Here is a 62,646-nt window from a genome sequence, read left to right on the forward strand (position 1 = left end):
GCACACTCACAGGGACAGACAGAGAAGCCAACATGGCTGAAGCGGAGGGAGCAGAGCTAAGTTCTGGAGGGATTTTCCAGGAGATCTTCACGTCCCCGCTGAACCTGACCCTGCTCAGCCTCTGCTTGTTTCTGCTCTATAAGATCTTCCGCGGAGACAAACCGCCGGACTTCGGAGAGGTGGAGCAGCCGCTGCCCAGGCTGAAGAAGAGGGACTTCACCCTGGCTGAGCTGAAGCCCTACGACGGACTCCAGAAGCCCCGAATCCTCATGGCTGTCAACGGGAAAGTGTTCGACGTGACCAGAGGAAAGAAGTTTTACGGGCCAGGTGAGGTCCCTCGAGCTGTCCGCGCTCAGGTGTTCGACCTGTTCTCGTGTGGCAGACAGCGGAAGTGGCCGCAGGTCTGCCGTTAAGTTTTATTTAGTGTTTTGTTGGAGAACCAGGGGCTTGTTTGTTGACCGTGAAGTGGATTTTGTCGGTGAACGCCACACCCCCACACCCCCGCTCGTTAGCTTTCACAACAGAGCCGCTGTAGCCTTCAGAGCACAGATCGTCTACAGGCAGAAGATGAGTTACTCCTTGGGGAAAAACAGGGCTCGACAGCCGCCATGTTTTCAGAGCTGCAGTGGGCGGGGCCACTGACCCCGGAGGCAGTTTTTTATAGTTTAATGTTTGATTTTAACGATGATTGAGAGGAGTGGACACAAGAATGATGTTTTAATCAGCAATTCACCCACTTTTAGTTCGATTATTTATGGATTCAGTTTGTTTCTTTATAGATTCAGTTTGTTTATGGATTCAGTTTGTTTCTTTATAGATTCAGTTTGTTTATGGATTCAGTTCGTTTCTTCATGGATGTCTCTGACCAAACTGACTGAAGGATCATTTCCTATCCAGAGAACAAAGATTTCATGAAACAGAACATTTTCTCTAAGTTCAGACAGTAGTTTCAGTAGGATGACCTGTTTCTGTGGTTCAGGAGGCAGAGCTTTGTTTGTTTTTGTTTTTTGTTTGTTTGTTTGTTTTACTGTATGGAATACAAGAAGGTAAACAGAAAGCAGATGTCAGACCTCGTCTATGAACGACCCCGTTCTGTCCACTCGCCTCCCATGTTTGTCGGTGTCGCAGACTTCCTGCCTGTACATCATGAAACGTCGATCAGCTGATTGAGCGTAGCTGTGAAGACTGATCTGTGACAGCGAAACAAACGACGGAATGTTTTTCTGTTGTAGCACAATAAATATCACGATGCAGCCTCAGATCTGCAGAGAGGACGCCAACCAGAAGCGTTTAGATCGACAGGAAGCAGGACGAGTTCTGACGTGAACCAGCGCAGAGCGTTCTCTCGTGACTTTCCTGTCACCTGGAAACAGGTGAAGAGTCAGACCTCCTGTTTGTGTCTCGTCTTGGACTGTGACCTCTGCTGCCTGTAACCTCTGGCCAACATGATCACTCCCAGTCCTCAGACTGTCGGAGCACTGAGGCCTGAAATCCTGCCTGTTGTTCAGAGTTCAGACGTTTCCTCAGCACACATTCATGGAGAGCAGCTTCAGACTGTTCTTCATATTATTTTAACAGCAGTGACGAAGAAGAGCTTCCTTTAACGGGCAGAAATGGGGGGGGGGGCAGTTTGTAGCTGACCAGGTTGTCGTGAGTCACCAGCCTCCGTTATCAGAGCTCATTATCGATCGCTGAGGGGAAACTGACCTTAAACAGCCGCCGTGGTTTTGCTCAGGTCTGTGTGGATGTGGGTTTTTTGGAAACATGGACGCCTCCTGCTGGTTTGGCATGTCGTCCTGCAGCTCCCTCACCGTGTGTCCCTGTGTCTTTGCTGTCTTGTAGGGGGGCCGTATGGAGTGTTCGCGGGCAGAGACGCGTCCAGAGGTTTGGCCACGTTCTGCCTGGAGAAAGACGCCCTGAAAGACGAACACGACGACCTGTCGGACCTGAACGCCATGCAGCAGGAGAGCCTCTCCGAGTGGGAGTCCCAGTTCACCGGTGAGTAGAAACGTGACGTCAGCGTCAGCTGAGAGCTGAAGTGAAGAGAAATGACTCATCTGATCAAAGCTAAAAAACGTCATGGCTGAGAAACTCCAGCAGCTCAGTCGTAAGGACGAACGAGTCCAGCTGCGTCCTCGAGTCTCGAGGCCGTCCTTAACTTTCCTCTTTTTTCTTTCCTGTCACAGCGAAGTACTACTATGTCGGCAAACTCCTGAAGCCGGGAGAGGAGCCGGCGGAGTACACCGACGACGACGAGGGCAAAGACAAGAAGGCCGACTAGAAGACGGAGAGTGGACGGATGCCTTAACGCCTATGATTTTGTCGCCTCCTCAATCTTCTGTTTGCATTCTCGTGATTTTGGACCGTCACAGTCCTGGATTTGTCCTGAAGGCTGGAAGGCATCAACAGTGAAATCAGCCGTAGAGCTTCGTAGTTTGTAGATTTAGTCCGTTTCTGTGAGGCTGAGGACGAATCTGCTCCGGCAGCTCTGACACATTCCTCTCGTCCAAACGTCCGCTGCTCGTCTCAGATTGTCCTCGTCCTTCACACAAACATCAGATCAAACTGTTCGAGCCTCTTAAAGTTTCCAGATAAACTCAAGTTCGACAGGAATGTTTGTCTGGTCTCAGCCGCTGATCCGAGGACGTCAGTGTCAGACAAACCTGTCAAACCAAGTTTATCTGAAAGCTTTAGCTGACGTCCTCTGTCTGTCCTCGTGCATGTTGTCCAGCAGCAGCTGAGTTCACAGTTCTGAGCAGAACGTTGAGAAATGCTGGAATTTTCGGACCAAATGCTGATCAGCTGACTGATCGCGTACCATCTCACCTCTGTCTTCGCTGGCGTCAGGCCTGTGTTAGCCTTTATTAATCTGATGTAAAGCCTTTTTTTCTCTGTCCATTGTCCCGTGAGAGGACATGCAGACGTGTTTTTAATGTCCAGCCCCTCAAACGTTGAACTGACGGACTTTTCCTCAGCGATCCGTGTGTCTGACTTTCACTGTTGATTTCCCTTCAGGGCCGTTTGTCTCCACCTGATTCAGAGATTTTTGACTCTTTTAACCAACGTTGTAAAGCTTCAGTTCAGTCCAGGTTTCGCCCTCGCCCTCGCCTTCGCCCTCGCCCTCGCCCTCGCCTTCGCCTTCGCCCTCGCCCTCGCCCTCGCCCTCGCCCTCGCCCTCGCCCTCGCGGCCTGATGATCAGACGTCATTCAAAGGGACAGAAATTTGACTGACACCAGTTTTAGAATCACTTTCTCATTGAAGTAAAAAACGTTCTCTGGTTTCTGTTTCTCACCTTCACAGATTTGATGCTTTACGATTATAATTCACATTCTTTAGATTTTGGACTTTAGGTCGGACAGAACAGTCGCGTGCAATGATTTGTTTTAACAAACACAAATCCGGACCCTTCGCTCACCTGCAGTGGTGTTTCAGGTGATGGCAGCTGCAGTCTGTGAAGAGGAAAACTGAGCTGTGGCTTCGCCTCAAACAGCTGCTTTCATTTTAGAAACGTGAAGAAGAACCACGAGCTGAGCTTCGTCTCCAGCTCACGGTTTGCTCACATCCTCTGACACTAAATCCACCGTGAAAAGAATCAGAAACGTTAATTAAGGAGATCGTGTTCACGTTGAGTCCTGTGGATGGAGTCTGTTTCCTGACTGAAGAGAAATGTGTGAAATCACCTGCTGAGTGTGAACGAGGGAACCTTCAGTGTGTGTACACACAGACGAAACACGAGGACACTGTTATTATCCTGAAAATGATATTTTCAATTAATAAAGACAATTACAAAAGGAAGACTCGTCTGTTGATCTCAGTACCTTCACATTACTCTGAGTGTGTGTTATGAAAATGAAATGAGGTTCTGATGCAGATAAAGACTTTCTGAACTAACATGAAATATTGTGACTGGGTGGAAATGAAGAAATAAGTGCACTTCATAGAGACACATGCTGAATCTTAAGGGTTTTAGGATGCTCTTAAAATCATGTTGACGCAGTCACAAACAGTTTGAATAAAAGATGAACCCGTCTCGTCTTAACGCGGTTTCTTTCATACGCTTGCTGTGTACTCTGTGTATTTAGTACTGTAATGACTGCCGTCAGGGTCCAGGTGGGATCAGTGAACACCTGTTCTCTCTTTGCTCAGAGGTGAGACGGTTTCCGGTTCGCACATCGACACTCGATGCTCTCAGTGATTCAGCTCCCAGTCCACGCGCTCTGCATCATTACCGCCATTGACCACGAAGGGAAAAAAAAGATGTGTCAGAAGTGGGATTCGAACCCACGCCTCCATTCGGAGACCAGAAGTCCCGTTTCAACGGAAGGAGCTGATCCTTGAGTCTGGCGCCTTAGACCACTCGGCCATCCTGACACGGTGCTAACGGACGCTGCTGATTTAGTTTTTATAGAAATCACTCAGAACACCAACACTGAGCTGTCTGTGTAGGAAATTAACAGAAGTAGCTGCTAACTGCTCTGTGCATGTGCGTCACTTTACAAAAGTCTAGAAACGTCTGTTCCTACATTTCAACGTTTCCTCTACGTCTGCGCATGCTCACATTGGCCATCGTAACTTCCGCTGTGTCTACGTGCTGCGGCCATATTCCACTTCCGTTCTTCAAGGGTAACTGAAGGCACCAGGCGAGCTAACATGTACCGGTTTGCTAAAGCTGCAGTCACCGTCAGCGGTAAGGAAACGGCTCATTCGTGGATCCGTGATGTCTGTGTGTTTTCAGCCAGGCGACACTTTCACGAAGCTGAGTGGACAAAGTCTGACCAGGCTGTCTTTGCTCTGTGACCGCGGTCACGGCGCTAACGTCCACAGCTAGCCTGCTAACGTTAGCAGCTCCCGCGGGGGTCGTGATGTGTCCAAAACGACGGTTTGTCTCATTTAATGTCCTGAATTATCTTCCACAAGTCAAACAAGTCTGTTTTTAGTTTAGAGTAAAACTGCTTTCTGAAGAAGTTCATTAACATTCGTAGTTTTTCATCCATGCGTCATTGTTCGGCTCAGACATGCTGAACATAATCAGCCACCTGAAATAAATTGTAGTTTCATTTTCTTTATGTCTAAATATGCGTTAATAACTGAAAATAAAGAAACGATTATCTGTCCAGATGATGACCATGAAGTTAGACAGCCTGATAAAGGAAGGACAAACGAGGACAGACTTTTCATCCGGATTTAAGTGAAGTTTGAAAGGACGTGGACTCATTTCCTCAACACTGAACACTCAGAGAAATACAGGTCTGATATGATCACTGATATGATCAGTAACAGTCATGGCTTTGACTGGCCTGATGGGAAACGTGACCTTTTCGGTGAGAAACAATGCGCTGACTTGAACAGACACCTGTTTACACCTGGACTGGGAGCAGCGGCCCTCAGCCATTCGCCCAGGTGCTTTGATAGATTACCTGCATCCAGCCTGAAACATGTTGCAGTTACAGTCGAGTCCGTGTGAAAAGGCTCAGAAAGGCTGTCCTGTGTCCACATGAAGAGACGCTGCGTCACCAACGCTGGCCGAGACATCTTTAAATGTTCACCTTTATGTCCACCTGAGTGTCCGCCACGTTCTGTTAGCTGAGCGCTGAATGTTGTCTGTTTTTTACGTTAATAAATGGTCATTTAGAATAAAAGATATCAATATGCATTTCATGAGCTGCAGCCTTAACCAGGAGGCCTGTATGTGTCATCCAGGTCAGGCTGTGAGGCAGGTGAGGCATGGATCCACCGTCCCTCAGGACTTCCACGCAAAGTACGGCACTGGTGTGATGGCAGGCGGGGCGCTCTTCTGCGCGGCTGTGTGGGGATACGTAAGTACAGCCGTCCTGGTGGGCGACGCCGCGCTCAGTTTTAAGTATAAAAGCACGAAGTGGAGCACAGAGCGTCACCGCTGCAGGTTAAAAATGCCTTGTTTTAAAGTCAGGACAGGTAAATGTTACATACCTGCAGGGTTTCAGGGGTGGGGGGGTCTGAGTTACTGGGATTCTCGTCACAACACAAAGTGTGACATCGTGATTCAGCATAACAGGTGGAAGCTTCTCATTGGACAAATATGAACAATGTACTCTGATCAAAAACCTACTGAACAAATAGATCAGGTCAGTTTTCTGATGTAGACAAAGCAAACAGGACGTTTTATACTCTTTATAATGTTTACAGCTAGAAAGAGCACTTGGTCTCAGTGATGAGAGAGCTGAGATCACTGAGGACGACAGCTGAGCTCGACGTGATGTGATGTGACTTCAGCACAACGTTGGATTTTGAGTTGGACTTCTTTGCAGTAGCGAGATCTTTTTCTGTTAATTCTACAGTGATTTTTGTGGTCTTTGTGCAGGTGCTGACTCAGACCGGCATCACCTGGAATATGTCACCTGTTGGGAAGGTGACGCCCAAAGAGTGGAGAGAGGCTGAGGAGTGAAGAGGATGACACACCTGCGTCCCACCTAAGAAACCCTCTGGTTGTACAGATGAATCCTGAATCTCTGCCTGTTCAGACAGTGAATGCCTGTTTAGTCAAACATATTACGTTGTCCAAATAAAAGACGTGTGATTCTACTGAACGCGGCTCCTTTGACCTGTGATTCCTCTGCAGTCGCTGCTGTTCATCTGCCCCCCCCCCCAGCTGACAAATCATTGTTCAGTCATTTGAGATTTGAGAGAATTACAGAAAATACAAGTGTTTTTGTCAGTATGGATACGAAGAGCTACATTGCTTTTATATATTTATCATTCCTGACTGAGAGAGTGATATCACTGCTTTTTAATAGCCTTCTGTTAGCGTACGCTTCTCTAAAAGTACTAAAGTTGCAGATTGACCTCTCAGTGTTATTACTTTATCAGTGATGCACTAAGCACATAAACAGCAGGAAATGTTTTCAGTGGTGGTAGAAGTGTCAGAAGTACTACTAAAATATTAAACTCGTGATAATAACATGAGGAAACATGTTTTTTCATGTCGATGAAGCTGAGCTGAAGAAGTCTGCAGGAGAGCGACGTGTGACGTCAGAGAGCAGACTGAATATACCAATGGAATGCAGCGCTTTCCTCGCGCTGTAGCCAATCAGCAGCAGGGGGCGTGCCCTGCCCCGCCCCGCCGGTGTCCCTCTGTGCTGTGCTAAGGTCACCGTCGTCATTCGGTAGCTAACCAGCCGAAGGAAGCGGAGGAGACCCGGCCAAGAAGGCGCAGCGAAGAACCAGCCAAACAGGCAACATGTCTCTGTCTAACAAACTCACCCTGGACAAGGTGGACGTGAAGGGGAAGCGGGTCATCATGAGGTGAGCGCTCACCGGCTAATGAGCGGGGCTAATGGTTTGACGTTAGCTAGCTCACGTTAACACTGTGTAATGTTAGCTAGCTGCTTCATGTCGCGCGGTGTTCATGTGAAGGCGCAGGTGATGGTTAACGGAGCGTGAGTGTGTCCAAAACGTCCAAAGTGCGTTCAGAGCATTGGACAGAGGGCAGGAAGTGAACTCGTCCGCTGTCACGTTTACCGTCCATGTTACGTGCCCGCGAGGAGATGCTGCATGGATCCGACCGACCGCATCCGAGATGAAGTCCGCTGAAGTCCAGCAGCACCGCGGCGACGTGACGGCGACCATCCATGTTGTGACAAAACGCAGAAACCGTGTGAATCAATGATCGTTCAGAGATTTTATCCGGATTCATTTGAAAGTAAAACCTTCGATTCATTCCAAACTGTCGTCAAATATCAGGAAGAGGAAACCGGAAACCTGACCTGATGTTGTAATTTATGGTAAATTTAAAAACAGCAGGTTTTTCATCTAAACAAGAATCGATCACGTAGCTCTGATCAGCTGATCAGCACTGCTTCAGGCTGTGAGCTGAGTGAGTGCCTTGCTCGAAGGCAGTGGAGTCCTGACAGGTTTTAATCCCGTCCTACTTCCTGTCCGGTCCCGTCCAGTCTCTCTTTGCCTGGACGGAAAAACTAAAGTCGTATCTTATGTGATAAAACTGTTAAAGGCTGAAACGCAGCGCGCTTGTTGTCCATTCAGTCGCTGAAGGTTTCTTCCTCTTGTCCATGGGAGCGGACTTGAACCTGACACCTCTGTGCAAATGTCAAAGGGTCGCTCTGTTTGCTCTGATGCAACGGCAGGCAGCGGAGGACAAGGTTCACGGCAGCAGCCCCCCGAGGTAGCGTGAAAAGGTCAAATTCACTCGCTGTTTGTCTCCACAGAGGCGAACGATCAGACCGTACGTCCCCTCACGTCTCTGCCGCGGCCTATCAGGGCCTCCGCAGCGTTCGATCAACTGCCATCAGCAGAAAGACGCCATGTTTGAGCTGCTGGTCCAGATTTAAAGAAGAGGAAGGCAGGAAGTTCAGCAGAGACCCACAGAGCCTGACAGGAGGGCAGGGTCCAGCAGAAGCCAGGATCAGGCAGAGACCAGGGCCCGGCAGAGACCAGGATCAGGCAGAGACCAGGGCCCGGCAGAGACCAGGATCAGGCAGAGACCAGGGTCCAGCAGAAGCCAGGATCAGGCAGAGACCAGGGTCCAGCAGAAGCCAGGATCAGGCAGAGACCAGGGCCCGGCAGAGACCAGGATCAGGCAGAGACCAGGGTCCAGCAGAAGCCAGGATCAGGCAGAGACCAGGATCAGGCAGAGACCAGGGCCCGGCAGAGGCCAGGATCAGGCAGAGACCAGTGTCCAGCAGAAGCCAGGATCTGGTAGAGACCAGGATCTGGTAGAGACCAAGACCAGGCAGAGACCAGGGCCAGGCAGAGACCAGGGCCCGGCAGAGACCAGGATCAGGCAGAGACCAGGGTCCAGCAGAGGCCAGGATCAGGCAGAGACCAGTGTCCAGCAGAAGCCAGGATCTGGTAGAGACCAGGATCAGGCAGACTCTCTCTCTTCTTAACACGTGGTTCACTGTAGCATCATTAAATGGACGCTTTCTTCAGCACGTCGGTGATTGGCTGACTTAACCTCTACAAAGTTTTTCAGTTGAGACAGAGAAGATGTCTTAAATCCTGCGTCTGTGTCCTCAGAAGGAGACAGTCTGCTCTGCCTGTCCCCTTCTGACACTGTGAGTTACCCAGTGACTGACTGGTAAGCCGATGATAAACCAGTGACAGGTTTCCTTCATGGAAGTTGCTGTTAGCTAATCTGTGAGCGGCTGCTGTCCTCCTGCTCTCTGTCCTCCTGCTTTCTGTCCTCCGGCTCTCTGTCCTCTGGCTCTCTGTCCTCTGGCTCTCTGTCCTCCGGCTCTCTGTCCTCCGGCTCTCTGTCCTCTGGCTCTCTGTCCTCCTGCTCTCTGTCCTCCGGCTCTCTGTCCTCCTGCTCTCTGTCCTCTGGCTCTCTGTCCTCCTGCTCTCTGTCCTCCGGCTCTCTGTCCTCCTGCTCTCCGTCCTCCGGCTCTCCGTCCTCCATCAGGGTTTAATGAGGCGAGATCCAAAAACCTGCTTGAATGCTTCTTTGTGTGCAGGAGCTGTTGAGCCGCTGAATCGCTGACGGACGAGTTTCATGCTGAGACAGAGGACTGCTGGCAGTGTGTGTGTGTGTGTGTGTGTGTGTGTGCGCGTGTGTGTTTGTGTGTGTTTGTGTGTGTGTGTGTGTGTCCTCACACAGGGAAGGTGGGGGTGATTATGTAACTGTGGAGCTGCAGGGAGGCAGCATGGCTGACACGTTTCAGCTGCCTGACGATTGTTCAGCGTGTGAGCGGATGAATTTCATCCTCTGTGGATCGAACTGAAGCTGTGGCTCAGAGATGAGCTCAGACTCAGTGTTGAACATTAAGAAAGATGTTTCTGGATTTCCACGTGTTCAGAGCTCATTTCTCTGCAGGTCTCAGTGTAGGAGCTCCTTTCTTGGCCCAGTTCTCCCAGTAAAACCTTTCTTCTCTATGTCACATGGCTGGATATTTGTCTTAAAGGGTTTATTTAATTCATGGATGTTTTTTCCTGACTCATCACATGTGGAGGTCCAGGTGAGCGACCTGACCTGAAGCGCTGCCACAGGCTTCATGATGATGATGATGATGATGATGATGATAATGATGGACGACGTGTGTCTCATTAATGATGTCCGTCTCTTTCAGGGTTGACTTCAACGTCCCAATGAAGGACAAGCAGATCACGAACAACCAGAGGTAAAGTGTCTTCTGTCCTTAAGCTCAGTGGAATAAAGTTCAGCTCCATCCTTAACAAACACAGAAACACGTTCTTTAATCGATGACCGTGTTCGTGGATCTTCAGGGTCAAGGCGGCCGTGCCCAGCATCAAACACTGCCTGGACAACGGGGCCAAGTCCGTGGTGCTGATGAGCCACCTGGGCCGCCCCGACGGGAACGCCATGCCTGAGAAGTACTCGCTGGAGCCCGTCGCCGCCGAGCTCAAGAGCCTGCTGGGGAGGTGAGTCGACTGAGTCACTAACTGGTTTCCCTCTTCACAATAAAAGCCACCAGTGGGTCACAAGCTGGAGCGCTTTAATGTGAAGCAGCAGCAGGAAATGTTCAGTCTAACAGCTCCAGTATGGCTGCAGGAGCGTCTTCATGCGCGCTGCACCGTCCACCGTTAGCAGGGACAGCTAACGGGCAGGTACTCAGGTGTTCAGAGTGGAGCTTCGCTCTGTGAACCATGAGCTAAGCTTTGCTTCATAGAAAGGCTTTTTAGAGAAGTTTGTTCAGTCATGACTGTAAAGTGACGTCCATCGAGTCCTCAGTGGTCCTCTGTGACTCTGCAGGGACGTCACCTTCCTGAAGGACTGCGTGGGTCCAGAGGTGGAAGCTGCCTGCGCCGACCCCGCCGCCGGATCGGTCATCCTGCTGGAGAACCTCCGCTTCCACGTGGCCGAGGAGGGAAAAGGCAAGGACGCCTCCGGAAACAAGGTGAGCGTCCTGCCGTCTCCCCTGCCGTCCCCACGATGAGCTCTGCTGCTGTCTCCACGGAGACGTCACATTTCACCCCGCACTTTTATTTCATACGTGACGTAATGGACGAACAGACAGCCGTCCACAGCAGACTGTCCTCCCTCTGCCCACCTGGAGGAAAATGCTGAGTCACTGCAGCTGCAGAGAAACGCTGAGTCACCGTCTGATGACGTCACGGCCTGCAGAGGCTCAGCTGACCTCAGTGATTCTGGCCTATCAGGAGAGAGTAGAAATAAAACACGATTCTGCTGCCAGAAGCGTTTTAAGACCTCAGACAACATTTCTTCTCTCCTCCTGAGACGTCTGGAAACAGTGAAGCTTAGCTTTTAAAACAGGTGCGTACCTCCGCGTGGCCCCGCCCTGCGAGCAGGTGCTGTGATGTAAACACTGATCCAGGGTCAGGGCGTGGTGCGAGCGCGGTCCCGTCCGCCTGCGGTGGGTCAGCAGCTTTGACCTGCTGACATTTCCGGTGAAGGTCAGCGGGTCGTCCCGGCTGGACATGTGCTTTTCCTGTCCTCAGAGACCCGGCTGGTATGTGGCCTGTGGGCTGGTTTCTACTGTACTGCTGCTCAGCTTCTATTTTTAGCTCATCATACAGTCGTTTCTCAGAGACCAGTGAGAGCGTCTCATTGGTTGGTTGAGTCAAAGTCTGTCCCGGGCCACATGATGGTGCTTTAAAGCAGCAAAGAGACCGTAAGGCAGTCTGAGGGGGGGTGCAGGAGGCAGCAGAGACCCCCGCAGCACCGCTGACATTTAGAGAGACATTGAGAGACGTCGTAACCTTTTTGTGTCCCACGGTCGCACAGTCGCGACCTTCAGCGGTGAAAGTGCAGCAGGAACCTGATCCACGATGGACTGAAGGGTCCTGCTGGAGGAGGAGGAGGAGGAGGAGGAGGAGGAGGAGTAATAGTAGTAGTAGTAGTAGTAGTAATAGTAGTAGTAGTAATAGTAATAGTAATAGTAGTAGTAGTAGTAGTAGTAATAGTAGTAGTAGTAGTAGTAGTAGTAGTAGTAGTAGTAGTAGTAGTAGTTGCTGTGATCCTTTTTCTTGTTTCCTGCACTGTGATTACTTTGGATCCTCGCAGCAGATCAATCAGTGTGATCGGTGATGGATTGGTCTGGTGATCGATGTCCTCAGAGGACGGCTGCTGAACCTCTGGACGCTTTAAACATAGAAGAGACAAACACATGAAAGCGTTTGAGTCCATCAGTTCATGTCTGAACGTCTTTGAAGGGAGACAGAAACACTGGTTTCTGCTCTGCTGTCTGTCTGTGTCTCCGTCCTCTTCTTCTTCTCCTAACGTCTGTCTTGTCCCTCAGACCAAGGCCTCCCAGGAGGACATCGACTCCTTCAGGGCATCTCTGTCCAAACTGGGAGACGTTTACGTCAATGATGCCTTCGGCACAGCCCACAGAGCCCACAGGTGAGTGATTCAAGCAGGACGTCAGGACCAGATTTGTCCTCATTGTGTCCACCTGTCCTGACCCTCCTCTTCCTCCTTTTCCTCCTCTTCCTCCCAGCTCCATGGTGGGAGTGAATCTTCCTCAGAAGGCGGCTGGTTTCCTGATGAAGAAGGAGCTTGACTACTTCGCCATGGCGCTGGAGAAGCCTCAGAGGCCTTTCCTGGCCATCCTGGGAGGGTGAGAGCTCTTCATCACTCATCCTCGCTGTAAGGCCGGGACCTGGTCAGGTGCTGGTCTGCAGACCAGGAAGTCCAGTTTGAGTTACTCAAACATGAACTTTAACCTCTGACCTGAAATCTGAGGCGAGAGCGAACGGACTGAAACAAAGGCAGTGTGATGTTAGAGGGACAGGACATCGTGTCTCCTGCGGTCCAGGTGTCCTCACACAGCAGCTTCTTAGGGCAGCCAGGTGGACGTCCAGGAATAGAGACCGTAAGCTCATTATGTAACCCGTGTTAGCCACGTGTAGCCGCGTCACGGCTAACGGACGGCACGCTGTCACGCTGCAGACCTGCCAGTCACACGTCAGTTCACCCACAGGACCTCCATCTTTAGAAAGCGTCTGCCGTCACGTTTTTATTCTGTTTAAAGAGACGATGTTTGACCTCCTGTTAGCGTGTTTCTAACACACTCGATGTTTTTGAGGAAGAGTTTGAAAATGTGCCGATCGATAGTCTGACGGCGGATCAGCGCTGAGGAGAAGGTCAAAGCTAAGTCATGAACGTAAAGCATCGCTGACGGACGGCAGGGAGGCTGACTTCCTGTCATCCCCTGCGTCGTCACAGCAGCTGAACGTGGCGTTTGGCCTCGTGTCAGAGTCCATCTTAGCCTGAATGCGTCATTTAACTGTCGCTCAGCTCAGCGTGGAGCCGAGCAGCCAATCACCTTCCTCCTGCTCTCAGAGGGCGGCGGCCGTCGGGCAGAATCACGCCGGGTTCGTCCAGCCGCAGCGAGGTGGACGGATGGCGTGATTCTGCCCGAATGTCGGACACACGATGGTCAGAGCCGCTGATCCCTCGTATCCACGCTGAGGCTCGAACCTGTGATCAATGACCAACGTCATTGATTAGTGACAGTCCACACAGAGGGGCCGCCGAGGGAGGCATGTCCCTGCAGGAGCCAATAAGATGCTGCCGTCCAGGTGTGTGTGTGTGTGTGTGTGTGTGTGTGTGTGTGTGTGTGTGTGTGTGTGTGTGTGTGTGTGTGTGTGTGTGTGTGTGTGTGTGTGTGTGTGTGTGTGTGTGTCTTATCGGCCTCTCTGTCTGTTTCAGAGCGAAGGTGAAAGATAAGATCCAGCTGATCAACAACATGCTGGATAAGGTCAATGAGATGATCATCGGCGGCGGCATGGCGTTCACCTTCCTCAAGGTCCTCAACAACATGGAGGTGAGGAAGACGGCGCACGGCAGCATCTGTGGGACAAACACCGTCCAGACTTTGAATGATCTTTATTGTCAAAGGCTTTGGTCAGTGACGGTGGGTCACATGACCACGAGTCAAACAGAGTTGTGACACTGCTTCCTGTTCATGACCGATGTCTGAACTCCCACAGCGAGATAAGCTTTTGTTTAATGAGCCGTGAGCCTGACGATACACACACACACACACACACACACACACACACACACACACACACACACACACACACACACACACACACACACACACACACGATCAGCGTCTCTGATGTCCGTCACACACAAACGTTCAGAAATCTGCTCAGAAACCAGAAAAGCCTCGCTGATCCTCGCTGAGGGTCGTCTGCACGTCCACTGCTAACGGGGTCAGCGTTAGCTTAGCTGCTAACAGCTAAATCAGGACACTGTTAACGGAGGCGGACGCAGACTCCATGGCAACATTCTGCTTCCTGCTTCTAACCCCAAACTGCAGCAGGACAGAATAAGGACAGACGTGCTTTAAGACATTGATGGCGAGATTGCGTCTGTCTCTGCAGACTGTTTAAACGTCTTCTGTCCCTCGAGGACCGCAGACTAAATTCCAGTCTCCTCTATTGAAGGCAGAAACCTCAGAGACTGATGTCTGAGGACATGGACAGATAAAACTGTTGCACGACGTGACGCCGCCATAGAAACGTGTCCTGTGGACTTTGGCTGAACTGAACGTTTAAACAGACTTTTTGTTCAGGTCATGTGACTCTGTGACGCAGCCGGAACAAAGAGTTCACAAACACTCAGGTTTCTTCACACCAGCACGTCTCAGACTGAAGATCTGCTGAGAGTGGAGGATCTGAGCTGATCTCACACGAGCAGACCGAACCTGTTGTGACCTCTGACCTCTCTGACCTGCTGCGTGTCATTATTCTTTCTTCTCCCGCTCAGATTGGAACCTCCCTGTATGACGAGGAGGGCGCCGGCATCGTCAAGGACCTGATGGCCAAAGCAGAGAAGAACGGCGTCAAGATCACGCTGCCCGTCGACTTCATCACTGCCGACAAGTTTGATGAGAAAGCCGCCACCGGCACCGCAACCGTCGCCGCTGGCATCCCTGCCGGCTGGATGGTGAGGAGACGAGATGACCGACGACAGGTGAAGCGTCAGTCATTTGCTTCTGAAGCCCTAATGTTTGTCCTCGTGTCCCCTGCAGGGTTTGGACTGTGGACCAGAGAGCTCGAAGGCCTACGCGGACGCCGTCCTCCGGGCCAAGCAGATCGTATGGAACGGCCCAGTCGGCGTCTTTGAGTGGGACAACTTTGCCAAAGGGACAAAGAACCTGATGGACAAAGTGGTGGAGGTGACCAAATCAGGCTGCATCACAATCATCGGTAAGACAGACGACGGCAGAGCTTCCTGTTTGTTTGTTTGTTTGTTTGTTTGTTTGTTTGTTTGTTGTTCAGTCTGTCTGTTCCCCCTGAGTCTGTGTGTTGTTCCAGAACAGTTAACACACTGATGGTGATGCTAACAGTGATGCTAATGGCCATGCTAACAGTGATGCTAACAGTGATGACAGATGCGTTTCAGACTCAGAGCTCAGTTTGAACGACTCATACCTTCATCGTCCACTGGGGGGCAGCACCGCTCTGTCCCACTTCGTTTCAATGAAGAAGAGACGTTTCTCCATCATGTCAGGAGCTGCAAGAAATTCTGATCATTCTTTCACAATAAAAGCCCTCCTGTGCTCAGTCAGTTACATGCTTTCAATGTGATTTCCTGTCTGAATGTAAACGACGTGTTTTTCTAAATAATGACGAAGCTGCAGCTTTTCTTCCTCCTGCCTCAGAGGAGGATTGTGGGTCACTCAGCTCCGTCACGTACATCGAACCCCACCTGTCCGTCCCGCCTCGCTCAGGTCTGGACTAACCCTGTGAACATGTTTGTGTCTAGGTGGGGGCGACACCGCCACCTGCTGCGCCAAGTGGAACACAGAGGACAAGGTCAGCCACGTGAGCACGGGAGGCGGCGCCAGCCTGGAGCTGCTGGAGGGTGAGCACCACAGACAGCAGCCGAGTCATACCCACGAAGAAGAGAGACTGCTGACGATGACGATGACGATGATGATGATGATGATGATGATGATGATGATGATGATGATGACGACGACGACGCTGACTGTGTGTCTGTTTGTGTCCTCAGGTAAAGTCCTGCCAGGCGTGGACGCACTGAGCAACGCCTGAACTCGCCGTTAGCCCGCTGGTGTCTGTGTGTGTGTGTGTGTGTGTGTGTCTGTGTCTCCATGGAAACGCGCTGTGTGTATGTAGATTCTGTGCTTCCTGTCAGCTGACGCTCTCGCCGTCGTCCGTCTCCTCTGCTCTGAGACGTCTCAGCTGATCAGTTCAGGAGAATAAAATGGTCTCTGTGAAAACGCCTCTGTCTGGTCTTTGACTCGAAGGTGAAGCCGTCACAGCGCCGTCGGCTTGTTGATCAGCTCACAGAAAGACGCCATAGTGACGGCGGGAGAAGCTCTGAGGGTCACAGCCAATAAGACGCGAGGATTTACACGTGACTTCACTTTGGTCTGATGTTTTCTTCTCTTTAAAGTTCTTTACTGAAAAATAAAACATTTATCAGGTTCATTTTTCGTACATGCAGAGCAGGAACAGCCAATCAGAGACCAGGGTTCACCCTGCAGGTGTGACTAAATATTAAAGACGTGATGAAGTCAAAAGTAGATAATGAGATGAAACACGCAGGTGAGGATGAGGAGGATGATGATGATGGTGGTGATCGTGGAAGAGAAAACTCCTCTGAGCTCTGTGAGATGTTACATCGTTTACCTTCAGTCTCCTCAGGTCAGCACACCTGGAGGATGTTTACTGTCAGGTGAAGTTTGTCAAATCCCAGCAGCTGAAAATGGTGCGTTCAGGAGCAGTTTCACAGTCAGTAAACCAGCACGCTGACGCAGCGTCACAGGGTCTCGGTGCTTTCTGACTCGTTTGGGTAACGTCTGATGAGACGGTGCAGTTTACGTCCTGCTGTTTGTTCAACCTCAGTCCAGTCCAGCACTTCAGAGGAGACTTCAGGTGTTTCTGTGAACCCTGGGAGGAGCAGCAGTCACGTACCTGTTTCCCAGTACTGATAACCAGTAACCACAGAAACCACAGAGGATCTGAGAGGAATGAAAATAATGCAATGAATTGCGGCTGAATTCCATTTAGCTGCTTCACTTTCAGGCCTCACTGTCATGATTTACAGGGACTCTTGAACACAATGAGGCCGTCTTCATGAGATTATTTATTTCTGATATTACAGTTCTCCTCATCATCACCAGCTGAGTAACATGACTCAGCAAACTGACCTGGAAACAGCTGATCTGACATCAACAAACGATCATCGTACAAAACACACAGTAAAAGTACAGAAACACAGAACATGAACAAAGACCAGCAGCAAGTTGTGATGAAGGTCGGTCCAGGCTCCTCCACCTCCTGAGGAGAACATCTGCTCCTCAGCTGCTCTGAGTCTGTCAGCAGGACGTCGGCTGAGGCTTTTATTGTAAAGATGAGGCGATGAAGAACAGAGAAGTTTAACTCCGACAGAAACACGAGGAGCTGAAGTCGCCGTGATGACGAGTGAAGCTGCAGAATCAGCTGATGATGATGATGTGAGCTTCATCGCCGTGAAGACACCTTTCACTCATTTAAAGTTTCATTAGAAATGTTGAAAGCAGAACTTCAGTGTGTTTGTTTCCTCTGTTGGACTCAGATGATGGACAGTTGGTCTGTCCTCTGATCCTCTCAGCACTGGACGCTCCTGAAGCTCTCGTCTCTGAATCGTTGGATTCATGTGTTCATCTCTGCTGGATTCACTGTTCCACCTCTAGATGGCGGCTTCGCTCCCCATCACGGTCGAGCTCCTCTCAGTGTCTCATTCACAGTCACTCACGCAGGACGTCCGGGGCCGCCAGCGGGCCCCTCGTCAGGTGCAGACCCCATTTTCATTCACGTAGTCCGGCTCGTCTGTGCCGGCAGAGGGAGGATGGAGGGTTAAGATCTCAGAAACTCATTTTCAACTCGTTTTCTTTGAGGGTTTAGAGCTGAAACTATTTATTTTCAGTATCTGTTAGTCTGCAGATTATCTAATAATAATAATCAATGAATCATTTGATCAATAAAATGTCAGAAGTGACTGAAAACACTCATCACAGCTTCACAGAGGCCGAAGTGACGGCCATGTTTTTCCAGTCCAGCCCGCCACAATCTAACATCGACTAAAACACTCGTTAACGAGCAGCTGAGAGGCTGAAGCACAGACGCTCTGAAGATGCTTCGGTCTGTGGCTTCTCTTCAGCTCACGCCAATGATGAAAACTCACCTTCCTCATCCTCCTTCATCACTTGGTCCAGGAACTCAGAGTTCTCGTAGTCGTCCTCGTCTGTTTGGACAAATGACTGAAATGAACTTTGACCTTCCTGCAGCGGAACATGTGACCCAGTGATGCTGAGAGGAGGAGCTTACCGTCGTTCACCGGCGGCGGTGAGATGTTTGCGTAGACGTCTGGACCCTGAAGAGCATCTGTGAGAACATGACGGTCAGTGAAGCCTCTCAGTGTCTTTACTTCAGGTTAAAGCTCAGAGGAACGTGGACACGCTCACCTGTCCTTCCTGTTTGCTTCTCTTCATTCTCGTACACTGAGATCGGGAGCGGAGCTCTGAAAACAACCCACAGACATTTTCACACGGAGCCTTTTGTCCTGCGTGTGTGTGGACGAGTTCATTTAGAGGACACACATCATTCATCAGAAGCATCCAGAACATCTTCAACCAGCAGGCTGCTGGAAATGTACAGCGCTGATGCTAAGCTAAGCTATGCTACGCTAGCCACGTGTCTCCAGCGGTGCACTGAACACACAGTCTCTTTTCGATGAGGTGGATGATCATCCTCATCCTCATCCTCATCCTCATCATCAGGCCCTTGAACTGCACAGCAACTTCATTCACACCGAAACAGATGACCAGCGAAGTAAAGAAGTACTCTGAGTCAGAATATTTAACTGTAAAAATACTCCGTTGCAAGTACAATTATCAGCAGCAAAGTACAGGTAAAACACCGAAAAGTACTCATTAAGCAGAAAGTCTCATTTCAGAATACTCTCCTGTGTAGTTTAACGTGTAAATTGATCAGCTGACTGATGTTGTTTTATTGATCGGGACGATGATCTGAAGCAGCAGGAAGTGGAAACTGTGTTTGTGCTGCTGCTTCCTGTTTGATGAAGTCTGACCTGCCCGTGACAAACGCTCAGTTCTGTGATTCTTCAGAGAAAATATCAAACATTCAAGTTAAATCGACATTTTTCAGTCTGTCTGTGAAACAGAAGCTAAACGTAATGAGAGTGAGAAGAGAAGAAGAAGATACTTACACATACGTGTGTTCAGGACTTCCTGTTTGAGCTGCGAACACGAAACAGTTTACAGTCAGACATGTGACCATCAAGTCTTTATGGTTAGTGAGGAGCAGTCTGTAGGCTGTCTGTAGTCTGTCTGCAGTCTGTAGTCTGTCTGCAGTCTGTAGACTGTCTGCAGTCTGTAGTCTGTCTGTAGTCTGTAGTCTGTAGACTGTCTGTAGTCTGTCTGTAGTCTGTAGGCTGTCTGTAGACTGTCTGCAGTCTGTAGTCTGTCTGTAGTCTGTAGACTGTCTGTAGGCTGTCTGTAGTCTGTAGGCTGTCTGTAGTCTGTCTGCAGTCTGTCTGTAGGCTGTCTGTAGTCTGTAGGCTGTCTGTAGTCTGTAGGCTGTCTGTAGTCTGTCTGCAGTCTGTAGGCTGTCTGTAGTCTGTCTGTAGTCTGTAGACTGCCTGTAGTCTGTCTGTAGTCTGTCTGTAGTCTGTAGGCTGCCTGCAATCTGTAGGCTGTCTGTAGTCTGTAGGCTGTCTGTAGACTGTCTGCAGTCTGTAGTCTGTCTGTAGTCTGTCTGCAGTCTGTCTGTAGGCTGTTTGTAGTCTGTCTGTAGTCTGTAGACTGCCTGTAGTCTGTCTGTAGTCTGTCTGTAGTCTGTAGACTGCCTGTAGTCTGTCTGTAGTCTGTAGGCTGCCTGTAGTCTGTCTGTAGTCTGTCTGTAGTCTGTCTGTAGTCTGTAGGCTGCCTGCAATCTGTAGGCTGTCTGTAGTCTGTTTGTGGTCTGTCTGTAGTCTGTAGACTGCCTGTAGTCTGTCTGTAGTCTGTCTGTAGTCTGTAGACTGCCTGTAGTCTGTCTGTAGTCTGTAGTCTGTCTGCAGTCTGTAGACTGCCTGTAGTCTGTCTGTAGTCTGTCTGTAGTCTGTCGGCTGTCTATAGTCTGTCTGAGGTCTGTAGACTGCCTGTAGTCTGTCTGCAGTCTGTCTGTAGACTGTCTGTAGTCTGTAGTCTGTCCGTAGACTGTCTGTAGTCTGCAGTCTGTAGACTCTGTACATCGTAGACTGTCTGTAGTCTGTCTGCAGTCTGTCTGTAGGCTGTTTGTAGTCTGTCTGTAGTCTGTAGTCTGTCTGTAGTCTGTTTGTGGTCTGTCTGTAGTCTGTAGACTGCCTGTAGTCTGTTTGTAGTCTGTCTGTAGTCTGTAGACTGCCTGTAGTCTGTCTGTAGTCTGTAGTCTGTCTGCAGTCTGTAGACTGCCTGTAGTCTGTCTGTAGTCTGTCTGTAGTCTGTCGGCTGTCTATAGTCTGTCTGAGGTCTGTAGACTGCCTGTAGTCTGTCTGCAGTCTGTCTGTAGACTGTCTGTAGTCTGTAGTCTGTCCGTAGACTGTCTGTAGTCTGCAGTCTGTAGACTCTGTACATCGTAGACTGTCTGTAGACCGTCTGTAGTCTATAGACTGTCTGTAGTCTGTAGTCTGTAGTCTGTCCGTAGACTGTCTGTAGACCATCTGTAGTCTATAGACTGTCTGTAGTCTGTAGTCTGTCCGTAGACTGTCTGTAGTCTGTAGTCTGTAGACTCTGTACACCGTAGACTGTCTGTAGACTGTCTGTAGCCTGTCTGTCGACCGTCTGTAGACTCACCCTCTGAGATGTTCTGGTAGTCTGACTGTTCATCAGCTGCAACACAAAGAGAAGAATCAGCTGACTGAGCTTCAAATCAAATCAAATCAACTTTATTGATCGAGCACTTTTCATACATAAAATTGTAGCACAAAGTGCTTCACACAGAAAAAGAAAACAAAACAAGACAAATAAAAGCAAGAACCCCCCCCCCCCGCCCCCATATGTCCCTCCCACCCCCACCCACTGACACAGACCCACACATCCACTCACTCTCACACACACACACACACACACACACACACACACACACACACGGCTTTTAACATGGCCTGGTACTGAGGATCCTGGTGAGGAAATCGCATAAAGGGGCCATCCACACCAAGAGGCACCACTGTCCGCAGACAGCGGGAGCACCGCCATGGTGTGGAGGGCCCTCAGGAGGAGGAGTCTGGACATCTGTTTGACAGAAGCACAGTGAGCTCACCTGATGGGAAATCCTCACAAGTTTCACTGAAAAACAAACAGAAATTATTATTTGAAAAACATGTCTGAAGCTGGTTTGTTCACAGAAACATGAGGAGTGTTTGTGGCTGACGAACCGGCACCACTGCAGACAGGTCTGCTAATGCTAACGCTAACGCTAACGCTAGCAGCAGCTACATGAGATTTCCCCTCTCACTCCAATGAAACTCGCACAAGTCACCAAGGCTACTTCCTTGTCATGTGACGCTTTTTTATGTTTTTCAAACGTCTGATTCGATCTGCTTGGACTGTGCTTCTGTAAAAAAAAAAAAAAAAAGATAAAGAAAAAAATAGACTTGTGTATTTATATTTATATTGTTAGATTTTTTACTTATTGTTATATTTTCTACTATTGTTATATTTTTGCTTTCTTAATAGCTTATTTTAATAGATGTGTCATGCACCAACCTCACCAAAGCAAATTCCTCGTATGTGTAAAATCGTACTTGGCAATAAAGCTTTTCTGATTCTGATTCCTCCATCATAAACCAACAGAGTCTAAGCTAAAGTGTCGAGTGGAGTCTAAAGAAAAACCCAGATCAGAGATCAGCTGGACGTCTGTGATCCACTCAAAAACACAAACTCAGCTCCATCACAGTCCTTCTGCCATCAAAGCCGGATCCTCTGTCACACACGAAGCTGACTTCAGCCTCCTCATGTGTGGAAACACCAGCGTGACTCTTCCTTCAAACTGGTCTGAAGTGACAACAGAGGAGAAGAGGAAGTGACCTCAGACTGACATCAGCGTGGAGATGAAGTGCTGGTATACATACACTGAGACCGAAGTCATCTGATTGGCTCTGGTGACTGAAAAAAACACAAACAAACATGTCAGAGTGAGTTCAATATGCTAATTAATCCATGAATCATTAATGATGTGAAACAGTTTGTTTACCTGTTTTTGATTGGGTCACAGCAAACACACTTCCTGCTCGCTGACTGTGGAAACAGCACGTTAATGTCAACATGACCAGGAAGTCAGTGAAAGAGTGTCTGTCTGTCTGTCCCCCTGTCTGTCTCCCTGTCTGTCTCCCTGTCTGTCTGTCTGCCTGTCTGCCTGTCTGTCCCCCTGTCTGTCTGCCTGCCCGTCTGTCCCCCTGTCCATCTGTCCATCTGTCCTTGTCTTCATACTCACAAAGTCTGTGGGTTGTAGATCTGATGCTCCTCATGAATGATCTCTGCAGAGACACAAAGCAGAGACGAAGCGTCACTCAGAGGTTTGAGCTTCGCTGTGAACCAGAGAGCAGAACAGGTGAGCTTGTGGTTCTTTTCAGGTGTGACTGGGTCTCTCTTAATGAGGTCATCTGTTAGTCAAGGACACCTGAGAGGACAATCCGCGCCACCAGCTGTTTCCCTCCTTCAAACACGTTCGTCTGCAGATTCACTTCAGATCTGCTCTGAAAGTGATGGAGGTCTGCCGTACCCGATCACCGATCAATACCGACTGATGTGTGGAGGCGTGAAGGACACAGCTGCACCGCCACTTCACAACAGTCCAACACGACGAAGGTCTTCTCCAACTGTCTCCATGACAACAGCCCTGCTTCATCAACATGATGTGAAACAGAACAAAACTGTTTGGTGTCGAACGTGGTTCTGTGTCAGCAGGTCAGGGATCTGGTTTTGGTCCTGGTCCTACACTCCCGGAGAGACACTGAAGGTCAAACTGAGCGTAGTCCTCCTCTGAGGACGTTTCTGTCCTCCCTCTGCTCGTTTCTCTGCCTTCCTGCCTTTACCATCTGCACCTGAAGGCAGCATTGGACACACCTGGTCCAGGTACAGACCAGAGTCCAGTGAGACCACAGACAGGCTGACGGTGCTGACGGTGCTGACGGTGCTGACGGTGCTGCTTTATATTTTGTTTGCCTTCACTGCTGCGATAACGAGGACCTTCTTTCTTCTTCTTCCGTCTGTCTTGATCCAGACTCAACAGCCCTGTGATGACCTGCAGTCTGTCCTCTGTCCCGCTCACAGCAGTGGACGGCAGCGTCAGGTGTGTACCTGCACATAAAACCCTTCAGCAGACTTTACCCTGCAGGTGTGTTTCATGGGCGGGTCCACAGAGATCCTCCATCAGTCACGTGAAACAATTGGACGTTAGTTTGACTTCAGCAGAGACGTGACGAGCAAAGCGCTCGAGGTCACGTAACAGGATGTAAAACCCATCGTGTTCTGTGACGACGACTCGACAAACTTTGTCCTGAAAACGTTTTTCTGCCTCCTGAAGACAACAACTCTGAACTCTAAGCAGCACGAGTGGATCCACGGAAACCTGAAGCAGCTGGAACTGATCATCACTAAGAACTGATCGTCAAACATCTGGCTGTGACACTGTGAGCTACAAACAGCATAAATAAATGGTCACTCCTTCACACGTTGGCACAAACTGAACTGGAAACCTGTAAACTGGGAAGAGTTAAGCTAAGCTAACAGCAGGCTGCTGATGCTGGTCTCAGTCAGCCGCCGTGGTCGGCCTGTGACAAACACACTTACTGGATTTCCTCTTGCATCGCAGACAGAGCAGAGACAGCAGGCTGAGAGACGCCACGGACACCACCGCCAGGACTGCAGCCAGCAGACCGGAGCTCCCCATCATACCTGAAAGACGACAGAAGACAGAAATGAGCGGCCGGGATGCGACTTGCAGTCGCTCGCGTGCGGACCGTGCAGACGAAAACCAGCCAATGAGAGCTTCAGGAGGCACTGTGGAGGTCTGATTACCGCAGGGTTCACGGTCACAAATCAGCAGTTATTCACTCCGTCATGGCTGAAGTAGTTTCTGCTTCCTGTTCACGAGTCAGAGTGAGCCACAGGATGTGGTCGGCCAAAGCTGAACTGAAACACATCCAGCCTGTACATTTACTCCCACACTGACATTTAAGACGAGCCATAGAGGCCAGAGGGGCCTACAGAGGACCTGCAGAGGACCTGCAGAGGAGCCTGCAGAGGACCTGCAGAGGACCTGCAGAGGAGCCTACAGAGGACCTGCAGAGGACCTGCAGAGGACCTGCAGAGGAGCCTACAGAGGACCTGCAGAGGGCCTGCAGAGGACCTGCAGAGGACCTGCAGAGGAGCCTGCAGAGGACCTGCAGAGGACCTGCAGAGGAGCCTACAGAGGACCTGCAGAGGACCTGCAGAGGACCTGCAGAGGAGCCTACAGAGGACCTGCAGAGGACCTGCAGAGGACCTGCAGAGGACCTGCAGAGGAGCCTACAGAGGACCTACAGAGGACCTGCAGAGGGCCTGCAGAGGACCTGCAGAGGACCTGCAGAGGACCTGCAGAGGACCTGCAGAGGGGCCTACAGAGGACCTGCAGAGGAGCCTGCAGAGGACCTGCAGAGGACCTGCAGAGGGGCCTACAGAGGACCTGCAGAGGAGCCTGCAGAGGACCTGCAGAGGACCTGCAGAGGACCTGCAGAGCGGCCTGCAGAGGACCTGCAGAGGGCCTGCAGGGGACCTGCAGAGGACCTGCAGAGCAGCCTGCAGAGGACCTGCAGAGGGCCTGCAGAAGAGCCTACAGAGGACCTGCAGGGGACCTGCAGAAGAGCCTGCAGAGGGCCTGCAGAGGAGCCTACAGAGGAGCCTGCAGAGGAGCCTACAGAGGAGCCTACAGAGGAGCCTGCAGAGGGCCTGCAGAGGAGCCTACAGAGGAGCCTGCAGAGGGCCTGCAGAGGACCTGCAGAGGAGCCTGCAGAGGGCCTGCAGAGGAGCCTACAGAGGACCTGCAGGGGACCTGCAGAAGAGCCTGCAGAGGGCCTGCAGAGGAGCCTACAGAGGAGCCTACAGAGGAGCCTGCAGAGGGCCTGCAGAGGAGCCTACAGAGGAGCCTGCAGAGGACCTGCAGAGGAGCCTACAGAGGAGCCTGCAGAGGGCCTGCAGAGGAGCCTACAGAGGAGCCTGCAGAGGACCTGCAGAGGACCTGCAGAGGGCCTGCAGAGGACCTGCAGAGGACCTGCAGAGGGCCTGCAAAGGACCTGCAGAGGACCTGCAGAGGGCCTGCAGAGGACCTGCAGAGGACCTGCAGAGGGCCTGCAAAGGACCTGCAGAGGACCTGCAGAGGACCTGCAGAGGGCCTGCAAAGGACCTGCAGAGGACCTGCAGAGGACCTGCAGGGGACCTGCAGAGCGGTGTCACACAGCAAGCCCAGAGGGGAACTCCTTCTAACACAGGTTACAGCTTTTTCATACGGTTTGATGAGGTTTGATGACGTTTAATCACGTTTAATGAGGTTTGATGAGGTTTGAATCAGTCTGCAGCTCACAGCTGCTGTCTCTTACTGGGACCACTGGTTTCTGACACAGCCCAGTTTGAAGCTGACGGAGCAGTGTGTCAGAGCTCAACCTCCACATTTCATTTGTTTGTGAAGCAGCAGCTCCGTCAGCTTGTTTGTGAACAGGCTAAATGTCCTCAGAGGAGGGCAGGTCAATCCTGTGAGACGCTCAGGAAGAAGACATTCTGAGCTGGACGTCATGGAATCAGTTTGCTCACACAGCATCGACCTCTGACCTTTGAGGACGGTCAAAACACACACGATATGACCATGGACACCGTCTCTGTGACGTCCCCCTCGAGTCACTGTGGAGCTCGGCGACTCCATCTGTGTCCACCTGAGCAGCGTCTGACTCCACCAAAGTCCCGGCTCACGACAGGTGGAGCGTGGGTGGAGCTGAGGCGAGCTGTCACTCAAAGCGGCCATGTTTGTAGTTATACAGAACTTTTAGTCTTCATGTAATTTAAATGAGTGCGTTATATAATAATTCACCTACGTGGACAAATCAGAGATCAGCTACAGGGACAAACCTGGAAACATGGACATTTTAATATGGGGGTCTATGGGGACTGACTCATCTTTGGAACCAGCCTCAAGTGGCCATTAGAGGAACTGCAGTTTGAAGCACTGATCAATTGATTAACTCTGTGAACTCTGCTCCCGTTAGCGGCTAACGGGAGCACCATCTCACCACAGACGGACCTTCAGCGAGCATCGATCACATACTGACTCTTTTCTAATAAATATGCCGTAGAGGCTCAGATGAAGACGTTTTAGAGCTTTACAGTCTGAACAGTTTGTCCTCGTTCTTCTTTAATTAACTGTTTCACGAGTTCATCACATCGTCACAGAGGAAATGACAATTAGTGCATTCAGTGCATGAAGTCATGAACTGTTCATGTGTCCACCTGAATTCATGGTTTCGATGCTCGTCCTGGTTTCGATGCTCGTCCTGGTTTTGATGCTTGTCCTGGTTTCGATGCGGGTTCTGGTTTCAATGCTGGTTCTGGTTTCGATGCTCGTCCTGGTTTTGATGCTTGTCCTGGTTTCGATGCTGGTTCTGGTTTCGATGCTGGTTCTGGTTTCGATGCTCGTCCTGGTTTCGATGCTCGTCCTGGTTTCGATGCTCGTCCTGGTTTTGATGCTTGTCCTGGTTTCGATGCTGGTTCTGGTTTCGATGCTGGTTCTGGTTTCAATGCTGGTTCTGGTTTCGATGCTCGTCCTGGTTTTGATGCTTGTCCTGGTTTCGATGCTGGTTCTGGTTTCAATGCTTGTCCTGGTTTCGATGCTCGTCCTGGTTTTGATGCTTGTCCTGGTTTCGATGCTGGTTCTGGTTTCGATGCGGGTTCTGGTTCAGCCTCGCTCGCTGACTCTCGGTATGCTGTTTTTTTCTGCCCTGTGTGGTTTCAGTTTTCTGTCGTCTGTCTCTTTCATCATCTTCCTCTGTGATGTGTCTGCACTTGGTCTTCTTCATGTTACTGTCGGCCTTCACGGCTGCTGATCTGCAGGTTTTGACTCGTTCACAGACTCAGATATCGGCACTGAGACGTGTCGGTACAGAGGTCGCAGAGGAAGGAAGTAAAGACTGTGAGGGGCTTAATCACTCTGCTCTACTCTTGAACATGTTTTTTGATCTGACATCACTGAATATCAGAAATCAGACAGCTCAACGGCCTGACAGGCATCATGAAGAGGACAGAGGACGGAGGACGGAGGACAGAGGACAGAGGACAGACTGCTTCATTTCAAACAGGCCGACCTCATAAACTGAGTGCGTTTAAAACATGATTAAAACTGACAAACAGACAGAAACACACGTCACATCTGACATGAGAAACACGAGCCGCTGAAATACTGACGTCATTCAGAATCTTTAGCTTTGAATTTTGGTTCTTTCATTATTATTATTATTATTCTGATTATTCTGATTATTCTGATTATTCTGATTATTATTATTATTATTATTATTATTATTATTATTATAACTCTTAAATGAGTTTGTGACAATTAATGAGAATCATCTCTTTTTATTTAAAACTTCTTACAGTGTGATTTTACTTAAGCTGTCTGTGTCTCAGCCATGTCATATGTTGTAGTACTAGATGTAATTATACTTTCAGGCTTCCTGTCTGCGTACTGGAATCATTTCTGGGTCGTTTAAAAAGCTCTTAGGTTGTAATTTCTCCCCCTTTAATCCTGTTTCCTCTTCGCAGCAGAATCTTATTTTTCTACTTTAATTTAAGATTTGGTGTTGATGAAAACAGAAAATTCATTTAATACACTTCATTTCTTGATTAATGTTTAAATGTTTTTGGTGGTTTCTGTATTTTGAACAGTGGTTGAAGGTGAACTGACATCCAGAAGCAGAAATATTACACTATGGAAGTACTCCATTGCAAGTATTCTGGTTAAAAGTACTCCAGAGTATTACCAGCAGAATGCACCTGAAGCATCACAGAGAAGAACTCATGAGCGTTTTAGTATCACTGACGCTGTAAAGAATAAATAATATATCAAAGTACAAGTACTGTGCAGCACTGAAGTAAATGTACTTCATTCTGACATCTGATTTTAATGTTGGTCTGAGTCAAACACTTTGACGTGTGGACACAGTGAAAAACCGTTTGTCTGACTGTGTCCATCACATCATCAAGTGTCCTCTGTGTCCTCGTTAATGTCCCTCTGCTCTCGTCTCTGTTCTTCTGTGAGGAACATCTTTGACCTCCGTCTGAAGCTTTAAGAAACAAAAGATTTCTCATGAGAGCGATTTACCTTCAGGGGTCCGCCGAGGCTGCCGTCACTCTTCTTCACTGTCACACTTCAGCAGCTTCCTCTCTCAGCCTCTCGCCACATCCGTCACACTGGAGGCGAGGCAGCGTCGAGGAGGCCCACAGCCACAGCCGCTGTGGTCGAGCTGGACAGAAACGTCAGCCTGAGCCTCGTCTCCACCAACACTGACACCTGAATGTCTTCAGAGACGCTCTGCAGATGTCCTGTCCTCCAGAAGACAGCGACCGACTGCAGCCTGTTTGAGATGAATGTGACTCTGTGATGTCCTGAATTTGGTCTCATGATTTCAAAATGACCTATAAATCACATTAATTCACGAGGACTCGAGAAACAGCGTCTTCTGTGCAGATATTTCACTGTTTCTGCGTTTCATGTCGCCGACGCTGCCAGTTTTACACCTTTTGCATCAGACATCTAAAAAATGTGCTGTTGTCATGAAAAGTGTGTTACCATGGTTTAAACAGCTGTTTCCTCCCAGCAAACCTGCATGTCAGCCGAGGAGAGCACTGCGTCTCTGAGCTTTACGACCGCTTCACTCTTCTGCTCGGGCAGCACTTTATGAGATGCAACAAGTCCTTAAATTTAGTTTGATAAAACGTGTCTGCAGGAATATTTAAAGCTGACTTTAATGATTTACACTGACTGATTGAACTTTTTAAACAGGTTAATTTAATGAAAAACAGCTGACGGCAGCTGAGAGAGTCTCCTTAAAGACAGACTAAACCCCAAACTGTGCCTTCGCTGTGTGAGTGTGTGTGAATGGTTAAAGGCCTGCAATGAGCCGGTGGCCTCGCCGAATGTGTGTGTGAAAGGGTGAATGCAGCCTCGTGTTGTAAAGGCTCTTTATAAATACAGTCCATCTACCATTTAAATGAATGCGTGTGATACATATTTAACCAGCATCGGGTCGATCGACGCGTCAGACTGGACTCTGTTTCGTACATATCTCTATTTCTGCATATATACAAATAGACAGAGGACAGGGTGTCATTGACGGTAAACCAGCTCGTGCAGCAGCAGCGGTGACTGCAGCAGACTTTTATTGTTCACAGTGAAACAAGAGGAAGGGTGACGACGTGGGCTTGAATGTCAGATGTTGCCGTCGACTCGTTCACTCCTGCTCTTTGTCCTCTCCATGAGTGATCACGTAGCACAGGTTCTTATAGTCCAGGTTTCCAGCAACGTCCAGAGGAAAGTTTGTGAACATCTGGTTTACCTGGAGGAGGAGAGGGATTCGAGTTCAGTTCAAGGCAGCAGGAAATCACAAGTTTGATCCACTGAAATATGACTGAAAACACGTCAGCAACGTGATGAAGTCATCCATCTGAAACAGACACATAAAATATTCAAAGTCCTGGAAAACACACACACCGGCTTTCTTGCTGAGAGTTAGATGATTGATCGACTGATTGATTGATTATGAGTAGATATGAAGTTACAACCAGGAGTCAATTAGCTTAGCTTAGCTTAGCTTAGCAGAAAGACTGGAAGCAGGGGGAAACAGCTAGCCTGGCTCTGATCAACATTAATTAATCAACATGAATTATCTAATGAACGCTATAATTACTGCAGACTTGTCAGTGCGAAGCTGCTCCAGTATTGATCGTTATAAGGCTGACATGCTCCCACGCTGCCATCGTGTACGTGTGAGAGGGAATAACCGCTGATGGACGTTCATTTACCTCGTCCTCGGTGAACTTGTCGGCCTGAGACATCAGGTGATACTTGATGCTGTGAAAAGGATTGTATGTTAATTTAAATATTTACATATTTTCGCCTTGAAAACATATAATTTTATAGTTGTTGTCATAGAAACATGCTCTGTCATGCTCTTATCAGATCTTATTACAGCTCTCTTTGTGTCCACAGTGAAGGACGGCAGCATGTGCTACATGCTAACCCATCATGGCACCCCGAGGGTCGATCCTCACGGCTCTGGGGACCCTCTGACTTTTCATCTAGCGCCATCATCAGGTCAAATTTTTGATTTATCCAAAGCTTTAGTTTATGATCAGACACCAGCAGCACTAATGATGTTCCCATCAGCCTCAGCTGGACTTTGTGTTTAGTGCTAATTAGCAAACGTTAGCATGCTAACATGCTAAACTAAGACGGTGAACATGGCAAACGTTATGCCTGCTAAACATCTACGTGTTAGCATTATCATTGTGACAGTGTTAGCATACTGATGTTAGCATGTAGCTCAGCGCGTCTCTACGTACTCCTCTCCTCTCAGGACGCCTTTTCCTTCAGGGTCAAAGATCTTGAAGGCGTTCAGGATGGTTTCCTCCGGGTCAGTTCCTGAATGATGACAGAAGTTTCACAAATACAACTTTAACAGAGAGAACTGAGAAAATAATGCACTGGTAAAAAAGGTGAGGGTGAAGCATCTCCTTCTGTTATTGAGATTCATAGAAAATGTGACAAAACTAATTTTAACTAGAGATTTCAAAACACATCTTTGCAGCTGGTTGACAGATGAACTCGGCGCTGCTCGAGTCAAAGCCAGATGCAGCAGGTCTGCAGAGGTCAGCAGAGTCTGCAGCGCACATATCCGGACTGACCTTTGAGCTTCTCACCAAACATGGCTAGGAAGATGGTGAAGTTGATGGGTCCAGGAGCCTCCTTCATCATCTCATCCAGCTCATCGTTACCAACATTGAGACGACCTGCACAAACAGCAGCAGTCAAGCACTCACGATACGACCGAAAGTCCTCTGGAGTTACTGCAGATAAACTGATTTGTTTTTTTGGGTAAACAAACAATGAGACAAACACCAAAGACGAACTGACGATGCTGGAGGCCTCCTGATTGGACCTCTAAAGGCTCACCGAGGGCAGCGTACGTGTCTCTCAGGTCCCCCTTGTCAATGAAACCGTCTCTGTTCTGGTCCATGATGGTGAAGGCCTGGAGGTAAACACACAGATTTCATTCCTCTGCAGTTGCACTCTGTATTTTCCAGCGTTAGCGGATTTGTTTCCTGATACCAGACAGGCCGCCGACTCGTTACACTTGATAACTGAACGAGTGGATTCAGAGGTCTGGACTGTGGATCATGGCCGATCGTGGCCTCACCTCCTTGAACTCTTGGATCTGTGACTGCTCAAACATGCTGAAGACGTTGGATCCTGCCTCGGTCGTCTTCTTCTTCGCCTTCTTCGGTGCCTGATGGTAGAAGTATGTCAGAATAACGTGTGAGTGTTTGCTCTCAGGTGAACCACCACACCGGCAGACTTTCCTGGCAGTGACTGATCAAACGCTGTCAGAAGTCTTTCTTGTTGGAACATTATCTGCTGCTTTTTTTTGCAGGTTTTTACGATCACCTTACTGCTAACCAAGCTAGCCACTACGTTAGCTATCAGAGGCTAATGTGGGGCTAACACAGCGTCTAAGCACTGTTGCTGTTGGCCTAACTGTAAAGTGATTTTACTTTAATTCGAGCTTAACGTTGATTCAGTTTGTTTCTTCTTGACATGAAGCATAAATCTTCTGTGACAGTGGCGCTGCTGCTGCTGCATTGACTCAGTTTTACCTTCAGTCTGACTCTTGTTTGTCGAACCTCTTCGTTCTCTCGCTTGTTAACACCATCACTGAGCTTGTTGCTTCCAATTAAAACCTCACAGTCTGTTTGTCTCCGGGCTTTATTGGAAGTGTTACCTCGCTGCTGTGGAATGATGGTGAGGGTGCGAGTCAAACGATAATGCTCCAACAAGGCCAGTTAGCTTCATCTATTTATGTATTTGGCTTCATTTCAATGGCACCAACACGTAGAGTCACATGAGACGATGAGCAGCACTGAGCTGGACGTCCAGTCGACAGTCGCAGAGATTAACTTTAAGAAAACATGAAAATGACTAAACACGAGCAGCTTTCCACCCTTTTTCTGCTGTGCATCCAAACATTTGCATTAGTGCGTTTGACCGTGACAGCAATCTGTCCCACACCTGTCCCACACCTGTACCAAGAGCCTCAGAAGCCTAACCTTAACCTGTCCCGTCATTGTTTGTTAGCTATTAAAAAGATATTTGAAGGTTTCTGGGAGCAGAGGTACGTACATCCTTATGTCTGTGGAGTTTAAAGCGTCAGATTGTCTCTCAGCGTCCTCAGACGACCGACTGGACTAAAGAGACCTGAACAAACGAGGTGACGACAACAAAGGAAGATGTGAAGGAGAAGCAGGGCAGTCTTACCATGGTGACAAGCTCCTCAGCACGCCGTGAACTTCCTGGAGGTAATTTGACGTCCAAGTCTGCCCCTGCAGTTATATAGACCTGAGCACATCAGCCACCTGGGCTAAGTTTAGACAGCTGGGGGTGGATCAATATCTCAGGTATTCTTGCCTTATAGAGACTGAACACTTCACACCCATCTTCATCATCCATAAAACTTCTATTGTTGTCCATTGTATTGACAGGGGGAGCTGTCAGCACAGGCCGGCTGGGGGCCACGGACAAATGCTCATACCTGAAGCTTCATCTCGGCTAATCATAGCTCACAGCGGCAGCCACGTTGGCTCGATGATAAAATGATAGCCCTCAGGGTGAGAAGAGGCTGAAACACATGAGTGACCTTTGCAGGCAAATCAGCAAGTTTGCTTTGAGTTTTCCTGTTTGTGTTTCAGTTTCTCTCAGACTTGATGTGGATCACCAGCAGCTCAGGACACGAGTGGAGCCGAGTCAGTAATGTGATGGTTTACACACCGTGTGTGTGTGCGTGTGTGTGTGTGTGTGTGTGTGTGTGTGTGTGTGTGTGTGTGTGTGTGTGTGTGTGTGTGTGTGTGTGTGTGTGTGTGTGTGTGTCGTAAGTTAACTCAATGGGACTGGTCAGCCTGTGATGGCTGAGATGGACTGCTCTGGGATCAGCGTTGTACATGTCAGATCGAGTCACCTCACAGCAAGAAGGTTGTTGGTTTGAACCTTTGGGTGAAGTCAGGAGTGAGCGCACCCCCCACCCACCCACCCACCCACCCACCCACCCACGAAACAGTCCCACACATAACAGCATAAAACCACAAGCTGACATTTTACACTCAGGTTTGTACAGTTGAAACAAATGAGGACATAAACGGTCTCTGTGTATTTATCGTGAATACAACACATTCAGTGAGGTCAGTGGATGTGAAACAACAGATTTAGACACATGTCTCCTTTTCTTTTAAAAGTTAGAGGACGGTAACGTAACATGAACGTTTAACCGCATAATGATCAGCATGCAACAGACAGACAGAGGGCCAAGAGGATGGTGAGACAGGTTTAAAAACAGGAAACTGAGACAGACGAGCTGACACCGTTAGCAAAGAAAAATAAGCCGTTCACACCCGGCCGAGTGGAGTTTACTGCACATGACCTGCACTTTGGTTTGGGTCACACGGTGGAATATTCAGTCCACTCCTCTCAAACTGTGTTTTTCTTCTCGTTCCTTCAGTGTTCGAGCGCCACAGTTCAGACTGATGTTTCACATTAGAGGCCTGTTCTCAGATCAGCTGCTGTTAATGGAAACTTCCTCTGTGAAGTTTAACACCTGAACACAACCACATTTTATCACAGCTGATTTTATCACAGCTGATTTTATCACAGCTGATTTTATCACAGCTGGTCTGGACGCCAAAGTGTAGCTGAGTAAATGTAATTTAAACGTTTTGTGGAAAAATTCAGACACAAATGATAATAATAATTATGTTATATAATAATAATGATGATCCAAAGCAGAGTACTTTAACTTCAGTCATGTGATTTTAAACCAACCACAATGTTTTTTTTTGTTTTTTTTTATTACTTTAATGTTAAATTGCACTTTATTTTAAATATCTGAAGCACGTTTATGAGATTTACGTTCATCTCTTAACGGACATTATCGCCTCGCGACCAGCCGCGCTCCTTGACGTGATGACGGCGCGCTCTTCTGTCACGTCACAGCACGTAGGAGCCACGGCGGCGCGCGGGCCCGGTCCGGACTGCTCACCTGCACTTTGGACTCACGTTCAGTCTTCTGAGCTTAACTTTTTACCACTCGAGGCGGAATTTCATTACTTCCGCTTTCGCTCTGAAGGCGCGTCGCGTCCCGCAGCTGCTCGCGCGCTACCGTCGCGGCCGCTGTTGTTGTTTTTAGTAACGGTCGCGTGCGGTGGCTCGAGCTACCTCCACTGATTGGTGCCGGGAGTTGCCTCGCCGCGCGCATGCAGCAGAATGGCTCGAGCGGTTCCAACGGCTCTGATGGCTGCGGCAGGGATCGGCAGACTCTGTCCTTCAGCCCGCTGCCCGCCGCGACGACACGGGTGAGGAGGTTCATCCAGGAGCGGCGGACGCTGCCTCTACCCAGAGTGATGGTGGTGTTCTCGCCCGCGGGGGACACCGACAAACCGGGCGATGCCATGTCCAGCTCGGACTCTGCGGAGGACGATTTCCGAAAGCCGGCCTCCCCAGCACCGAACTTCCCCCTGAGCAAGCCGCTCCGCCCCGCGCTGAACACGCAGGAGCAGGAGGTGAGTCAGGCCGCTTACCGCTCACTTTCACCGGAGAATCACGGTAAATCACCCAGAAACTGGAAAGAACCGAGCCATGCTGAGCTAACACGTAGCTTCCAACATGGAGGGCGTTAGCTCAGTTCTTAATTAGCCACCAAATGTATTAATATAGTTGAAGTAACCGCAGGAAAGTATTCAAAATAAAGTACAAATACACAGCCAGTACACTCGAGCCACTGTCATATTCACTCTGCTTAGATATACAAATAACATCACTACCAAATCACCACATCACACATATTTCTATGTACTCTGTGGCTGTTTACAGGTGTCACGATCAGCTGTCACATGACATGAGTTATGGAGCGACCACGTGACTCGTGCAGCAGGCGTACAGCAGAATAATCCTCTTATTTCAGTGGTCTGACAGACAGAAGCTCAGAGCATGTACCCCCTCACTAATCCCGCGGTGTTAAATTAGCTCTTTTTTACGTGGAGTTTGGTCCGCTGGCTGCAGCCCTTAAACGCGTCAGGCCCCATTTCTTAAAGAGATCAGTGTCCTACAAGTCTTCTGCTGTTCAGCAGTGAAAGAACAGCTGGACAGAAATACTTTGAGGATGGTTGAATTAACTGCTAACTACCCTCCAGCAGCTGGTGTGCTGATAGTACAGCGCAGCCTGGTGGTCGTTCAGAGACTCCTGAACACTATGAAACACTTGGCCTACTTCAAAGTTTCAGACCTTCGCCAGGTGAAATCAGCACACACAAACAGGTGAAATATGTGTATACATAGCCTGTGTGAAAGCCACCAATCAGGTGGTGGCAGCAGCATCTCCCAGACATCCATCCCAATTAAAGTTAATTAAATCCTCTTATTGTCAACAAACAAGGTTAAACAATAAACTGGTGGACTGTTGGTGGGGACACACCGCCCAGTATACCAGTTCAGGACATCAGCGGGAACCGAACACGTCCCACAGAGTGTCTGAAGAGCATGTTGCTAAGACTTGGCCTGTACAGGAAGTATTCAGAGAAAACGTTACTTACTGCTGAGGTGTGTTGTGTAGCTGCATCACAGCTAATTATCACCTTTACCTCGTTAACCGTTAATGAAACAGTGTGTGTCAAATACACACACATAGATAGTGTTATGTTATTATGTGTTATGTTTCAGCTACTTTCATGGTGTGAAACTGGTATTGCAGCCTCACAGGGTTATTATTATTATTATTATTATTATTATTATTGTTATTTACCAGTTTTCTTCCTCATTCTCAAGTTTCCAGAGGTCATCTCTCTGAATGTTGGGGGCACATATTTCACCACTCGTCTCTCCACCCTGCGGCGTTTTGAGGACACCATGTTGGCCGCCATGTTCAGCGGGCGTCATTACATCCCTCGTGATGCTGAGGGGCGCTACTTCATCGATCGGGATGGAACATATTTTGGGTGAGTAGCATCGTGTGCGAGCTGTAGCCTGGCTGTGTTTAGACCAGGGGGCAGGCAGAGCTGGACATCTCCAGCAGGGTCGGTGGTTTAACAGCACTGGACAAGTGTCCTTCGTCCCCAGCTGCCCCTCATGGTCCCCAGTTACCCCTCATGGTCCCCAGCTGTCCCTCATGGTCCCCTCATGGATAAAGGTTTGCGTCATGACGAGCACGAAAAGAGGAAACCTGCAGCTCTGCATGCTGGTTGGGCGGGACTCGGCCTGCTGGCGAGCAGATGATCTGCTGTCCATCAATAATAAATCTGCTATAGATTTATTGGACATACAGAGGAAGACATCATCATTACTGTCCTGGTGATTTAATGCGGTCGTTGCAGTAGCAGCAGCTCATGAGTGTGACGGACAGAGAGGACGTTCTGTGTGAGAGCAGAAAGTGTGTGAAGCACGAACACAAACACACTCACACTGCAGCTGGACGTGGTTTTAAAGCCGCTGATGGGAGCTCATTGTATGACAGGTGTCCATGCGTCAGGTGCGTCAGATTAATTGGTCTCTTCCTTCTGCCAGTGCTGTAAACTGATTATATATCTATTTCTGCACAGCGCCGCTTTTCTTACCTCTTGCTCATTGACATATATGCAGATAACGGTGTGATGAGATGAAACTGATGTTCTGCATGTAGCTGTCCCCACGCTGACACCACACACTTTATTATGTGATGTATGGAATGTCCTGTCACAGTGACGGTCACTCAAACGCACCATCGCACATGTGGCGAGACTTCCAGGAACGTGATGTCAGCCAGGAAGGCAGAGCGGGAAGACGCCGGCAGCAGCATTAAAAGCTGTCCTCCTTCATGTTAGACCGGAGTTAGACCGGAGTTAGACCAGGGTTAGACTGGAGTTAGACCAGGGTTAGACCAGGGTTAGCTTGGAGTTAGACCAGGGTTAGACCAGGGTTAGTCTGGAGTTAGACCAGGGTTAGCCTGGAGTTAGACTGGAGTTAGACCAGGGTTAGACTGGAGTTAGACCAGGGTTAGCTTGGACTTAGACCAGGGTTAGACCAGGGTTAGCCTGGAGTTAGACCAGGGTTAGCCTGGAGTTAGCCTGGAGTTAGACTGGAGTTAGACCAGGGTTAGCTTGGAGTTAGACCAGGGTTAGCTTGGAGTTAGACCAGGTTTAGACCTGTGTTGTACTGGAGTTCGACCTGTGTTGGACCTGTGCTGGACGTGGTGGTGTCGTGCGTTGTGGAAAGTGGAAAGCTGTGGTGAAGTCAGTGGGAAGTGAGTGAAAAGGTAATTAGCTAATTACAGGTAATGAGCTGTGTGGGCTGTTCCTGCTTCATGAACTCATCAGAGCTGAACTTTCCTGAGATCTGTGAAGTCTCTGTTCACCGCTGAGATCCATCAGTCACAAGACAAAACAAATCCCATTTAAGTGAGAGTTTAGTAAATTAACGTCAAACCTGCAACACGAAACGATCAACAGGAAGTGCAGCAACAAACGTACAATAATATATAACATTACATTTAATTGTAAGTTCACTGAAATCCCAAACAAACAAACAAACAAACAAACAAACAAACAAACACAGCTGTGTTCACAGTTGTGTGAGGCTAGCTTTGAAGTAAACGCTAACATTAGCATGCTAACATACTCACAGAGACAAATGTGCAAGTGTTTAGCAGGTATAGTCTTTACCATCTTAGTTAGCATGTTAGCATGACTGCTAATGTGCAGCAGAGGCTGATGGAAAGGGATCACATAAGTTACTGTAGTTCATCCTGAAGGATGCGATTGTCTGGAACAGATTTCATTGACAGACATGTCGCTCTCAACCACATGTCAGCCTCATGGTGGCGCTAGACATCAGAGGATCACCAAAACCTGCAGGTTTCATCCTCTGAGGAACACGAGTCTGGTGTAAAGGTGTGATAATCAGCACAGAGTCCAGTTTAAAGTCAGATACTGATCAGCTGGACGTCCTTTCAGCATCCTGACATTCATTATTTAAAGGCAGCGCTGTCCACCTATCAGGAGTCATAGTTAGAGGTCGGAGTGGGTGACATGGAGGAATCCTCCGTCTCTGTTTCTGACAGCGCTGATACAAACTGCATTATTCTGTGACGATAGCTTCAGTCCGTCCTTCCTGTTTGTCCTGTCAGGCACAGTTTTGTGGATTTGTTGTATCGTTGTGTTTCCCTCCAAAGGGACATCCTGAACTTCCTGCGGGAAGGCGAGCTTCCTCACAGGGACCGAGTGCGAGCGGTGCACCGAGAGGCTCAGTATTACTCCATCGGGCCGCTGCTGGACAGCCTGGAGGACACTCAGCCGCTCACCGGGGAGAAAGTTCGACAGGCCTTCCTCGATCTGCTGCCCTACTACAAAGGTAAGTGCAATGAGCACGGCCTCAGGTGTTCATTAAAACAGGTGAATCTGACACACTGTGCACAAGAGACTGTGGACTCAGCTGTGTGCTGTGTCCAGAGCCCGGGCTTCATTAACAGGCTGCTGAATTAGCTGTTAGCGGCTCCTGTTAGCAGCTCCTGTTAGTGGCTCCTGTTAGCAGCTCCTGTTAGCGGCTCCTGTTAGCAGCTCCTGTTAGCGGCGCCTGTTAGCGGCTCATGTTAGCAGCTCCTGTTAGTGGCTCCTGTTAGCAGCTCCTGTTAGCGGCTCCTGTTAGCGGCTCCTGTTAGCAGCTCCTGTTAGCGGCTCATGTTAGCAGCTCCTGTTAGCGGCGCCTGTTAGCGGCTCCTGTTAGCAGTGCATAAGAAGCATCTTTTTAGTGGATGTTTACCTGCGATGCACACTGGAAGTACTTGTATCCTCAGGAGTTTCATGGCGCTGTCCATGGGTGTGCACATGATTTCCTCTAAGCTGAATAATCACAGTCTCATTCGTCCAGTAAAGTCCAGTTAGCGTCCACATCATCAGCTGTGGAGACCATGGACTCAGCACTGCGAGTTCTACCTGGACGGCTTAACTGTGTGTCAGGTGCTGATAGCTACGCCATGCTACACAGGTTAGCCCAGTTCATGCAGTTAGCATCGCTGGTGCTGAAGCAGGCGGCTTTGATGATCATCTCACAAACAAAGAACAAAAGAACAAAGATTTATGAGCCAACCAGAAACAGTCTGACAGCATTTTATCTAACCTGAATCAGCTGTCAGTGTTTGTAACCGAAGGGAGGAACACTCAAAGTCAAAGATAAAGTTGTTTTTGTGGAGAAGGTAGAAAACAGTGTTGAGTGGCAGCTTAATTAATGTTCACCGCCTGTTCAGTGTCACTGACGCGACGTGAATACCACAAACAGAAGTGCGCGTTCTCACACAGCTGCTCCACCTGCAGGACACAAACTGTCCAGGTTCAGGGACACTGGACGCTCTGCAAGCAGCTTAAGGCCTGAGCGAGTCTGTGCTACTTACAAGTGACCTTAATAATCCTCAGTGTTTTCATTTCAGAGAATCTGGAGCGAATCGTGGAGATCGCCAAACTGAGGGCGATGCAGAAGAAGGCGCGCTTCGCCAAGCTGAAGATCTGCGTCTACAAGGAGGAGATGCCCATCACGCCGTACGAGCGGCCTCTCTTTAACTCTCTGCGCTTCGAGCGCTCGGACAGCGAGGCCAAGCTGTTCGAGCATCACTGCGAGGTGGACGTTTCCTTCGGGCCGTGGGAGGCGGTGGCGGACGTCTACGACCTGCTGCACTGCATCGTCAGCGACCTCGCCGAGCGCGGCATCACCGCCGAGCAGCAGTGCATCGGCGTCTGCGACAAGCACCTCATCAACCATTACTACTGCAAGAGGCCCATCTACGAGTTTAAGATCACGTGGTGGTGAAGCGGCGGCGAGGCGGCCGTGGCTGATGGGACCAAACGATGGACGACGCTCCATTTTTACCGAAACTCGGCCGATGTTGGTTTTTGTATTGAAGTTGCCAATATTTTGTGCTGATGTCTTAAGATGTGACCCTTTAAATCACGTTCATCATCGTGTTTCCGCAGAACACGTTTCCTTTGTTTCACAGCAGACTGAAGCAGACCAACTCCACCTGCAGCAGCTCCACCTCTCACCTCCACGCACTGACACTCAGGTGTTCTCCAGGACCACGTGACATCACTGATGGGAGTGGTTAGAGGACACTTCTGACCACATGCAGAGGAGGCGAAGCAGGCCTGAAGCTCTGAAGCAGAGGGTGGAGAAACACTGCTGCTCGTCTGTGGTGCAGCTCCTCCACCCTGATTCTGAACAGTCTGGACTCTGAAACACATCAAACCAGAATCAGAAGCAGCGTTCTGAGGCGTTCATGTCGTGATCTCCTTCATCCAATCATGATGCTCTAACCTGGTTACCTGTGGAATGATCCAAACAGTGTGTGACAGGTGTCGCTGCATCAGATTCAGTATAAGCAGATGTTCACAGGAATCAGTGCAGAGTCCAGACTGTTCTGGGATCAGGGCTTTGAAACAAACTCCTCGTCTGAAGGAGACGTTTCCTCCTTCAGTCTCAGTCTTGGTTCACGGCTCGTAAACTCCACCTGAAGTCTGATTTCTTCCAGCTTGAGTGTGAAACTAAAGTGACCGAAAGCAAAAATGTGCAAACAGAAGAGACGACTGTTGCTTCAGAGGAAGAGGAGGGTGACGTGAGCATATGTCTCCTTTAGAGTTCTGTGTTATTATTTATTTTAATGTTGACTTGACGCCCTGAGCTGTGTCTGACGTAGCTGTCTGACGTAGCTGTGTCTGATGTAGCTTTGTCCTGACGTGGGCTGACTTGTGATTGGCCGTCATCACAGAAATCACCTCGTAGTAAATATTGAATATTTGAAGTAAGAAGTGAAATGTGTATTTTAGCACTAAGGTTTCTTTCAGGATGCAGAGCAGCTGTTCCCTTTGGAGGAACAGTATATTTTAGGTATGCAGCCTCCTGAGGAGTGTGTTTTTAAAGATGTCAGAAGGTTTGGTGGATCATACGTGTTGACGGAGGCTGAATGTCAGACGAGCAGACGTCACTTTAAATCAAACGAGAACTCGTCGTCTTTAACGTCAGTCCACCTTTTCAGCGCTCTGACGTCCACTCGGCTTATTTCCTTCTGTACTTGATGAGAAAGTCTGAGCACTTTGTGATTGTAACCATGTTTTTTTTACCTCGTGATGAACTCAAGTTCAGCCGTTCATGTGTGTTCGCTCCAGCCGACATGCTTGTTTTACTGACGTACCTGTAACAGTACAGCAGAGCTGCTGCGCTCCTCTCCTCTTCTTTCACTCTGCTGTTTGCAATGTGTCCAGTGGTTTTCTATTGTTATTTATCTTTCTGTTAGCTTCCAGGAAGCTACGTTCTATATTTGGGTTTGTAGTGAAAGATGAGTCATTTTTATTATTTATGGTGAAATTAAAATCAGCTGTTGATGCTTCCACAGAGTGTCTCTTGTCTTTATAGAAACATGAAAGTGTTGATTGTTAGCAGAGCTCCAGATGTTCCACATGTTGAGCAGCAACGCCTGAAGAGGAAGATGAGTTCATCTGGTCAGCTGATTGTCTGGAATTAGCTTAGCATGCATGTGTAGCCTGCTCCTCAGCTCTGCTTGAAGCTAGCAGCTCGAGGCTACGTCATTAGCTGCTGTTAGCATAGCACGATAACAGAGAAGGTTCTCTGGAGTCAACACACACACACACACACACACACACACACACACACACACACACACACACACACACACACACCCACGCTGTTCCTTTAACAGGCAGACCACCGTCACTGCTCAACCTCTCTCTACCACTCTCTCTCTCTCTCCCCTCCCTCCCTCCCTCACTCTCTCTCCCCCTCTGTCTCCTCTCTCTCCTCCCTCACTCCCTCTCTCTCTCTCAGCTTCTCTCTCCTCCCTCACTCTTTCTCCCCTCTCTCTCTCTCTCCCCCCCTCTCTCTCCCTCCCCTCCCTCACTCTCACCCCCCTCCCCTCCCTCCCTCTCTCCCCCCCTCTCTCTCCCTCCCCTCCCTCACTCTCACCCCCCTCCCCTCCCTCACTCTCTCTCTCCCCCCCTCTCTCTCTCCCTCCCCTCCCTCACTCTCTCTCCCCTCCCTCACTCTTCCTCTCTCTCTCTCTCCTCCCTCTCTCCTCTCTCTCTCCCCTCCCTCACTCTCTCTCTCTCTCTCTCTCCTCTCCTCTCTCCTCTCTCTCTCTCCCCTCCCTCACTCTCTCTCTCTCTCTCTCTCTCTCTCTCTCTCTCCTCTCCTCTCTCTCTCCTCTCTCTCTCCCCTCCCTCTCTCTCTCTCTCTCTCTCTCTCTCTCTCTCTCTCCCTCCCAGTGTTCACCTACGTCTCTCTGCCAGCTGAGGGGTGGAGGCTGACGGCCGATGTCTCTGTCGGTGGAGAGGGATGGAGGAAAGCGGGAATTAGCGGCTCTCCTTCGGTGCTTCTCGGTCTGGTGGTCGACGCTCGGCCTCGGCGGATCGTTTCGTGGACGCGGACTCTGAAGAATGAGCCGGAGTGTGAACGTTGATCTGCCGCAGCAGGTAAGCACCTTTCCTCCGCGCCTCCCGGCAGCGATGCTGATCAGCCACTTCGATGTAATCATGTGTTTTTCGGGGGCCGGTGGATTCGGTGGGGGTGGATCGTTACATAACGGAGCGGGACGAAGCAGACATCAATTAAGACAATAAGCAACATGTATGAGACGCGCATCGGGACAGGGACGCGAAGATAAGCCGAGGAGCATCCGGATGTGCGGGTTTGCTCCTGAGCCGTGATGGAGGAGCCTCGCGCAGGGAGCCGGGGGGGTGTTGACGGTTCGGGCTGCGAGCGCCTGCAGGCCTCGGCCTCACGTCTCCACAGGACCACATCACCAGGCTGGAAAGCAGCCCCCACACAGGTAGACGATGACCTGAGCATCAGGAGGCTATTATTGTTATTATGGTCTGGATCAACCTCCATCTCCATGGCAACGGGACATCTCCAGCCTGTTAGTTCGCGCTCCGCTTCCTGCGGACGCACCTGATCCTCCTTCAGCTGCTCGGCAATAAAAGCCCGTAACTGAGCTGAGGAAGACTCCTCTGATGTCCGCGAACAGAGACAAAGTTCTTCATGGTACATTTCCTGCAGCTTCATCCAAGGAAAACCAGTTTCTGCGTTTCTCACGTGAGCAGGACTCACTGTTTCACAGCAGATGATGAACTGCTGACGATCAGCCCGTCACACAAACCAATGCGTGCATGAATGAAACCTTCAGTCAAATGTCTGAGAGTAATCTGACAGGCAGAGCAGACAGTTCATTTAAACAAGAGTCAACATTTTTTAAACCAATTTCAGTGATGAGATGTAACTAAAGAGCGTGAGAGATCACAGACTAATAAGCAGCTCGTTTCTATCATATGAAATCTGCTTAATTAATGTTGTGTTCCTTTTAGCAGCAGGTTGTTGATTGAATCAGGAATAAAACCTCATAATCTCACATCAATCCAGTTAATCTGCAGCCTGTTAATCTCTAATGAAACCAGCTCTTCTAATAAAGTCAATAATCTTGAATTATTGACGTCTTTTAATATTAATAAGAGCTGTTTTTCCTGCTGTTCCAGGCTAATAAAAGCTTTGTGCTTGTTTCATAAGTCCTGCTGAAGCCTCCTCCTCCAGATGGAGCGAGGCTGTTTTTAGTTGGAGCTGTTTTCTGATGAGGAGCTGAAGCCTCTGAGCTGGACGGTGTCTCTGAAGGACACCGATGCTAAACTCAGCGTCGAGCCTGCTCACATGATGATTCAGCAGCCGCAGAAGATGCTGAAAACTCGCCGCCGCTGAGCTTTCTGTCAGAGAGGAGAGCGGTGCTGTGAGGTCTTTCCACCAGGATGGAGATTACTTCTCTAAATCCAGTTTCTGTCCGCCTCCCTTTCACAACCGGCGTCTCCCTGAATGTCTCCTCCTGCCTCTGAAGTCAGGAAGACAGAAGATCTGCTGCCCAACAGCAGCCTGTGAACGCAGCCTGAAGGGAAAAGCTGCAGACGCTGCAGAGAAGGAGCCGCCGAAGGTTCAGCTCAGGTTTCTGAATCAAATCTAACATTACAGGCTGTTTGTGGTCGAGGTGTGAGTACAGGATTATGTCAGGAGTCCACAGAGCAGACAGAGTGGTCGAGGACGGACGGACGTCCATTTCCTGCTGCTGTGTCGTCACTGAGGCTCCAAACATGAACCTGTTGACTCTTCAGCTGTGACCACAGTGACGTTCATCAGGTTTGACTTCAGGGTGAAGTTTGTGGGTTTCACTGAGTTGAGTTTTGTCCCTCAGCTGTTTCCTTTGTCTTATTCTGCGTGCACTTTGAGTGGACTGATCCTTGAATGCTGCTTGCGATGTGTTTTTGAGGATGGCTGTTGAATGAGGCTGCGCTCACCTGAGATCTGCAGGCTGTGCAGAGGTCTGAAGATGATTGGTATGAGGCGTCCACGCTGCCTGCGCTCAGCTGTCAGAGCTCCTAAGAATAGCTTCTGTCCCCATGTGGCCTCAGCTCCGCTCTGGCCACATCTGGATCCAGCTGCCTCGTCTGCAGTCAGAGACCCTGAGAAACAGAGCCGGTGAATAAATGACGTCTGCTGGCGCGTCGCTCGTCCTGATGGACGGTCTCAGCTCCTATGAGCAGCAGTGAAATGGACCATCCTGTTCGCAGTAACCTCCACTAATTCAGTTTGGCTCCATCAGTAAATCCATCAGTGGCCTCTGGTTCCACATTACACCTGCTTTAACTACCCAATTAACCGTCTGATGATCAGCGATTATCCAATTAGTGCTTAGCTGCTGTCGCTAGGCTTTTTGAACATGATGAAGAGCGTTAAGAGCACTACGAACAGTTTGAAGACTGTTTTTATTTTTAAACTGCAGGGAAGACTTTAAAGGTGCAGCGTGAACGAGTCAGGGCGGCAGAAAAGAGATATGTGTCTACAGTAGCCCAGAATGGACAAACCCCTACTGGTTTTTGCTTTTTTAACAAGGTTGAGGGGTATTTAGTCGATGCAATCTGCAGCCTCACCACTAGATGTCTCTAAATATCTCCACAGTGTGTTTGCTCTAATTTACACTGTTAGCCTAGCTGGAGCACGCTAACCACAGCGGTAACGTAGCCTTTCTTAGCTCAGTTTGTCACAGGCTGCGTTAGCAAAGCCTCGTTCAGGACGGTGTGGGTGACAGTATATCAGAGTTTAGGCTGAAGTTAGCAGCTCTTTCCTGCTCTTCACTGGAGTTTCTGAAGTTTCCACTCAGCAGCTGCCTCCATGTTTACTGCAGGGATCCTCACCTGGTGAGGATGCTGACTGCTCACCTGGGAGCTCACCTTCAGTCTTTTAGCACGATGTGATGGTCGGCTGGAGAGGGACAACCAACTCGCTGAGTTAATTCGTTAGCTAGCTACAGATGACGATAACTCATCTGTATTGGCTGTGATGTCAGCCAATCAGCCACTGGCAGGAAATGATAAAGCTGCTCGTGTTTACTCTGAAACTGTGGCCCTGCTGTTTCAGAAACTGTCATGAACTTCAAGTCGTCGCTGTAAACTGGACGTGATGAACGTGTCTGAGGCGGGCAGCTCTCAAAACCAATGATCCTTCCTCTGTAGTTTACTCCTTCACCACCTTTCAGTCCTTAATATTCGAATCTCGGTGAAAACTGTGGAAACTTTGATGATCTCACAGCGGCTTCGAGCAGTGGATCTCCACCTCACCGGTGACTGAGGCCTCAGATGTCAGTCAGTTTCTTTCTCACTCGTTAAAAACCTTTTTAAATTGACCGAAGCTGCAGGAACAAACATTATCAGATAACTCTGAGCAGAAGTCAGAACAAGCTGCTGAGCTCGTTTCGTACTGAAGCACAGACACAACGCCTGACGTACATACTGAAGCCCCTTTGAACTGTGATGCGTTCACTGTCTGACGTACATACTGAAGTGCCTTTTTAGCCACTTACATGCAGCTGAAACGAGCTGTGAACACAACGCTGACGCAGCATGTCTTTCTAAAGTTTTCATGGCTAAAATGTTAGCAGACATTTGCACATACAGCAGATATGGAGCAACATTCGCTTTCATTTAGAGTCGTGTTTCCTACCACCCAACAAATGTCAGGACAGTATTCGCCCCGTCAGTGGACCACACCATGAGTGACAGTTCAAACTGTTGCTGATTGAATTATCTTTTATTGTTTCTTTCCGGGCGCCTCCACCCAGCCGCTCCTCCTCCCCAGCGTCTCACACAGACCACAGCTCCTCCTTTAGGCCCACTTTGGTTTGAAATAAGGACTCTGTGGACTTTTGGTCTCGTCCTGGGTGGAGGTCCTGTGTTGTGTCCTGCCACAGATGGTTTGCACTGGAGTTAGCTGAAACGTCTCATGCAGACACTGAATGAGACGTCGTGCATCTGTATGAGACGCTGCTGGACGTGATTTGACGAGCTGAGAGTGAGACTGTCCTCCAGCCTATCAAACGTGCTCTGAACAGCCTGTATAATTACGTTTCTATTCACAGGTCCTCGTCCATTAGAGCAGAAGACAAAACAGAACTACCAGCTGTCACATGAATGACGCCTTCGTGGACAAAGCAGACACATGCGGGACATTGTTCGTCCTCAGGCCCTCTGAAACAAGATGAAACACACGAATGTTATCCAACGCCGTGCGGCCTCGTCCGCTGCGTTCCTGCTATATTGTGAGCACTTGGTAGACTGAGCTGTGCGTTGCTATGGAAACCAGCCCTGCTCCAGCTCATAATATTCCCCCGTGAATGGAGAGCAGAACGGCTTCGAAGAGCCGTTTGTTCCACTGGTAGAAACACTGATGGCGGCTCAGGAAACGTGCAGAGCGAGGAGGTCCGTCCTCGGCTCGGGGGACGCGTGACGAGGACAGACGTCCGTGTTTGACCGGGTCTGCCTTCGCGCAGAGCGGCACGGCAGACGGTTTTAAACCACATCGTGACTGCAGCAGAAACTTCAGCCGCTCGCTCATCACGTGACTCGCTCCTCTTTAAAACCTGAGTCTTCTTCATCTTCATCCAGCAGCTGCTGTGCAGAAGCTTCAACAAGCAAAGACAGGAAGTGAAACTCTCTGAGACGAGTTCACTTCCTCTCAATGCATTAACTGTGTTAATGAACTGAACTCTTTGCTCTTTAATAACTGAATGTGTGACATTAAAACATGTCACAGCATTTCTGCTGTGTGTCACCTGCACAGGTGGAGGTGCGCTGCTTGTACCAGGTGACCTCTCACGTGAGGTGAGATGGCGGTGGTTCACAGGGTGATCGAACGTTAAATGTGGACGCAGTTAAACTCTGCGTTGGCATGGATAATGATCCTATGGCTGGGATTCGCTCCTCGCCGTGTGTCTTCCTCTCGTGGGAGCTGAGGAGCTCCCGAACTCCTACGAAACATTCCAGCGTTAATTCATGGTTACACACACACGACGCTGCATGAGATACTGTGACAGAGTGGAGGCAGCGTGGGTGGTGACACGTTCTCGCTCAGCATTACCGAAGCTGCAGCTTCACGCTGACACTGTTTAGTACTACAGAGAAATCTGCATACTGGTCTCCGCTCGGCTCATGGTGTGGAGGAACTGGAAACAATGGCGGAGTAGGAGGTCCATTGTTTGTGATATTATCTGCGTGCATGCCTTGTTTGTGTAGCTGCCACTCAGTCTAAGAGTACGTCCACATGAAGACGCTTTTCCTCCGTCCAGACTCGAACGGAGTAGAACAGCTTTTCAAAATGGCCTTCAGAGTGATCGAACTGCAGCTGCTGTGCAAAGCCTCCGTGTGGTGCGTTTGCAAACTGAAAAGAGAAGAAGAAGAAGAGATCTATTTGTACACTGTCCACATGTCTCACTGAGGACACCGTCGACGTGGACGTAAATAATGTTCAGACGACAACAACGGCGTCTCAAAGAGTTTAATGTCTGACTGACTTTATCTACAGCTGCTTTGATTTGTGAGTCTCAGCATCAGCGGGCAGGTTCATTAAGTGCTGCACTTTATTTACTAATGACTTCTAATTACCACCATGTCTCCTCTCTGATAGGCTTGAATCCACCCAGAAACCCCATGGAGCAGGATGTGGAGAGCCCAGCCATCACCAGACAGCCCAAGTTGCCAAAGCAGGCCCGCGAGGATCTGCCGAAACAGCTCGAAGAGATGGACAGAACCAGGAAGATCCAGAGGTACGTCCAGAAAGACGGCAAGTGCAACGTCCACCACGGGAACGTCCGGGAGACTTACCGCTATCTGACAGACATTTTCACCACGCTGGTCGACCTCAAATGGAGGTTCAACCTCTTCATCTTCGTCTTGGTGTACACGGTGACGTGGCTCTTCTTCGGCTTCATGTGGTGGCTTATCGCGTACCTCCGGGGTGATCTGGACCATATAGCGGACAACAAGTGGACTCCATGTGTCAATAACCTGAACGGGTTTGTATCAGCCTTCCTGTTCTCCATTGAGACAGAGACCACCATCGGTTACGGATACAGAGTCATCACGGACAAATGCCCCGAGGGGATCCTCCTGCTGTTGATTCAGTCGGTGCTGGGATCTATCGTGAATGCCTTCATGGTGGGATGCATGTTTGTTAAGATCTCACAGCCCAAGAAGCGAGCTGAGACTTTAGTGTTTTCCACCAATGCGGTCATCTCAATGCGAGACGGACGGCTGTGCCTGATGTTCAGAGTCGGAGACCTGCGAAACTCGCACATCGTGGAGGCTTCCATCAGGGCCAAGCTCATCAAGTCCAAGCAGACCAAGGAGGGGGAGTTCATCCCTTTGAACCAGACGGACATAAACGTGGGCTACAACACGGGAGACGACAGGCTCTTCCTCGTGTCGCCGCTCATCATCTGCCACGAGATAAACCAGAACAGCCCCTTCTGGGACATCTCACAGGCTCACCTGGCCAAGGAGGAGCTGGAGATTGTTGTGATTCTGGAGGGGATGGTGGAGGCCACAGGTGAGTGTCACATGATTTCCTGTTAGACGTTACAACGACGTGTGCAGATTTAGCAATGCTGCACGGTGCCTCCAGTCCCACGTGCACCCTTACACTCATGCTGGACCCAATTCAGTTCAATTCAGTGAATCTTTGTTGTCCTCAGAGGCGAGCTCTGGAGCAGCAGAAGCGTGAGGCAGACACATCCTGCACATACAGCAACATCCAGCTGACATCAGCTCGCAGAGGCTTAGTTCCTCTCGTCCTTCATCCTGACTTCCATCCATTTTGGGCACAGTGGCCATCAGAGCTTTAACTCCTGTCCTCCACAGTCTGCATGAAGTTCTCTGAGGTGCAGGTTTACAGGAGTTCATCTCACCTTTGCTGATGTCACACTCACCTGACTGCAGCACACTGAGTGAGACCATTTACGAATCCAAGCCGCTGTGGCCCGGTCTCACTGAGCCGATGAGGTATTGATCCTGTATCTGATGTCTCAGCTCCCGATGACGCAGATCTGAGCTCTTACAGGTGCTGTGGGAATGTCCCAGGTCACCTCTGCCACCAATACACTGATGTCCATTACATGCCGTTTACATGTCAACATTAAGTGAAACACAAAGATGTGAAGGCTGAGACGCACTGATACGATGTCCTGAGCCGAGAGGACTGAAACATCTGGACTGGCATTGATTTCAGCTCAGACATGTTTACAGAACCCAGTAAAAATGATCATCCAGGCTTCAGCTCAGCCACAGCCTTTGCCCTGAATCCCAAACCTCTGCCTGATCTCACTGGGCCGTGCAGCTCTGGGCAAAGTGCAGCGTGAAAAGCCTTCATTAGAAACTGTATGTGATCGTTTTCTCACTATCAGCCCAAACAAAGCGCAGCAGTTACATAATGCCTGAGTGTTTTAAGGCTGGAGGCTCTGAGGACTTTCCTGCTGAGGACGCTGCTGAACACCGCAGCATTAAAAGGCATTAACAGGCCGAGAGGCTAACGCTCGCTGTGGCTGGTCCTCATGTCCACGCTGGTGGAGAAGAAAGAGCTGAGTGTGAGCTTCAGATGCTTCCTGTGCATTTTGAAGAACGTCACTGACATTATGAAACGTTCTCATAACCACACGAAGTCACGTTCCTTAACAGCGTTCCTCTGAGGTTCCCCGCCGCTCGCCTTTTCTGCTGCTGATTTTTAACGAGCCAGTAACTCTGACATCTGCCAGCAGTACGTGGGTCAGCGTGTAGTGTGCCGTCACGTACAGCGCAGCGTTCTACAGACTGTTTATTTCTTTGAAGGTCTGTATTTCAGGGAAAACAGTCACTTCTTATAAAGGCCTTGTCTTTCTTCGGCTTTCTGAGACGTTTTGTAAAATATGTCAAACAACAAGACGCTCCTTGAGTATTTTGACTTTGTTTTAATATACTGTATATTCAGCTGAAACGTTGCTGCAGACTTCGTAGATGACGTTCATTTGGTGTTGATCCAGCGTCAGTTATGATTGGACGTTAATTCAACGTCAATCGTTAGCCAGAGAAGATCGTTCTGAAGAGACTGTGCTGTGAACGATGGACGAAAGCTGAAGCGAAACTGCACGACTGGCTGTAAAAGTTAATATAAGACCAATAATGTACGAAAGAGATGGGATATTTTCAGGTTTAGATGAAAATAGATAAAAGGTATAAATGAGCAGAGAACGAACAGGAAACACACCTCAGTCAACGCGAACCTTCATCCGTGATTCAGACGATGAAGACGATTGATCTTACTCTCGTGTCTGTAGAGTCAAAAGAAGCTAGTTAGCTTAGCATAGCATCAATACAGGTAACAGGGAGACGCTCACCTGGCTGGGAAGTCGTGAGTTAACTGCATTTCCTGCTTTATTTTGGAGTAACTCTCCTTCATGCATTCCAGTGTGTTTTACTTCCTGTCATTGTTCAGGTTCCCTCCAGTTTTACTCTCACCTGTCCTCAATTATCCAATCAGAGCTCTCGTTACCTCCTCTCTGTGTCCACCTGTTGGCGGGTTCTTGTTGTCCTGCAGACAAGCGTTTATTTTTCCTGTTGGTGTTCATTTGTGTTTTATCGCTGCAGTTTGAGTTCAGATGAGATCTTTGAGTCTCTGTGAGTTCTGGTCGTCTCAACACGACAAACGCTGGTGGAGGACGAGGTGGACGAGCGGCGTGGAGTCGTTGAGCTCTCGAAGCAGCTAAAAGCAGAACAAGCTGCTGCAGTTCGGCTCAACAAACCGCTTAAATGTTGTGGAAACCAAAGCCGGTTTGGAATGTGAAGGTCGTCTGAAGAACCTTCCAACAGCGTTCTGAGAGTCATTTTAGTTCTCTGAGAACATCGTGAGAACGTGACGGGACAACGTTCGGCTAACCGTCACAGAACGCTCAGGGAACGAACAGTAACGTTAGATTCTGTCAGAACGTTCAATAAATGTTCCCACAACAGAAAACACCGCTCCCACAATGCTTTGGGAACCAGTTTTTGTTGCTGGGAGGAAGCTGAGTATGGTAGCGTCTCTCTGATGGACACAAACAGCTCGTGGAGGACATACTTCATACCTCAGATCTGTGTCTCCTGTGGACACACAGACATAAAAACATGTTGTTAGATCCAGGAGGACCGGCGCAGTGTGCGTCCGTCACAGACGAACATCCGTAAATCCACTTCGTTGTCTGTTTATTGGTTCATTACAAACAGGAAGTGCTGAAGCTAATTCAACATACTTTTACTGCTGCAGTGTAAATAAAGGACAGGGCTAAAGTTAGCATAGCTCGCTGGACCCACAGTGACGTTATACTTCTGTGTAAACTGATTAAACTGATTTCTGTGTAAGGAATTATGGGAGCACAAACCCTTCAAACCATCGTATTTGGGTGGAGGCAGAAGTCAGAGAGACAGATAACCTGAACAAACACACCTAAACGATGGATCGATGCTTTGAGAAGAAGGTGGAAACACCAGTTTGGTGTTTTGTCATTTGGATGAAGGCACCTCAGACTAGACCTCTTCCATAAATCCACATAAAATAATCTCTAATCCCTCCTGTTGTGTCTCCAGGTATGACGTGTCAGGCGAGGAGCTCCTACGTCAGCAGCGAGATCAAGTGGGGCTACCGCTTCACTCCGGTCCTGACCCTGGAGGACGGCTTCTACGAGGTGGACTACAACAGCTTCCACGACATCTACGAGACCAACACCCCCCCCTACAGTGCCAAAGAGCTCGCTGACATGACCAACCGCGCCCGCCTGCCTCTCACCTGGTCCCTGGCCAGCAAGCTGAGCCAGCAGGGACTGCCGGAGTCTGAGCAGGAGGGCCAGGAGACCAAGACCAGCCTGGAGGAGCAGGGGAAGAGCCAGCAGACCGAGAGGAACGGGGACATTGCCAACGTCGAGAGTGAGTCCAAAGTGTGAGAGTTTGAGGTCCGCGTGAGATTACAGCGTGCCGCACGTCTCTCCACACGAGCCTGTGGGCGCAGGAGGGAACCGGAGGCACAGAACCAGGACCCACGAGCACAGTAGACCAAGTATCCCTGCACCAAGAACCGCTTCTTCTCAGTGACCCACAGTTACCCCGGAAACAACAAACATGTCGGCGTGTGGCCACCGCTGAACTGGAAAGCCTCTGCGGCGAGTGCATGTTCCAGATCTGATGTGATGTCCTCCTGATGAGATCCCTCTTATTTTTTCTATTAAGATATTCTTAGGGGCATTTGCATAAGTATTTTTGTATATACTACAAAATGTTTTGAATTCCTGGTTTTGTTGCAGTGTGAATATTTGACAGATGTTTGATACTAATACCTTTAGGTTAGTTCTGTATATATATTCTCTGCCTTACCGTATGTATAAAGCTTTCACTATTTGTTTTTCAGAACTATATTAGCGTTAGCATGTAGAAACACGACCTGCGGTTCATTTATCTTGTATTGTGTATATACTGTACGACGATAATGTTATAAGTAACACAGACATCTCAATGGATGCAAACTAGTTTAAACCAATGACAAACGCTTCCCCGGACGATCCGCGTGTTTAAGGCAGACCCGCCGTCTGCAGAACAGAAGCCATGACTTGCTGTTTGCAGCTGAGTGACTTCACACTTAAGGCCCTTTAAACTGCATTTCGTCACTTTTGCACATCGGAGGCTTCTGGTGGAGAACGTTAGCTGAGAAATCCCTCACGTGTCACCCAACAGTATCAAGAATAATAAACAGTAAATTGCATATTATGAACTCGATGAGGCTTTTTTCTTTCTGCGTGTTGAATTTCTTTAAATGTGATTCTGTGAAACTCTGATGACGTCTGTTTTTCAGTGGTGGAGGAAGTTCTTACTAAAATCACTAATTCTGCAGTTAAAATACTGCAGTACAAGTCCTTCATTCAAAATTCTGCTAAGTAATATTATAAGTGTTATCGTGAAAGCAGCTGTTGGTCAAGCTCAGCATCTCCGGCCGTCTCCGTCTTAGCGGGACTTGACTCCCAGCTAATCCAAAGATGGACAAAGGTCAAGGAGCGGCCACTGGAGGAACTGCAGTTTTCAGCGCTCGGTAGTGATGATGGTGAAGTACAAGTACCTCAAAGTTGTACAGTACTTCAGTAAATTTCATAGCTTCTTTCTGCCACTGAAGTTTTAACTTGTGCTTTGCTGCCACGGTGTCTTTCACCATTTCACCACCAGATGGTGCTAAAGTTAGTTATTAGTAATTGTCACATGGTCCACAGAGGGCGGAAATAGTCTTTAATAATCAATCAGGTTTATTGGTCACGTGGTCAGATGAGTTCTAATCACAGTGAAAAGTCCTCAGACACTGAGGACGAGGACACACTGTGGACAGACTGACTATCAGAAAACGGACACAGCTGGGACACAAACACACGTTTGCAGTGAGTATTTACATCACAGCTACAACATCCAGTGTCACCGCGCCGCAGAGTCCAATCACATGATCGATCCCCGGCCAATTATATCAGAGCTGACCATGGCTTTCAAAATAAGAGCGCTCTGGTCTGTCAGATATCATCACCTTTAAATTAAAACATCAATCCAACCACTGATGTTAGAGAACCACGTTAGCCATTAGAAGGTGGTTTTAGCGAGCTAACGTCATGCTAGCTTTGGCCAAACACGCCCTGCTTCTCTCTGTGTGGTCCTTCACAGTAATCGAGCATTTTACAGGCACACCAGCTTTAAATTCAATACAGTGAATTAACAGAGTTTCAACAGAAAAACAAATGACTAAGCAACATTTAAAACACATTATTCACAGATTCTGTCCAGAAAGTCCAGAATAACTTCTAAAAGCAGTTAAAACAAAGCGTGTTTGTTAAAAAACTGAAGAGCCTCTGCAAGGTAATTTGATGCTTAACAGTAATGAGAATATTTGATGTCTGAGTTTCATATGAGCAGGCCTTCAAAGCTAAACACGGCAAGAAATGAAGTCAAATTGGCCAAAACTGGTTTTCTGCGCGTTGATCTGCCTCAAACTGAAACTGGGAATTAAAAATGAAGTAAACAGAAAAGGCCCCACAAAGACTGACGAGTATTCAAAGTATTACTGCCACATCATAAAGGACGTCTGAAGCTAAGGTTAGCATTTTCACATCAGCAACGTGTGGAAAAAAGAGGCTAATGCTAACATAAAATGTGAGTCAGTTAACGTAAAGTCACAGATTAGCTTGTTGTATTTAGTGATTTTGTGTGTCGATGGAATAACTCATTTTATTTTATTCTGAAAATATGTTTTTGAATCTCTTTGAAGGCAGTTTGATCAAACTAAGAACAGAGAGCTTTATTAATGAACTAGAATCTGTTTCACATGGTTTTATGGGGCTAGCATAAATGTTAGCTTCTGCAACTAACATCCCCAGTACTACATGTAGTATTTTCTTTAGCACAATACTTCTTTCACACATAACACACTGTAAGAAAGAATATTTAGCTTGTTTTTTTTTACCCGCAATTATACACATTTAGACTCTTCTTGTGCTAGTTGGTGAGCTACTGTAGCTGAGGCGTAACAGCTAACATGCTAGCCTCAGTCACAGAATCTCTCTGAGCTTCTTTTTATCTTCTCTGTACATCATTATTTACTCCTTCCTGTCTTTTGTTCTCAGGATTATAAATCATTTCTTATTATTATTTCATTTTCATCACACGAGTCAGTGAAGAGTGAAAACAAGCTCTCCGTGCTAGCTAGCTTGCTAACGGTCAGCTAGTGGTTGGTGGGTCTCATAGTGTCTAAAAACAAACCTCTTGTGTGAGTTTGAGCTCACAAAAAGTGAATAGAAGTAAAAACACAAGTGCTAAGCTACATTAGCTTCACCCGTTCTTAACTCGTCAGCAGCATCCAGACAGCTCGGTTCAGTTAATGCTGTGAATCTCATGTCGACGTTCACCGAAGAGGAAACTGACGTGAAACATCTGTGCAGGTTTCTGCTGATCTGAGACCTGAGCTGCTGCTCTAAATAATGCCGAGTTGAAGCTGCAGAAGAAGTTCAGCATGACGAGGCTGCAAATGTCCAGATTAGTGTGTGTGAGACATCAAACTGAAAACACTGTGTGTGAAACGTGTTTCCCGCGGCTCTGGACTCCATTACCCAGCAAACACCTGGGGCGTGAGGGGTGGCGGCAGGTTGTCGCCGTCCGTGTTGTTGGCATCGATCGCAGACGCTGTGCGAGGCAGGATCTCCAGAGGGTACCTCTCCAGGACGTCGTTCACCTCCCGCTGGACTCCCTCGGGCCAGGACAGGAGGTCGGCCTGCAGGCTCCGAGCCGCCTCCATCAGCGCCTCCTGCCGGCCGCTGAGGCCCGACAGCAGCTCCAGGTTTTGATTGAGCTGAGCCAGGACGGGGTTGGTGGCGACCACGCCGAGCGCCGGGCCGGTCTGGGGCCAGTCAACCTCTGAGCTGTTGAACCGTGGCGACGCTTGGCCCGACATGTAGCGCTCAAACTCCTCTGAGGAAAGGTTGAGAGACTGAGCGTCCAACTTCTCGATAAAGGCCGCCGCACAGCACTGAAAGGACAAAACACAGGAGACACGGCAGCTGGAATGACGGCTGACAGCAAGTTCACTTCAACGCCAGTGACACGCAGCCAGATGGGCTTCCTGTTAAAGGACCAGTCTGACATTATGGGAAATAAGAGCGTTTGCTTTCTGGTGCAGACTCAGATCATGGATTCATTAAAATGAAGCCAGCAGCCGGAGAAACAGCTACCCTGACTCCGTCTGACGCTCGCTCATTAACACGTTCCATCTGCTCTCTTCAACACTCGTTCAGCGATGACGGTGTAAAACAGGAAGTTATGTGCAGGAACTTTTCTGGCTGCATCACGACCGAGACACATTTCTTTATCTTAAACCTGTGATGTGAAATAAGCTGAAACTACTGAAACTGCACGACGCCATGACTGAGGTGAAGATGTGTTTTCGGGGCCTGTCCGCTGGTGTCTGTCCTCAGGTCTCCTTCAGGACCTGCAGGCCAGCATCAGCTGAGAAAGTTAAGCTGCGGAGGACGATCGCACGCGGCACATTGGCTGGAGGCCTGCAGCTCAAAGCGGCTCTGACAAGGACTGAAAGAGGAGGAGATGGAAGTAAACAGACCAGGTTGGTGAAGTAGTATCCGTCCTCTCCGGTCATCAGCCTGCTGGGGTTGCAGAAGCGCGTGATGTACTGGATGTTGGACTGCAGTCGTGGAGGATTAGCCTTCAGCACGATGTAAATGAGCGCTGGGAGGAAGTCGTCAGCTGAGGCCGGCTCATTCTTGGTGATCCTAATGGCGCTGAAGATGTGTTTACTGCAGCGTGTGATGCATCCGAGTTTGTCCCGAGGAACTCTCTTTGAGTCCATCTCAATGATATCTGGGACGGACGAAGACACAAGAGACTTTTCTGTCACTGCTGAGCTGCAGAACAAACTGTGTTCAGCTCACGTTTAGAAAGCTGCAGATTGATTGATCACTGGTTCCTTGTTGTCACTCATTACTGGTTCCAGTGGCTCAGATTAAACACTCACTGGTTTTCTCTCCTCTACGACAGTGAATGCAGCATCTTTGGGTTCAGACTGCTGGTCTGCAGGGACTTAAACATGGCGACTTTTCTCCACTTTCTATACTTCCTATAGGCCAAAACCATTAAAATAACTGAATGAGTGACTGCAGACAGTTTGACTTCATCTGGTTTTCTCTGATCACTGGTGAGTATCTGCTCCTACATGTCACCTGCACACAGCCCAGACCTGCACCTATCAGGACTGAGGAGGACTGGCTCACCTGTTATTGCTTTGAGCACGTTCTCAGAGACTTCAGGGATGTCCTCGTCCATGGACACACACAGCATCTGGATGGTCACCCAGTGTAACGCCCTGAAACACAGACGACGACAGCGTGAAGCTCTTCTCATGTGACCCAGCACGTCTGTCGGACTCACTTCCTCCTGAGTGCCAGCTGCGACTGCAGAACTCTGCTGAGGAAGGCTGCTCTGAGATCAGCTGCACAGACAGACTCCAGCAGTGTTCAGACAGAGGATTTAACAAGCTGCTGATCTCAGAGACAGTTTTACTGTAACCAATAGAAGACACATGACAGAAGAGACACAAAGTGTCCTCGTTGTTTTGATGAAAACATGGCTGCCTGCCCACCTTATCCTCTTCTGCGTGGCCAAGTCCTTCTTCTCGTCATCAGTGGTCTCCGGGCAGAACACGCTCTTATACAGACGAGTCATGATGTACTTCTCCACCTGGTCCATCACCTGCTCCACAGAGTCTGAGGAGCCTGGAGAGCAGAGATCAGAGCACGTCAGTCAGCAGGTGCTGCCATCTAGTGGTTGACACAAAGCCAGTTTACGGCAGCTGCTTTGAGGAAAGGGTCTCTGAACCGACCTTTGAAGTGACTCATCAGGCGGTCGGCCATGTTCTGGTAGAAGTCCTGAACACACTCGGACAGCTCGTCAGCGCTCAGGTCCTGATGGAGAATCAGAGGGTCGGAGGTCATGGAGCAGAAAACACGTCACAGCTAAGACTTACTGCGTCCAGTCATGTCTTAATTTCTCACCTTCTTGCTCGACATGTTCACGATAAAGGCTCTGCACTGCTTGTGGATCTCCCGTCCGGGCTTCTGCAGGTTTTTCAAGAAATCCACAAAGTCCTTGGACACCTGGTCCGTTTCGAAGCTGGCGTGGCGGCTAATGGACGGACTGGGGGTCTTGCCCTCTGGAGTCTCTGATGAGGATTTAGAACATTACGGGCTACCTTCACGTCTCTTCCAGTGTGAGTCCACATGGATCGAACATGCTACTCAGTGAGCGTCGCAGGTGCTGCTGCTTCTATTCTTTAATTAGCTTTTAGCTTTGATGCTAAACTAAGTCATCGCTGCAGCTTTGTGCTCGACGCACACGCACAAGATTTAATATTGTCAGCTGAGTCTGGAAAGTGAATATTTCTGATCAGAACAAGCCTTTATTCTGCTAACTGAAATAAAAAAAGAAGATATTGGACAGTTAAAAAGGACACTTGGACAGTCTGCCTGTCATACCTTTCTTGGGAGCGGTGCGTGATGAAGGGCTGAAGAACTTCTTCACCGTGGTCACCTTTCGTGTCTTCTCATTGGTCTTCTTCTCCTCAAACTTGGAGAAGGGTCCCAGGGAGGCGTGTCCCTGGTGTGGCTGTGGAGCTGTGGACTGGGAGTGGGACTGTGTCTGCGCTCCATGACTGCTGGCGTACGCCGCCTCCTCCTCTCGCTGCAGCCTGACGGCGAGGACATGAGACAGAAGACAAACACGGACGTATAAGAGAAGAAGAACAGAACAAGCTTATTTTACAGAGGAAACGTCCAGATGACGGACTGCCAAGGTCTTACTTTTCTGCCAAGGCCCAGTCGTCCTGGATCTGCTTCTGCCGGACCCGCTGGTACTCCTCCCTCCAGCACTTGGAGCACAGGCCCTGCCACGCTGCGTTGCCGTAGTAACCGCATCCCTTTTTGCACAGCAGGTCCGACTGGTCCACATGAATCCCCCGTCGCTCTGTCCGCTGGCTCATGATGCTCGACAACCTACAGCAAAAAATTCACCCTGTGATTTCTCAGTGCGTGTACGCAGCGCTGCACGACCTTTTCACAACATCATCATCATCATCATCATCATCATCATCATCATCATCATCATCATCGCACAAGCATCATGTCTGCAGACAAAAACAGAACAACACGTCAGGCACTGGACACACGAGTGAACGAATACGTCAGCTAGAAGTGAAACGGACTCAATGCATCTTCATGAGCTGGTCCTTACAGAGGACACATCCAGGAGACAAGTCCACTTCATAGACAGTTTCAGGTCCACGTCTAACTGTCCAGCCTGCAGCTCCCCTGTTTTGGTCCTCGTAACATCGTTTTTGGCTGCGGCTGGTTCCACTGAAAAGCTCTTGTAACCAACAGCACATCACCTGACAGAGCAGGTTAGCGACTGAACGCTGAGCATTTAGCAGCTGAAGAGCCAGATGTTTCCCTCAGGAGCTGCAGCTGGAGACCAAAACAGAGCTAGAAGACAGTAAATATCCAACTGACCAGGAGGCCAGAAAACACGACTCCAGATAAACTGTAATACAGCTGCAAAACTGATTTTATGTGTTTATAAAGAGCCATGTCGAATTAAAAGGTGATGACACGTCAATGCTGAACTCACGTGTGTCTGCAGCCCAGAGTGGACGAAACATAAGTTTTAAGAACATTTTGACAGCGTCCCTCTGTCTCTCTCTGAGCCTCAGAGTGATGGTGAGGGACCACTGAGGAGGACAAGCCACCATGGAGCCTGTTAGTAAGGTGTTATTACACCTGAAGCCTCCACCAGCCTGAAGCCTCCACCAGCTCCGTCCTCAGTGTTCAGGTAGTGGTGATGGAGAGCGCTTCAGGTGTTCGCTTCAGCTGAGTTCTACGGAGGCCGCAGGGTATATTTCACTCAAAGCGAACACTGATGGAGGCTTCAGTGAGCCTTCTGCTCTGTCTGAGGGCATCTGGCCCTCGGTCATCACTCGTGTTGTCTCTCCGCTGGTCTGTGGCTCAGTTAGCATGAATGCCGCAGTGTTTCGGTCTGTTAGCAGACACGCTGCGCTCCGTCTTATCGCTCATGTTCGTTTCAACACGCCATGAAGCTGCTGCGCTGCTTCTCTACTCACCGACTCTGTGTCCACCGACCAGGAACAGACCTCCTCTGCGCTTCTGCCGCTGGACACGACCGAGCCCCCAGGGTCAGGACACCTGCGTCACCTGACCACAACGCGGAAGTCCATCATTGACGGCGCGGCTAAACTGAGACTCGAAACATTTCTTCTGTTTCTGATCTCAAAGTGGAATAACTGTTGACATACGAACTGTTTCTAACGTGCCCCGAAAAGCTGCTTCAAGTCAGCAGGAGAGGATTTCAACTTCCGCATCAGGGACTCGTTTTCAAGGATTGGTCAATGTCGGCTCGCAGAAACGGACGTGAAGGCGAAGGTCCTGTGACGCCAAGAGTGTGCGCGGGTAGGACAGGCGACGGAATCACCCGCCCTACTCGGCCTCTGAGTGGCTAGTGCTGGCTACCTTCGCTGGTTTGGTTGGTTATATTCGGCATGACGATTGGTGATTGGTTAGAGTTTGGGTAGAGGCAGAGTAGGGTGGGTCATCCCTCGCCACCCTAGAAAAAAAATGGACTATTTCGCTGTAATTTAAAGCAATGAAACTCTGATGTGCTGTTACAGGTTAAGACTTTGTTGATCATTGGGGGGACATTCAGCAGTTTACTGACAAAGTCATTCAAATTAGCTTCAACTTCAGCAACATTAAAGTGACGCACACATTAAAGCATCAGAAATTATAATCCAGTCATATAATATAGGTTACATGGTTCAGAAAGAGGGATTTTACTCCGAGCTACCAAAGACAGTGAGAAACACTCCGATGATTCCAGCAGCTACAGCTGCTCTGCAGACATCTGAAGTCAAGTCTGAATAACAGCAGTTTTCTGACTCGACCGACTGCCGCCTTATTGACATTAAGGTTAATGTTCAGCAGTTGTGTCTAAATGCCAGTCGGATTATAAAAGTTCAGTTTTATTTATCGGTTACACTCAGTCTGAGACAGACGTCATCACAAGCCGATGTTTGTTTCAATTATTTCATCTTTTAACCACCAAGAACGCTGACGCACTTCTGAAATACTGACTTTTCAGTGTTTTCTGCTGTTGAGCCATGTGTCAGATAAATCCTGTATTTTCAACTGTTGGCAAGAGAGAAAAAATGACAGCAGACAGAGCACGTCTCTGTCAGTCCTGTTTCACTCTGTGGGTCCAAAGACTGATGAAGCTGACATCTGGACAGGAGGTCAATCTCTTGGTCTTATGAAAATCTGTTTGTCCACACATGCAGTCATGAAGTTTTCAGTCTGCACAGACACTCGTGGACACGTTCAGGTGAAGACATTGACATGGGAAGGATAAATGAAGCTTTAGGTGTGGCTGCAGGTGCTACAGAGCTTCTTCTGAGGTGAAACGCTCACAGATAAGAAATCACCAAAGCAGAAAATGAGGTGGATAATCCTGCAGCTGCAGTTAGGGTGTATAAACCTTCTTTCATTGGAGCCAGTGGTCGTTGCATTGGTACTGATGTTCCTGCGGCGGGCTGATAACGTGCTGATAACATCGCTCTGACTGGGGCAAACAAACACACGGCGGCTCAGAAGCACAGATAACACGCAGACCTGCTGCACACACTCAGATACAGCCATGATCCTGACGGGTCGCAGTCTGTGTCTTCCTTCTCCGGCCACCGTCCAGGAGCTCTTCTACGTGGCTCGAGATGCCAACATCATCCCAGACATCTCGCTGGATCCCGTCCTCACCAGCTTCCTGTCGCTGGACTCGTCAGCAGCGCTGCAGCATCAGTACGCCTTCTTACAGCAGAGCCTGAGCAGGGAGCAGCAGTCCGCCTTCAGCCTCGGCCTGGCTGGACAGCTGGGGGGCAGCGGAAGGGTCTCCTACGGAGGGGTCGGCGTTGTCGCTCTGGCTCTGTCCCTGCTGTTTGACCAGGTGGCCCAACAAGTGGGTCAAACCTTTTTCTTTATTAGAAGCTGTGATGAAGATACTGACCACTGAAATTCAGAATTCTAAATTTTCTGTCAACCCACCAGGTCCGGGCTCAAGGATCAGCGGAGGGGGGCCAGTCGAGTCAGAGATCCCAGACTAAGAGGATCTTTGGCATCAGCAGTTCTTCTAGGATTGGCTGGATTATCCACAGCTACCTGTGCCTGGTCCCCGGTGTCGCCAACAACCTGGAGAAGATGGCTGAGACGACGGAGCTCTATGACGGCTGGCTGAAACTTGAGCTGCTTGACCATTATGAGAGGATGACCACCAAGAAGAGAATGAGTACGGTGGCCATGCAGCAGTGGCTGGCAGGAGCTGCAGTTCACCTGCACATGAGAATTCACC

At 49.1% G+C, this 62,646-nt stretch overlaps 7 protein-coding genes, 2 long non-coding RNA genes and 1 other non-coding gene across 14 annotated transcripts; 5 read left to right on the top strand and 5 right to left on the bottom strand.

Annotated features, from left to right (window-relative positions):
• The first annotated feature begins 21 nt into the window (after positions 1-21).
• pgrmc1 (progesterone receptor membrane component 1) lies at positions 22-2,879 on the top strand. Its single transcript, XM_070983200.1, has 3 exons — positions 22-327; positions 1,843-1,998; positions 2,187-2,879. The coding sequence occupies exons 1-3, from the start codon at positions 33-35 to the stop codon at positions 2,279-2,281; spliced, it is 546 nt and encodes a 181-aa protein (XP_070839301.1). The 5' UTR covers positions 22-32; the 3' UTR covers positions 2,282-2,879.
• A 1,382-nt stretch (positions 2,880-4,261) lies between these two features.
• trnal-caa (transfer RNA leucine (anticodon CAA)) lies at positions 4,262-4,372 on the bottom strand. The gene is made up of 2 exons: positions 4,335-4,372; positions 4,262-4,307 (listed from the first exon to the last, which is right to left on the bottom strand). It is a non-coding gene; the product is annotated as a tRNA-Leu (tRNA).
• A 202-nt stretch (positions 4,373-4,574) lies between these two features.
• On the top strand, positions 4,575-6,567 carry cox7b (cytochrome c oxidase subunit 7B). The gene is made up of 3 exons (XM_070982422.1): positions 4,575-4,688; positions 5,702-5,817; positions 6,342-6,567. The coding sequence occupies exons 1-3, from the start codon at positions 4,652-4,654 to the stop codon at positions 6,423-6,425; spliced, it is 237 nt and encodes a 78-aa protein (XP_070838523.1). The 5' UTR covers positions 4,575-4,651; the 3' UTR covers positions 6,426-6,567.
• A 532-nt stretch (positions 6,568-7,099) lies between these two features.
• On the top strand, positions 7,100-16,176 carry pgk1 (phosphoglycerate kinase 1). Its single transcript, XM_070982412.1, has 11 exons — positions 7,100-7,282; positions 10,063-10,113; positions 10,220-10,375; positions 10,707-10,851; positions 12,214-12,317; positions 12,415-12,534; positions 13,629-13,743; positions 14,697-14,876; positions 14,962-15,139; positions 15,699-15,797; positions 15,948-16,176. Exons 1-11 carry the CDS (start codon positions 7,218-7,220, stop codon positions 15,986-15,988), a joined length of 1,254 nt encoding a protein of 417 aa, XP_070838513.1. The 5' UTR covers positions 7,100-7,217; the 3' UTR covers positions 15,989-16,176.
• Positions 16,177-17,026: 850 nt separating this feature from the next.
• LOC139345201 (uncharacterized) lies at positions 17,027-18,461 on the bottom strand. The gene is made up of 4 exons (XR_011603191.1): positions 18,406-18,461; positions 18,269-18,325; positions 18,126-18,185; positions 17,027-17,770 (listed from the first exon to the last, which is right to left on the bottom strand). It is a non-coding gene; the product is annotated as an uncharacterized lncRNA (long non-coding RNA).
• Positions 18,462-22,174: 3,713 nt separating this feature from the next.
• LOC139345202 (uncharacterized) lies at positions 22,175-24,067 on the bottom strand. The gene is made up of 4 exons (XR_011603192.1): positions 24,001-24,067; positions 23,773-23,877; positions 22,415-22,457; positions 22,175-22,218 (listed from the first exon to the last, which is right to left on the bottom strand). It is a non-coding gene; the product is annotated as an uncharacterized lncRNA (long non-coding RNA).
• Positions 24,068-29,427: 5,360 nt separating this feature from the next.
• myl10 (myosin, light chain 10, regulatory) lies at positions 29,428-42,940 on the bottom strand. 2 transcript variants are annotated; one of them, XM_070982419.1, is made up of 7 exons: positions 42,564-42,940; positions 31,416-31,505; positions 31,172-31,247; positions 30,904-31,008; positions 30,562-30,640; positions 30,022-30,070; positions 29,428-29,555 (listed from the first exon to the last, which is right to left on the bottom strand). In XM_070982419.1, the coding sequence occupies exons 1-7, from the start codon at positions 42,819-42,821 to the stop codon at positions 29,451-29,453; spliced, it is 762 nt and encodes a 253-aa protein (XP_070838520.1). In that variant the 5' UTR covers positions 42,822-42,940; the 3' UTR covers positions 29,428-29,450. The 2 variants fall into 2 exon arrangements, with proteins under 2 accessions (XP_070838520.1, XP_070838521.1); XM_070982420.1 differs by lacking the exon at positions 42,564-42,940 and adding an exon at positions 40,321-41,658.
• Positions 34,249-41,661, top strand: kctd7 (potassium channel tetramerization domain containing 7). Its single transcript, XM_070982418.1, has 4 exons — positions 34,249-34,821; positions 36,083-36,252; positions 38,460-38,638; positions 39,711-41,661. The coding sequence occupies exons 1-4, from the start codon at positions 34,516-34,518 to the stop codon at positions 40,085-40,087; spliced, it is 1,032 nt and encodes a 343-aa protein (XP_070838519.1). The 5' UTR covers positions 34,249-34,515; the 3' UTR covers positions 40,088-41,661.
• Positions 42,427-53,418, top strand: kcnj6 (potassium inwardly rectifying channel subfamily J member 6). 4 transcript variants are annotated; one of them, XM_070982413.1, is made up of 3 exons: positions 42,427-42,759; positions 48,284-49,204; positions 52,249-53,418. In XM_070982413.1, the coding sequence occupies exons 2-3, from the start codon at positions 48,307-48,309 to the stop codon at positions 52,599-52,601; spliced, it is 1,251 nt and encodes a 416-aa protein (XP_070838514.1). In that variant the 5' UTR covers positions 42,427-42,759; positions 48,284-48,306; the 3' UTR covers positions 52,602-53,418. The 4 variants fall into 4 exon arrangements, with proteins under 4 accessions (XP_070838514.1, XP_070838515.1, XP_070838516.1 ...); XM_070982414.1 differs by having other exon boundaries at positions 42,564-43,115; XM_070982415.1 differs by lacking the exon at positions 42,427-42,759 and adding an exon at positions 43,893-44,272.
• A 495-nt stretch (positions 53,419-53,913) lies between these two features.
• On the bottom strand, positions 53,914-60,684 carry rabgef1 (RAB guanine nucleotide exchange factor (GEF) 1). Its single transcript, XM_070982411.1, has 9 exons — positions 60,356-60,684; positions 59,043-59,234; positions 58,719-58,930; positions 58,239-58,405; positions 58,067-58,148; positions 57,827-57,959; positions 57,459-57,550; positions 56,792-57,048; positions 53,914-56,203 (listed from the first exon to the last, which is right to left on the bottom strand). The coding sequence occupies exons 2-9, from the start codon at positions 59,219-59,221 to the stop codon at positions 55,784-55,786; spliced, it is 1,542 nt and encodes a 513-aa protein (XP_070838512.1). The 5' UTR covers positions 59,222-59,234; positions 60,356-60,684; the 3' UTR covers positions 53,914-55,783.
• Between the last annotated feature and the right edge of the window lie 1,962 nt (positions 60,685-62,646).

Source organism: Chaetodon trifascialis, chromosome 16 (genome assembly GCF_039877785.1).
Source record: "Chaetodon trifascialis isolate fChaTrf1 chromosome 16, fChaTrf1.hap1, whole genome shotgun sequence".
NCBI lineage: Eukaryota > Metazoa > Chordata > Actinopteri > Chaetodontiformes > Chaetodontidae > Chaetodon > Chaetodon trifascialis.

What these genes read in the sequence shown, in the direction of transcription:
- pgrmc1 (XM_070983200.1), top strand. Translation starts at nt 33, where the DNA reads ATGGCTGAAGCGGAGGGAGCAGAGCTAAGTTCTGGAGGGATTTTCCAG. An exon ending in AAAGAAGTTTTACGGGCCAG is followed by an intron (nt 328 to 1,842) that starts GTGAGGTCCCTC and finishes GCTGTCTTGTAG; the next exon opens with GGGGGCCGTATGGAGTGTTC. An exon ending in GTGGGAGTCCCAGTTCACCG is followed by an intron (nt 1,999 to 2,186) that starts GTGAGTAGAAAC and finishes TTCCTGTCACAG; the next exon opens with CGAAGTACTACTATGTCGGC.
- cox7b (XM_070982422.1), top strand. Translation starts at nt 4,652, where the DNA reads ATGTACCGGTTTGCTAAAGCTGCAGTCACCGTCAGCG. An exon ending in AGCTGCAGTCACCGTCAGCG is followed by an intron (nt 4,689 to 5,701) that starts GTAAGGAAACGG and finishes TGTGTCATCCAG; the next exon opens with GTCAGGCTGTGAGGCAGGTG. An exon ending in GCGCGGCTGTGTGGGGATAC is followed by an intron (nt 5,818 to 6,341) that starts GTAAGTACAGCC and finishes GTCTTTGTGCAG; the next exon opens with GTGCTGACTCAGACCGGCAT.
- pgk1 (XM_070982412.1), top strand. Translation starts at nt 7,218, where the DNA reads ATGTCTCTGTCTAACAAACTCACCCTGGACAAGGTGGACGTGAAGGGG. An exon ending in TTCCTGGCCATCCTGGGAGG is followed by an intron (nt 12,535 to 13,628) that starts GTGAGAGCTCTT and finishes TGTCTGTTTCAG; the next exon opens with AGCGAAGGTGAAAGATAAGA. An exon ending in GCATCCCTGCCGGCTGGATG is followed by an intron (nt 14,877 to 14,961) that starts GTGAGGAGACGA and finishes TGTCCCCTGCAG; the next exon opens with GGTTTGGACTGTGGACCAGA.
- kctd7 (XM_070982418.1), top strand. Translation starts at nt 34,516, where the DNA reads ATGCAGCAGAATGGCTCGAGCGGTTCCAACGGCTCTGATGGCTGCGGC. An exon ending in TGAACACGCAGGAGCAGGAG is followed by an intron (nt 34,822 to 36,082) that starts GTGAGTCAGGCC and finishes CTCATTCTCAAG; the next exon opens with TTTCCAGAGGTCATCTCTCT. An exon ending in TCTGCTGCCCTACTACAAAG is followed by an intron (nt 38,639 to 39,710) that starts GTAAGTGCAATG and finishes TTTTCATTTCAG; the next exon opens with AGAATCTGGAGCGAATCGTG.
- myl10 (XM_070982419.1), bottom strand. Translation starts at nt 42,821, where the DNA reads ATGATTACATCGAAGTGGCTGATCAGCATCGCTGCCGGGAGGCGCGGA. An exon ending in GGCGTCCTGAGAGGAGAGGA is followed by an intron (nt 30,071 to 30,561) that starts GTACGTAGAGAC and finishes TCCTTTTCACAG; the next exon opens with CATCAAGTATCACCTGATGT. An exon ending in ACAAGTTCACCGAGGACGAG is followed by an intron (nt 29,556 to 30,021) that starts GTAAATGAACGT and finishes CTCCTCCTCCAG; the next exon opens with GTAAACCAGATGTTCACAAA.
- kcnj6 (XM_070982413.1), top strand. Translation starts at nt 48,307, where the DNA reads ATGGAGCAGGATGTGGAGAGCCCAGCCATCACCAGACAGCCCAAGTTG. An exon ending in GGGGATGGTGGAGGCCACAG is followed by an intron (nt 49,205 to 52,248) that starts GTGAGTGTCACA and finishes TTGTGTCTCCAG; the next exon opens with GTATGACGTGTCAGGCGAGG.
- rabgef1 (XM_070982411.1), bottom strand. Translation starts at nt 59,221, where the DNA reads ATGAGCCAGCGGACAGAGCGACGGGGGATTCATGTGGACCAGTCGGAC. An exon ending in CCTGATGAGTCACTTCAAAG is followed by an intron (nt 57,960 to 58,066) that starts GTCGGTTCAGAG and finishes TCTGCTCTCCAG; the next exon opens with GCTCCTCAGACTCTGTGGAG. An exon ending in GCCACGCAGAAGAGGATAAG is followed by an intron (nt 57,551 to 57,826) that starts GTGGGCAGGCAG and finishes TCTGTGTTTCAG; the next exon opens with GGCGTTACACTGGGTGACCA.